This window comes from Dysidea avara, chromosome 5 (genome assembly GCF_963678975.1).
Source record: "Dysidea avara chromosome 5, odDysAvar1.4, whole genome shotgun sequence".
Taxonomy (NCBI): Eukaryota; Metazoa; Porifera; class Demospongiae; order Dictyoceratida; family Dysideidae; genus Dysidea; species Dysidea avara.
In genome coordinates this window covers 10,386,847-10,458,935 of record NC_089276.1, presented here as the reverse complement: position 1 = coordinate 10,458,935, position 72,089 = coordinate 10,386,847, and the positions used below count along the sequence as shown (strand labels likewise).

General features: G+C 38.6%; 2 protein-coding genes and 7 long non-coding RNA genes across 11 annotated transcripts; 6 read left to right on the top strand and 3 right to left on the bottom strand.

Annotated features, from left to right (window-relative positions):
* Window positions 1–1,885: 1,885 nt before the first annotated feature.
* Window positions 1,886–5,122, top strand: LOC136256691 (uncharacterized). The gene is made up of 3 exons (XR_010701603.1): window positions 1,886–1,946; window positions 2,254–2,336; window positions 5,071–5,122. It is a non-coding gene; the product is annotated as an uncharacterized lncRNA (long non-coding RNA).
* A 269-nt stretch (window positions 5,123–5,391) lies between these two features.
* LOC136255408 (uncharacterized) lies at window positions 5,392–6,993 on the top strand. Its single transcript, XM_066048161.1, has 4 exons — window positions 5,392–5,445; window positions 5,507–5,554; window positions 5,614–5,664; window positions 6,533–6,993. The coding sequence occupies exons 1-4, from the start codon at window positions 5,436–5,438 to the stop codon at window positions 6,772–6,774; spliced, it is 351 nt and encodes a 116-aa protein (XP_065904233.1). The 5' UTR covers window positions 5,392–5,435; the 3' UTR covers window positions 6,775–6,993.
* Window positions 6,994–10,866: 3,873 nt separating this feature from the next.
* LOC136256676 (uncharacterized) lies at window positions 10,867–12,795 on the bottom strand. Its single transcript, XR_010701597.1, has 3 exons — window positions 12,647–12,795; window positions 12,409–12,579; window positions 10,867–11,572 (listed from the first exon to the last, which is right to left on the bottom strand). It is a non-coding gene; the product is annotated as an uncharacterized lncRNA (long non-coding RNA).
* LOC136256675 (uncharacterized) lies at window positions 12,722–16,839 on the top strand. The gene is made up of 3 exons (XR_010701596.1): window positions 12,722–12,905; window positions 15,170–15,325; window positions 16,275–16,839. It is a non-coding gene; the product is annotated as an uncharacterized lncRNA (long non-coding RNA).
* A 7,058-nt stretch (window positions 16,840–23,897) lies between these two features.
* LOC136256643 (uncharacterized) lies at window positions 23,898–51,000 on the top strand. Its single transcript, XM_066049619.1, has 2 exons — window positions 23,898–24,039; window positions 49,180–51,000. Exons 1-2 carry the CDS (start codon window positions 24,000–24,002, stop codon window positions 50,694–50,696), a joined length of 1,557 nt encoding a protein of 518 aa, XP_065905691.1. The 5' UTR covers window positions 23,898–23,999; the 3' UTR covers window positions 50,697–51,000.
* Window positions 32,539–33,751, bottom strand: LOC136256644 (uncharacterized). The gene is made up of 4 exons (XR_010701580.1): window positions 33,659–33,751; window positions 33,555–33,610; window positions 32,647–32,738; window positions 32,539–32,596 (listed from the first exon to the last, which is right to left on the bottom strand). It is a non-coding gene; the product is annotated as an uncharacterized lncRNA (long non-coding RNA).
* Window positions 51,001–59,852: 8,852 nt separating the features above from the next.
* On the top strand, window positions 59,853–60,894 carry LOC136256876 (uncharacterized). Its single transcript, XR_010701694.1, has 3 exons — window positions 59,853–59,953; window positions 60,429–60,572; window positions 60,779–60,894. It is a non-coding gene; the product is annotated as an uncharacterized lncRNA (long non-coding RNA).
* A 2,956-nt stretch (window positions 60,895–63,850) lies between these two features.
* LOC136256663 (uncharacterized) lies at window positions 63,851–65,229 on the bottom strand. Of its 3 annotated transcripts, none has more exons than XR_010701589.1 (8): window positions 65,007–65,227; window positions 64,726–64,953; window positions 64,570–64,681; window positions 64,435–64,517; window positions 64,322–64,374; window positions 64,123–64,272; window positions 64,030–64,077; window positions 63,851–63,975 (listed from the first exon to the last, which is right to left on the bottom strand). It is a non-coding gene; the product is annotated as an uncharacterized lncRNA (long non-coding RNA). The 3 variants fall into 3 exon arrangements; XR_010701590.1 differs by having other exon boundaries at window positions 64,570–64,676; XR_010701588.1 differs by having other exon boundaries at window positions 64,570–64,953; window positions 65,007–65,229.
* LOC136256664 (uncharacterized) lies at window positions 65,167–69,350 on the top strand. The gene is made up of 4 exons (XR_010701591.1): window positions 65,167–65,347; window positions 65,397–65,509; window positions 68,987–69,026; window positions 69,084–69,350. It is a non-coding gene; the product is annotated as an uncharacterized lncRNA (long non-coding RNA).
* The last annotated feature ends 2,739 nt before the right edge of the window (window positions 69,351–72,089 follow it).

Here is a 72,089-nt window from a genome sequence, read left to right as displayed (position 1 = left end):
AATACAGACAATATAGAGCTTACAGAGTACACTAATCAGGGGCGTAGCCAGGATTTTTTGAAGGGGGGTTCCAGCACCAGCATTGAGTTACTAGAAGCAGAGGTCTGGGGGCGCAGCCCCCAGCCGCTGAGAGACTTTCAATATTTTAATAAATTAAAACTCAGCAAATTGCTATATTTTATGCAAAAAGTACATTAATTATGATGCATTAAGTGCCCCTGGGATGAAGGTAGTACTAGATAAAGTCACCTAGTGGAAACAGACAGCATAACACATAGAGACACATATAGTAATCTGTAAGTGATGGTTATATCTCACTGTGGTATAGGGGCCATGAATCCACTGATACAAATGACAATCAAAGCAATATAACTATACAAATATGCATAGCATGAATTCATTTCGCATAACACAAGTGATAAATTACTGGAGCTCTATATCTTTAAACACTGCACACCAAAGCTATAGCAGTATAAGGTCATGCTAAGTTTGCATTTAATGTTGGAATGTCTGAAAAACTTCATATGGACATGGATATTTACATGCATGTTCTATTAGAGTATACCTGACTGCTCTATTAGAGTATATACCTGACTGCTCTATTAGAGTATATCGATCTTTTTAACAAGTTTTGAAGAGGGCTCGTGTTACCTCTGTAAATCCTTCCCTGAGAGATGAATGTAAGTTTTATCAATTGTTGTGCTGTGCCATTACACTATATCGCTCACTTATTTTGTCCTGCCATACTAAATGGTGTGTTAGGATCCTGCTTGCAGAAGTCTAAATTTTACAGGGGGGGTTCGTGACCCCCCCTCCCTACGCCCCTGACTAATCGCACATTTCAACTTGGAGCTTTCTGGCTCACGTACAACCCCTTCATGTATGTCTGCATTATGTATCACGTGACTAGAAGCTGACGTAACGTTGTCATGAATGTCACGAACAGCCAATCATACTGCTGCAAACCGCATTTGTTTGTTGTAATTTCTTTTACCGAGTCTTTTACAATTGGAAGAGTCCATCGTTCATAGTTCTAAGCTATATCATGAATTCCAGAGAGTCAGCGTCCGACCTACTGCGTAAAGCGTTATATGCACTGGAAGCTAGTGGCCATGGAGGCGACCCGCGGTGTGACGCTCGAGGTGACGCTGAAGATGGCAACATAGATGGCAATCACTCGTTCTCGGATACAGCTGGTGCTTCTACCTCGGCTTCTACTGATTATCGTGGTTGGCCAATGCCGGAGGCATCCCCAGTGTCTCGTTACACAGTGACCCCAACATCCCTCCCTATAGCTAGTGCCACTACTGGTCACTACTTACCGCGTGCTTCAGTAGCAGGGGTGCGATCAGCCCCTGCGCAACTGATCGTATATGGGCAGCAGAGGCCACCTGGCAACGCTTATCTTGAGCAAAAAAGGTTATTCAGCGGCACATCTCTCAGTCGCACTGCAGGATCTCGTACTTGCACCTCGGCTGGAGGTTACGTTCCTAGTGTGGCGGCTACTTATAACCCTGACCACTACGCGGCCAGTCGCCGCGGTACTAAAGGAAAAGGTTCTGCTAAAATGATTGCTAAAACCTTGTGTGGAAGAAAGATACTATGGTCCTGCGAAAGATGGATGCAGCAAAAATACCAAGTTACGAGGAGATGATGATGATGGGTGCTGTAGGCTTAATTTCGAAAGAAATTCTGTTTGACATAGAAGGAGACGCGTTTTACATAGACAAAAAACTTAAGGAAACATTTCTGATTCTGGAACATACAGGCGTACACACTACTAAGACCAAGTAAAGTGGCACATGAGTTGGTGCTGATTGAGCCGCCCAGGGGTGGCTTCACAACTAGATACTTAAAAGATATATTCAAGTCTTCACGACTACGTAAGACCTTTACAGTCAAATATTACCTCAGCTATTACTAATTCAATGGATAATCAGCAGCAGGTGATTATAATCTGTGTACACATATAGTTAGCTAACTATATACTCTTGTCACATAATTGTATACATAATGTTTTTGCTAAATTGTTACAAAATACTCATGCTAGCTAAATGTGTGTGAAGACTGTCACAAGTAACTTAAAAGGACGTAAATAATTTATGCGAATCATTTGATGTGACTATAACAATCCTGTAATTGTTACCATGGCAATGGCTGAGTATTGAAGTAATTCATTAATTTGAACATTAAATTTTCAGTTAGCTCAAGAAGACATTACCTATAAGCTTATGCTGTTTTCCATACATGTAGAGCAACATTGAGCCATCAGAATATTGCAATAATTGTGATGAGTTGTTTCCTTTGACTCAACTCCCAAAGCATGTGGAATTATGGTATGTTCTGTGTTGTATATGTAAACTTTGTGGTGGTCCTTGTTTGTTTGTGTGTATAGCAACTGGTGGTGTTGATTGTCAATTAACAGTCTCTGGCTTTCAACTATGCATGCATATGTTCTAATGGATACTGACATGAGCAGATAGCTAAATAAAAATTTCATATCATTTCGTATTCAAAACTTTTTTAAAAGCTCAGATCAAGTCAATTGGCTATCATAGCCCTTCATTATCAGTAAACAGCAGATGTTAAGTTTTTATTTACGCAACTATCTGCCCATGCCAGTATCCATTAGTGCATGTGCATGCATGGTTGAAAGCCAGAGACTGTTGACAGTCAATACCACCAGTTGCTATACATGTAAACAAGGACCACCACAAAGATGTTAAGGTTGCTAGATCCCACCTCTTTCTTGTAGGCTATTTGGAGTGTGACAACCCACCTCCCATGCACTGGGTAGTTTTAGTAAACAACTGGGTAGTTGGAAAAGGCGGGTACGGTCGGACGCGGACACGGACACAGACATTTTCAAAAAGGACTTTTACATTTATATAACAGTTATTTTTCATACCTAACGCTGTTTTTACAGCAGTCTTCGCCTCCAGACCCAGGCGTCGATCTTTTCATAGCGCTTATCCATTTATAAGCGCACGTGCGAAGGATAGACTAGCACTCTAAAGACCATTATAGTGTTGTATACGTGCTCTAGAAATCTAATTCAGAGTCACAGAGATTAATCTAGCATGTCCCAACTTAATCTCGTAGGCCAGGTCCTTGAAATCTTCAACACTCGGTATAAGCGCCTGTGCCTTATACTAAAAGGCATAAGATTGTGGATTTGGCCTGTTAAGCTAAGTTGCATGGGGAATACAAGCTAATCTCTACAACTATATAACTCTGTATTAGACTTTAGGACATGTGTACAACACCATTTCGGTCTTTGGCATGCTGTGGAGTGCTTGTCTAGTCCTTCGCACGTGCGCTTATAAATGGATAAGCGCTATGAAAGGATCGACGCCTGGGTCTCGAAGCGAAGACTGCTGTAAAAACAGCATTTAGGTATGAAAAATAACTGTTACATAAATGTAAAAGTGCTTTTTGAAAATGTCTGCATCCGTGTCCGCGTCCGACTGTATCTGCCTTTTCCAACTACCCTAAACAACTTAATGTGCAATATGTACGGAATTTTAAAATTGATGAATCTCTGGTATTGTGTGTTGTAGTGGAACCTGCTAATCAGGACACCTGCATAATCTGGACACTTGGTAATGGTCCCAAAATATCCCTTAGCATGTAAGCTGATTTGGAAAACCAGGACACCTTGATAATCAGGATACTTTTGGTCAGTCCCAAGGTGTATATACAGGTTTCACTGGACTGGTGAACTCACCTGTTCTGTCTATATAGTAATTGGGTGTGATGTGTTGGTTGGTGGTTAGCCTTAGATCTCCTGGTCCTATAACCCCAAGAACCAAAAACTAGACATCAAACATTTGGATGTTTTATAAAAGCAGCATCCCATTGTGCACTGCAAATACCCTCCCATGTATACCTTTTTCTATGTGGTACTGCCTTTATAATCAATGGATAATATCTATTGGGACTGGGGGGGGGGGGGGGGGCATGGCCCCCACACTATTTTCAAAAGCATGTTTTGTCCAACCCCCACTTTTTGGACCAAGTACTAGTAGTCATTCAGACAGTTATATATACACAAAGAAATACATACCTCCATATGAGAAGCCATACAACCACCATGCAAAAGCACTCTGGAGTGTGGCATCATCAGTCCACCACAGCTGTCAAGCCATTCAATATACTGTACAAAAGTGCCTGTAATTTTACTTCTTTCATGCTTGCATTGATATCTGTTGTTCAAAGTATTTCCTGGATCCCGTGCAGTGAGAAGTTTAAACAGTAGAAAGAGTACCACATCCGTCATTATGTGATGTGGGAAAGATTTAACTCTAATTGAGGGTGGTAACAGATCTAAGTCTAAGAGGGCAGTCTCACTGTAGTGTGTGAGTGTATGGGATTTGGTGACTACCGACGATTAAACCAGGACTTGGTGGTGAAGATTTATCAAGAGAAACAAACAAGTATGCTGAAAATGAAAGTGGCCTACCGTGAACGTGGTGTGGTATTTATGTGATCTACACTCAGTTTGGCTACAGCAGACATCCCAGCTTGTAGTTCCTTAAAGGCAACGATGTTTCAGTTTGCGGATAACAACTATCAATGCTGTAATCCTTGTAGTGTGAAGTATGTAAAGCTCACATAAAGAGAAGACCTTCACCTGAACATGATTTTTCATGTGATAAATACTGTACGTGCATCAGTAGGTGTAGAGGAGCATACCAACCGTTAGCAGGATGGGGAGTGAAGAGATAGCTATGCAGTATAGGTGTAGGACTATTAGCTAGTGACAACATACCCCACAACACCTTTATATAAATGTATGTATGAATTGGGTACAAAGGAGCCGTATCAATGGGACGTTGATCAGTTTATGGTTGACTGGTTATGGCTATCTTTGGCCCTCCACTCTGAAAATCATTTGGATGATGTGGCTATACACTACCAAGGCCACATACTATGTATTAGGGAATCTGCGAATGGTATATAGGACACCTACATGTTTTTTTTTTAACACTAAGCAAATAACTGGTTAATTTTGTGTACTGCTATATATGTGACTAATTTGACACTAAAATCTAGACAATTTCAATGTAGCTATAGATCTGGAGTTGGAACTGGAGAAGAAAGAAGTGTGGAAGAGGTGCAGAATGTTATTTCAGGTACAGCATATTGCACAGTGAGAGTATGGAGTCTATACACCAGTTACAGGCAGTAGTGGGAGACTGGGAGTTCCACCTCCACAGCAAGATTGACTTCAGGTATGTCTCATTTAATTAATCTACTGGAGTCTATGTATCTTTTTGTCTTGTATATTGTTACAGGTAGTAGTGGGAGCTCTACCTCCACGACAACAATGAATCCAGGTATGGCTCACCTACTTAATCTACTTGGAGTCTATGGATGTTTCTGTATTGCATGTAGCTACAGGAAGTGGTGGGAGTTCCACCTTTACAACAAGAATGACTCCAGGTATGGCTCACCTACTTATCTACTTGGTGAGTGTCTATGAATTTTTCTGTATTGCATGTAGTTTCAGGAAATAGTGGGAGTTCCACTTCCACGACAACAGTGAATACAGGTATAGGTTCTCCTACTTGATCTACTTGGAGTCTATGGATTTTTCTGTATTGCATGTAGCTACAGAAAGTGGTGGGAGTGGGAACACCTTTACAACAAGAATAACTCCAGGTATGGCTTACCTACTTAAAGTATGCACATGTGTGCGTAATGTATCAGAAGTTAAAAATCAAATCTCCAAGTGCTACATGAAGTCAGCTGCCTTGGTAAAAAATGTTCAATTCAGGCTCAGCAGGCCTGAGTTTTCAGTGGCGCCCTGAATTTTGTACTCAAATGTTACAACAACAGCATTCAGTACTGTATCACACATAATAGAATCTATAAGGATGTAGTACTAAGCAGGGCCAGAGCCCATGGTGACAAGGTCTGGCAAAGGCTGGACCCACTTTTCAGCTACGTGAATTTGTATCAAAAAGGTTGTCATCATAATATATATTTCAAAATTTTTCTTGAAGGAGCATGGCCCCATATTCCCTAGCTTGATGTGCAGTTGAGCATCACACGAAAGAGATAATCTTTAACTTAAATATCAATAAAAGTATAGTGTGCATGACTATGACCTCCTTTGTAGTCCATGGATGGCCGGACCACTCAAAATATCTCTGGAGTAAGTCAAGTTTTTGTGTTGAGTTAGTCTAGTAATTGAAGCATGGTATACTGTAACATTAACGAAGCTGGAGCATTCAGTACTTTTGACATGTAGAAAAATGCTCTGAAATAGTTTTTTTCCATCCAACCAGAGAATCAACCTACAAATGCTGTACCACCCAAACTTGGCTGTTGAACATACCTGAAACGTGAAAGTGTTTGTGAATCAGATAAGTCAGAAGCTGACTCTCTCAATTACGCCAATGTATAAACTTTGCCTTGGTAATTTTTTTCCTGGCTACGCCACAGGAAGTCCCTTAGTTACAGAATTATCCATTTGCATTGTGTAAAATTATTAACTATTTATTTTAATGCATCAATAATTCTACAGATTTGATCACAAGTGACCTTGGTCAACTTAGAGCTGCAGCCCCAGAACTTAACCCAGAGTATGTAGCATCCATCTATGAGCTTTCTAACATGAATTTTGCTACAACCATGCAACAGGATTCTAACGGTGTCAACTCACATAAATCCAATTATTCTACTGAAAGAGGAATTGAATATACTAGTGAACGACAAGTCCAACACTTGGTTTACAATCACGCAACACATTGTTGTAAAACTAGTTGAACTACTATAATATCTACTGCTGTGAAACTACTCAAAATATTGTTGTTAAAGTATCTTAATCATTTTAAAACCCGTTAAACTACTGTTGTCTATATTGTTGTAACTGTTGTGTACTCCATTGTTGTAACAACTATTGTGTATCTTCGTTGTAAAACAAGTAAAAAATAGTGTAAAAGTATGAAACAGTGTATAGTTGTTGTGGTTGAAGCTAGCAATGAAAATTAGACAAATCTCACCACATGGCAAAAAATTTTTTTTCTGCAGGTGTTGAGATTGTTTTCATCCATTTAGATCCTCAAGGGTGCAGAGCAGACCAGACTACTGACTAATTAGCATTTGGTAGACTGAACAATGTTTACTATTGCTAATTGTCAATATGAACACCAAGGTATTTAATCACATATCAGTTTTTTAAAGTGAGATTCCACATAACTAAAGCAGATTGGATCAGTGGCAGAGGAAGTAGTTGATATGAGGGGGGGCTGGCTGGCTGACCAGGGGTGGATAAATGAACTGATGGACTACATACGTTGTCTCTGGTTTGGTAAGGTCACAGCCAGCTGACGATAGCTGCCCACCTCACCAGCTACATATTTATAGCTAATAAACTACATAAAAATCCTTACATAGCTCACTACTGGCTGGTCTGATACTGTGACTGCCTTATTGGAGTGACTGCTCTATTAGAGTATCTCGATCTTTATCACGGTTTTTAGCCCCATTCCAAGGAGGATATTTTCGGTATATCATTCCAAGGGGGGTTTTCCACCGCCTTTGGATAGGATAAGATGCATGCATATGTCATCAACATACAGGCTGGTAATGCCTTCAGGAATGTCATTGATAAAACACAGAAATAGATTTTCCATTTTCTATCTTTAGAAATAGAAAATCTAAAATGGAACATAATCAATTTTAGATTGTAAAGACTGTTTTGTAAAGTTTGCCATAATTTGTATATGCCTTGCTTTAGATTTTGAAACAGAACTTCTGTAGTTAAGTCTACTTCAATCATGGCTATGCTATTGAGAGTTTGAGGTTACAAGTAGATTTACAGCTTTAATGAAGAACAGTATGCACATTTCATCTCACTGTTGTGATTCATGTACATAATATTATATACAAGACAAATGTGTCCCAGAACCCTTGTAAACATTGCATTACTTTTATCTAAACCTCACTCACTACCTCTCACAATATACTTGCAATTGATTACGTAATCCCTTGTCATAGGGATTACTGGTCTCCATATACATCAGCACTGGTAAACAAGATTGAAATATATAATATAGTGTAGCATCAATCAGCCTACATGGTTCATCTGTAATCACTACAGTAGAGTAGTGTTAGTGAGATGCTAAAGGATCTTAATCTACCAACACTTGAAGTGAAGAGGGAGTATAAATGAATTGTTATAAAATAGTGAGCACACCTGTTGAGCCACCCATATTTACATTGAGAACTATGCCAACTTGTGGACATAACCAAAGGTTTTTTCAATTACAAGCTAGAACTACTTACCAGGATTTTTTTTTTTTTTTGAATACTCTCCCGGCATGTACTGTAATGAGTTGGACTTAAACTACAACTAGCTATCCCACTAACAATCTCATTAGCAAATTCTTTTTAAAAAGTGACCAAGTATTTTATCTGGACCACATATGCCTTCAATGGTTGAACAATCTGTAAAAGATCAACAACTCCATTTAGTGTGACAGAAGTTTCAGAAATGTCCAGGTATGTCAAGAATTAGTGACTTGCTCAGGTGTTTAGAAGCATGTACAACTGATAGTAAAGTTTGGGCCATACTTTACAGCAGTTCATTGTATTGCAAAATTTGTAGCTATCCATGAGAAATGCTTTGGAATGATACTTAGAGGATGTACTCACTATGATCACGGGTGCAGTAATTAAATTGAAAAGCATTCAGAAAACCCATTTCACATTAATTTATACTCTTGTTTAGCACAGACTCACTGAAGTTGGGATTTGTGCATATTGTGGACATGGAATAGAAAATCCTTGTTGAGTTTTGGTGTCACCATAGTTTGACAACACAAATTCAGTTACAAAAATCAAGTTATTGTTGTTTGTTTCTAGGACCCAGGTCACATACAACCAAGTACATATACCAACATGACAACCTACCCATAGGGTATGTATAAACAATGTCATAGCCAGCAGTGACTGTGCTTGCAGAAATGATACGCATGCATACACAGGAAAGAGTTTAACTAACGTCAGAAAATCACAATACTAAAATGTAGCTTGCACAAAAAAAAACGAGCAAACTACAGTGGCATTAACTGATTTATTTATATAGTAGGTGTGAGATGTCTCTGAAGGTGACTCGATCAAAAAGTAAGGCCACTATGCACGATAAGGTGATGAAGGCCAGTACAATCAGCATATGACCCTAATATGGCACAGACTAAAGGCAACTGGTAGCTATGTGACAGTACATCAGTGGTGTAGCTGATGTGTACGCACTATGTGCATACACAACATTCTGAGCCATAGATGACATACTGGAGATGCAGTAGTGTATGCAGCAATGTATTATTGGTAACAATGATGATGGAAAATCATTTTATTAGTAATCCAGGTGAAGGATGAAGCTGTCCTGCGCATGCAGCAGCTTAGGACTCGCTGTGCCACCTGGAAACACTTGTAAAACAAAAAGACACCAGTCATGAACAATCACAATAAACTGTGTTATAACTAGAGGCCACTGGTATGTGCCAGCAGTGTTGCATTGACACAGTAATTACAGTCTATAATATTATGCATACATATTACACGACATATAGTGCGTAGATAGTTGCACAGTATTGTATATGCAACAATGCATCTTATAGATCACAGACCATTGACAACCGCAGAAAATAATTCCAGCTAGCAAGCCAGGTGAAGTACAGTAAAAATGTACAAAACATTGAACCAGGTACATGCACCAACTGTGCAACCTATAGCTACCCATTGGGCGTGTATAAACAGTGCCATAGCCAGCACTCAGAGCATTGTGTATGTACCAGTGGAAATGATATGCATGCATACGTACACAGGCAAGGGAGTTTAATTGGTACACGTATACAAAAATAATTAGTACAACTTGCACAAAAAAAAGTCAGCTATAGTGGTATTAATTGATTTGTTTATATTGTAGGTGTGACATGTCTCTGAAGATGAGTCAGCAATGAAGTGACACAACAAGGTGGTGGAAGTGACACAACAAGGTGGTGGAAGTGACACAACTGGCAAATGATCCCAATCAAGCTAATATGGCACAATAGACTCTTGTAACTAGAGGCCATGCCACATGTGATGTGCCAGTAAATCCGCAGTGGTGTGGAATGCCACTAGTTGGCATAGTGATCACAGCTAGTTTACAATATTATGCATACACATACAGGAGATAGTTACACGTTGCATATGCAGCAATGTATCTTCTTGTTGATTGCAGCCGGATTATGTACCTCATTCACAATGATGTCACGGCCATAAAATGGTTGTGGACTTTCGTAAAATTTGTATGGACGACTGTGGGAAGAACTGCCTTAAAACTGGAAGGAGGTTCCACATGTATCTTGTTCATGTATTTTTTGGCATTCTGCGGTATGACATCAAATCAGGTAGATTATGTCAAGTATGCTCATGCAATATCAGTGCAGTGCATTTTTAGTCAAGCAGTCTGCAGTCTCTTAACGATAATCAAGGTAAGTAGATGGTGGCCTTATATATACTCCTGTTAATGGTCTGGGTATATTCTATTTAATGCACAGTGTTGCTCACACCATTTGCAATTGCTTATTCATAAAATAGGGTCTAGTACATGAAAGCTACCAGAAGATACAGTTTTTCTCCTAAGATACATTATAATTAGACATTGAGCATAGTAAATTTATCATGTTTTTATGATTTATTAATAAAGTGTGCACATAGGCCAACCTTTGTAATGCTTGAATGGCAATTAAGGGAATTATTCACATTTGTAGTAAAGAAGCTGGTCTACATGTGTTCATCTACTGAATTTTTAGTGATACTTTATAATACTTATACCTTCATGTTTATTAAATATTCATTTTACTAGAATATATGACTACGTAAGGTGTGATAGTGTTAGAATAAAATGTCAAACTTGTTATATAATGTGTAGAATAAATAAAACTGTAAATTCAAATATGAAATACAAAAATATGTACATGTACAAAACTACAAAGTTTACCATAGTAACCAGTTCAAGTGGTGTCTTCACATCATTAGCTGGAACCATGTGTTCAACTTGACTACAATACTTCTGATTGCTGCCTCCTTGTCTGGTGATCTGTGGGAAATTCCTGCGTAACACCAAGGGATCATGCAACACCTTACTGGATGAATTGGCTGCTGTGGCTGTGAAGTGGGACCAGACTGTGTACTAGGGTGGTAGGTACTATTAATATCATCTAGTGACACTTGTACTTCATTGAGGATGTCAGATACTGACACGTCACTGAAGTCACAGGTTGTCAAGGTTACCATCTCCTAATAGTCCTGGATGTTGTCGAAACTGTTACCATTGAAATCATTTAAACCATTACCATGGTGACACTCCAAGCTGTTAGAAACTATTGTGACTGTCCAAGCTGCTACTGAACAGTATTGGATATGGACCCTAGTGAGAGGGGTGCCATCTTCAGTGTGGTCTGCATTATGGAGTGATGTAATGGTTTATCATGGTGTGCAGTAATTTGAGTATTTGTTTGACACAGTATTGTTGTTAGTACATCGTAGATAGGTCTTGTTTGATGCTGCCAACCTGTAGGAAATGACAACAGTACTATAATATGCCAGTTACAAGGAATGTGTAGCTATTCACAAATACATTTTATAAAATTAATTATCCCATTTGGCATGTAACCACTGTATGGTAGTTGTCACTGGATTGTCTGCAGTCAGGTGATATAGTTAGAAGGTAGAAATGTAGCTCCTAAGTGGGATGGGTAGGAGAACGAATGCTACTGAAGATCACGTGATCACAGACAGACTCAGCCACCTCAGCATGTATGATTGCCATAATCGCTGAAAGATGAGTTCGGTACATAACTCCATGTAAATGGATGTAGTTAACTTACAGTCCTATTCTTGAGGGATACTGTCCTCAACCAGGAAGTCTTACTGAAAGACTTTTCATCCTTATTATTTTAAGTGGCAGGACTCGTCAGCTGGTAACCACTTTAATAACACATTTTTATTTATTTATTAAGGCTTTACAGCACTAGTGCTGAAAGTCTGTAGGACACCAAGTCTTACAGCCTGTTTAAAGTTGTTACACAAAGTGTGTTTGAAAAGGTGGAGAAAGGAGAAAAATCCATGACTGGACCTAGGCAGCCTCGAACCTGCAGCCATCCGATTAACGCAACACTACACACACATACACTAGATAGAGCAGTAAACTACACAGAGCATTACACTAAAACACGGACACTAAATAAAATACACCTAAAACCTGTGTACTACAAAATACCAGAGGTAACGTAAATGTCTGGTGTCATGCTTAAGCATGTAAACATGAACATGAGGAGACCTGCTATCATACTGTACGTATCACACTACACTACACTTACTGTACGTATCACACTACACTACACTTACCATATCAAAACTTGTGTCAAGTTTACCGCAAAAATTAAATTACGCGTATACGAAAATTTGACTCTGAGTTACCAGTAGAATCTCTCTTCCTACTTGATATAAAATACATTACTACAAACCTCAGTCCACTAGAACCCCTGCTGCATCGAGTAGCATCCAAAAAGTAGCTCTCTGGGAAGTAGGTATTTTGTGTGTCCATTTAAATATTTGGAGTTTTTGTTACAAACGTTTAACCCACCAGAGCACTGGCAAATACTGTCGCAATCCACATAAATTTCACACCAGCCTGTTGCTGCTAGACTGCTCTAAATAATGCTACCCGTTTTAATGGGGATTTCCCCATGTGTGACTTAGAATCATCACGATAAATGAGCCATGCGCAATCATCAATACGCAATGTATGGGAGTTATTTGCAATCAACGAACTTCAGCCTGAAAGAGCAGTGACTTCCCGGTTGAATTGTGATAAAATTGTATTGAACAAAAGAAAGCTGAAGGTTAGAAATTGTTAATTCCACCCATTTTTTTTTGGGAAAGTCTAATGTGTAAGGTGTAGCAAACCTTTACACTTTAAAAACATGTGTTTTGCGTACAAAATGTATTGAAAAAAACGAAATACGCATATGGCTTCATTTGACAAAATGTACAGACTAGTTTTGATATGCTGTACGTATCACACTACACTACACTTACTGTACGTATCACACTACACTACACTTACTGTACGTATCACACTACACTACACTTACTGTACGTATCACACTACACTACACTTACTGTACGTATCACACTACACTACACTTACTGTACATATCACACTACACTACACTACACTTACTGCACATATCACACTACACTACACTTACTGTACATATCACACTACACTACACTACACATATCACACTACACTACACTTACTGTACATATTACAGAATTACATGTACATTAAAGTCATCAGTATGAACAGGCATAATTATTATATGGTTGTGCCTTCATTCACAGGCGAATCTATCCCCGGTTAGTTTATGTCTCCAGGCCTCATAGTTTTCTCAAACATTACATTATTATTTATGATGTAATCTCGACTGCATTTCTTATTATTCTTAGTACTTGGTTGTATAAGTACTGAGGAGAAATCACAAATGATTATAATGCACAGATATAATCACTTAAGTTATTACAAAAACTATCCAGGGAAGGAGAATTAACTATGTAGGGAGGGGGTTCCAAAGTTTAATCACTGAGGGGGAAAGGAAATTTCTATGAGTCAATTTTTGTCATCAGTTGCTTGTAGTATCCTTTTCTTAATCGTGAATCATTAGGAGTAAAGTAATCTTTGGGAATATCAACAAGATCAATAATAATTTTATACGTCATTACAAGTTTATATCTCTCTCTTCTTTGTTGTAAAGGAGGTAAGTTGAGTGTGCTTAGCATGCTAGTAACACTAGAGCGACTTGAAAAATTAGTAAGGCAAAATCGTCAATGGTGACCCCTAGATATTTGGCAGATGTAACTTCCTTAATGGGAGAACTTTCAATATAATATGTGTGCAAGACCATGTACTGAATTGATTTACAATGCATGCCACATACATGAATGCTGGGCCAGAGCACTATTAATTTTGTTAATGTGGAGAACATAGGGCAGGTACCAATATATTTGCACAACAGACCTTATGTCAGCATGTATGCAAACTCAAAGCGCCTATAACAAAACCCATCCAAGTCTTAGTAGTCTCGTGCCCAGACCCCACCCACTGCGTTGAATAGGGTCTGGTGACTTACGCTATGTTTTTGGGCCCGCCGCCATATTGTTTACGCATTTGTATCCATAGCTGTAGTCGGCCATTTTCCTAGTTCCAGCCTATCAAATCGTGTTGTACCTGAATCAAGGCGTCCGATTGGTCAGAAAAGAAAAAGGCGTAGGGCCCAAAACTCCTGCGAATGTCACCAGACCCTATTCAACGCAGTGGGTGGGGTCTGGGCACGAGACTAAGTCTTAGTCGCCTAACGGTTACAAAAAAAAACAGCCCCCCCCGTCAAATTTTATCTCGCCCAAAGCAAAAATTCACCTGGCCCTACATTTTGGCCAGGACATACTGAAGCTTCACCACCTTCACTCACTTTGTAAACTTCTCGGAAAGTGCGTCTCGGGCTGTATCTTGGGATCTCATGGAGTCTGCTGAGCTGCAGGCCATTAATTCTTCGCATTCTTGGAAATCCCTTCACTTTTTCAAGAGCTGTAGACAGATGCGTAGAGAAACACCTGGAGCGCGTTACATCAGGAGCTTACATAGATCTATAAGCGGCCAATTCGTGTTTTGTTGGGATATGGTTGATAAACGGTAAAGCGGCGCAAAGCGCCGCTTTCCTGGTTTTATAATATGCTTTTATTTATAAGTTCATTTTTGGCACGGATTACCTTCCATATCAGCCATCGTTCACTTTGGTTCTTGCGGCCATGAGGTCTTAGCCGCCTTGACATAGACGTGTCGATTCGTGCCTATCAACACCAGTCAAGATTACGTAAATACACGTAGGCATCCGTAAATATCCGGAAACACTTAACGGGCTCATTTTTCACAGGCTATAGCGTAGTTCGACACTCTCCCTCCCACATTATATACTCTTGGTTATATGACATAATTTTGACAATTTGTGTGAATTATATGTGTGTTTTGTGATTTCAGAATAGGAAAGGTGTTTTAGTTGAAAAAATTAAACTCCGTTTTTTATGTTTTTTTAATCTGCTTTACCAGTTAGGCACTGGAGGGTGAACACTGGAAGAAAAGCCTGTATGAGGTATTTATCACGAGCCAGGAAACTTAAGCTAAAATCATTGACGGTGCTTCAGAGGATATCTTACCTTGTTGTAACTTTTATTTAACACTGATCACAACCATGAACTAAAGAAGGTACAATATTTGCTGATTAATTGAATATGTTTATATACATAATTATAGACATGTACCAATTTCTTATGTGCAAATGTGATCATGCAGTTATGTATAACTTGTGAAAAGCTGGCATTGAGATGACTACAGGATAGTGTTTTGTATATTTTAATACGGTATAAACTTGAGCCCATTGGTTCTTTTAGCACTATTTTGTATCAGTGGTAATTTACATGGATTCTAAACTAAAGTTCTGCATTCACACAGATTTTACTGCAAAGAAGGCTAACTGTAATTTAGGTCTTATTTCTAAAGTATTTGAATGTATGGACTTGGATGATATGCCAAATCCCTAGTCCGTCCACTGCTTGAGTATAATAATGCAATTTGGGGGCCATATTACATCATGGATAAACATAAGATAGAAGCTATACAACGAAGAGTCACTAGAATGATTACCACCTGTTGTGATTTGTCTTAATATGATGGATTGCACTATTTAAATTTACCGTCTTTACAGTACTGAAGGCTCAGAGGAGATCTGCTATTTTTGTACCAAATGATCAACAGTTTCTATAAGAAATACACAGAGGTTTTTTGTCATTCTCCACAATCACAGCAACAAGAGGGCACAACATGAAATTATTCAAGCCACGCACATACAAATTGCTTGTCAAGATCATCTTTCTTTTCAGTTAGAGTGATTAATGATTGGAATTCTTTATCCCAATCAGTGATTGACTCCAACTCCCCTAGAATCTGCTGGACAGACACTATAGTAATATAATGTATGATTTTTAATGGGTATAGCTACTTAATTATGTGTATGATTTGGATGTACAGGTTATGCCTCTATCCAAAATAATTTACAATTTCAATTTTTTGTGACAAAGAGAAGTTGCTATACATATACTTAAAATTAATGTCCATGCTACCCTAAATTAACTGTACAATGTGCTGTATACTACAGGTGGAATTTGCTCGTCTTCCTCAACAACGTCATCTGGATGATGAGAGCAAGAAGAAAGCGTTAAAATAATACACTTGCTTTGAAAGTTAAAAAAACTACCCCAACAGCCTATGATTGCAGAGACAGGCCATATTGAAGGATTAAGGAATACACACTCACTCACTGAGAAAATTGTGATCAGTTGTGCATGTGCTTATATGACCAATGTTTATTGATACTGTATAAATCTACTGTGTGCTGTTACATGTCATCCAGACATTAATAAATTGTAATGTGTTTTGAGAAGCTGTATTACTTACTGTAGGTAGCCAATGCCAGTCCCGCTATGGTAAGTATGGTTATCTTCACAATAGCTGGGATCAGTAACCTCACACACTTTAGTAATAAAAGTTTTCTGATACGGATTGACTACAGCAAGCCATCTATATTATCATTATTTCCTACATCTATGTCATGACTGTATTTTCATTGTACAACCATCATTATTTTTTTATGTTTGTAGCTATGTACAGCAAAATTAAGAAAAGTTGTAAATAAAAATTATTATTTTGCAACTTTAATTACATCATCAATCAAGTTAGATTTAATTATATGATCATCCCATCCCAATTCTGGCTAGCTGTTCAATCTGACCACATTAAAGTTGTCAGATCTGAAAATGGATGGCTAGTTTAACTCCATACAGCCTGCTAGTCTCATGTAGCCAGACCACTTATTTTTCCTTTTATGTGGAGGCAGGGAAAAAATTAATGAATGCATTGTTGTGAGAATTCTGCAGTCAACATGAATAATCATAACTTTAGATAAATAACCAGTACCCACTGTAATATAGATTATACATTATAACAAATGTACGTAACTCACAACAATATATAAGCACACAATTGGCCTGGTTCCTCAATTTGTACTGTCATGTTCCTTAATGCATGCAGAACAGTACCACTTGGAGGGTAGAATGTCTTATCTGCTTGAATGCATGACTGGTGAAAACGTTCTAAACATGGATGACATTTTACCATACCATCCCAAATGTCAGGCAGTCGACAAGTGCAGGTTTTTTTTAGTAATGGTTTTGCAGGAGCTCTTCCTTGTCAAACAACATAAAAAGTGTGACATACGTAAGCTCACTTTGATTATATGTCATTTTCTCTGGAACTGCTCCAGCACATAAAGTATAAGCAAATGCAAGAACAAACAATCCACAGTCAGAGCCACCTGGACATCCGGAAATGTTAGGGACAAGTACTTTCCAGCTGTGATTGGAACACTCCCATACAACTGCTGCCATTAATGTTAACTAGTTTAATTTTGCAGTTTTTTTTGACACAAGAATCCAATAGGATTCATAGCAATTTAGTACCAGCACAAATTCACCACTCTTATTATCAAACATACATGTTTGGCTTCTCTGTAATCCTGATACATTTTGAAACTTTCTCTACAGCAAAGTTTGCCCAGCATTCATTAGTCTTGCATTAAGCCAATCCATTTGATTCCGTAGAATTTTTAAATCAGATTCATAAACTTTTACTCCAGCAGCAATTTCAATGACAGTTCTATCTGGTTCCTCATACTCTTCATCTGAACTTGTGGTGCTCAGCACCTGTGGTTTAAAGTTTAAATGGTACAGTGATATTGAAGTCGAGATTTCTACTGCACAAGCAGCCCGATTTTGTAATTGAACACGTCTTGTTGTTAACCAGTTCACAGCAATGTTGTGTAGGGAGTTTGAGCTCCGAAGCTTTACTGAACAGTGAGGCTGTTATGTCAATGTCCGTATCAGGCATGGGTACGAGCAAAACCGCCCTCTTAGCGAATTTTCTCTCTAAATATCTCGCTAGAAAGTTTTTAAAAACATTAGCAACCAATTCTAAACCTTCTTTAATATATAAGAGTGCCTGACAGAGCTACTTTTTTACATTTTGTCTATTGATTGCCAAATTTTATACGTCCAGTGTCGTAAATTTCGTGACGCATAAAATATCCGTAAATATACGCAATTCACAAATTCCCCTATAGTACTTATATCCTAGCTAAAGGGGGCCATGCTGCATGGGTTCCCTGTGAGATTTGGGGGGAAAGTTGCAAGTTGCTAGCTAGTTTTACTTTAAAAATTTAGCATCAATTTTAAGGCATTTTCAAGCCTTTAAATTGCAAAAATTCTGGGGGTTGCACCCCCAGACCTCCCTTGAACTTCTAATTGCTAGCTATAAGTTTCATGCTGTGTCCCCTGTATGTCAAGTCTACAATTATATATCATATAGAAAGTCTGAAGAACAACAGATAGGCTTGAGCATATTTATATAGCTAGCTAGCAGTGAAATATCACTAAAATTGCATATCTGAGTGTCTAATTTTCAAAACATTTCTGTGGGAGCATGCTCCCAGATCCCCCTAGAATGCTCGTGCTTCGTACTTCGCAGAGTGTGCTTCACACACTGTGCAGCAGCTCCTCTCTCATTGGCATGTATATGGTAGCAATTTCAACATTATAGTCAATGGCCTAACCAACTCAATTTTCCCTCCTCCGGCCCTGAGCCCTGAGTTTCACGCAGCAGTGCAATGTGTTACCAGTAACAGTGCATGGAACTTATACCAACAACATTAAAATTTTTGTGCATTTGTATTATAAAGACATAATAATTTTGTGACATGATTGTACTTGCTGTCATCGCACACTAGAAAAATACAGACACATTCACCCACACATTATGTCATGCATGCAGTCATGATGTATATGTCAGTGTATATATCTTTGTTTATTTAAATACTAGGCTACAAATTAAGGCTTTCCACTATATGTACAAAATCTTAACTGATGATGATAATGAGAACCATCATACACAATTTTTGTGTAATGGTTTCAGTATACAAGTTTTGAGGTGATTTATTCGTTATTAACACATAATGTACATGCACACACACACACGCACACACACACACACTACATAAACTGACAGCTGCTCAGCCTGCTGGATCTGAAGAACTATACCGGACAAGGCACTAATTTAGGTAATGGTTGAACAATACTTTCATCACTATAGTGACAAGTGAGGTCATTTGTGGTATATTTTGATATTCCAATGGTTGAGGAAAGCCATAAACACACAGCCAATTGTTGTCTACAACCTTCAGGTAGTAGGATTTAAAGTAGTGTCCTTTAAATTGTCAGAGCAAAAGTTAACATTCAGCTGCAGCTGTGATTTCTCTATTAGAGTGGTTACTTGATTGCTGTGTTAGAGTATTTCAGTACTTTTAATACAAGTACAGAGGCGGTAAAGTTGCTGAGGGTTTAAATAGTACATAATTTTGTGCATTTATGAAAGCACTGTGACAAGATTGTATTACACACTACAAGCACACAGACACATTTACCCACACACATTGCATGCCAGGTGGTTCACTGGGTAGGCATGACTGTGCTAACATGGTAGCCAAAGGTTTTTGCTTTTGTTATGTGTTAATGCGAAATGATTACCTCACAAGATTGCATGCCTACTATGATTGTTCTCATCAGTCATCAATAAGATGCATTACATGTAGCGGAACTCTGAGGGACTAGACTAGTAGCATGCAAGCTAGATATTGTACTGATATACTGCAAGATAAAGCAAGGCACTATACAGGTGCTACAAGTCAGTGCAGACAAATACTCCTGGAGCAGGACTGGTATAACCAATAGGAGGATGTAACCTGTTCCACAGGTGAAGGTGTGGGCACCCCAAGTCCCACCTGAACCTTCACCCGCTGTGTGAGACATAGACAGTCGACATTTGCTTCCCCGGTTAACATCAGGCACCAATTGATGTTACAGCTGAGTGGGCTGCTTTAATTTCCCAGTTGATAACATCAGGTCACCATTTAAACAGCTGCGTATACTGGAGCAATGTGAGTAAAGTTCGTGCTCAAGGAAACAACAACAATAGCAACTGAGTATCAAACTTGGGTACTTTCTTGTTTCTTGCACACACTCAATTATATGTGACCGGGCCTGTGAAAATAGGGTATGTGGACACAAACTACACCCCGCTATGCAACAGGTCATATCTCAGTACTGGAATAGATTATTTGCATTCTGTGACTTGTATTGTATAGCCAAATAAATGTTTAATAAGGGCTGAAATTGTAGGGTCATAACATGATGCCATAAAATAAAAAGTTATGAGTCATGAATGTTTGAAAAATTAGGTAATTTTATATGCCCACATGCATGCCCTATTTTTGCAGGCCCGGTCACATATGCACACACACACGCACACGCACACGCACATGCACATGCACACGCACACGCACACGCACACACACACACACACACACAATCACTGGATTCTGCTATCTCCCTGAAAAAAAAAACATTAGCACACTCCAACAACATTTCCAGTCTTAACAACTGACACTGATTTTCTTTTCACCTGGCCAAGGGAAACTAAGGAACTTTGGACTACCATTGCTGAACATCCAGCATGGGATAGCTAATTAAACATGTAACCAAATTTGCAAACTGAATCATATCAAATGTAAACTTTTAATCCCTATATATGCATGTGGTTTCACTATGTACATCAACAAAAGCCGCTCGACAAAAGCATTAAATCAAAACAATGTCTAGATCTCATTAGCAATGTCTCACTAGTTTCAACTAGCTTATATCTAATGTTGCACCAGAAACTAGTCCCATTTGGAGTGGTCTAAAAAGCAGAGCCCATTGAACAGGCCACACCATATAGCTACGTAACATAAATTTTGTAAAAAACTGCATGCTTCGCGTGATTTGCATGTATGGCCAGACCACTTTTTCTCTTTAACATTGGGAAGGGGCTCTAGGAACGGATTGACAAAGAGAGAGTCGGTGACAAAGAGCCGGAGAAAAGCGGTCTGGCCACGCGAGACTAGACAATACAATAGTCCAGTACTGCTGATTGCACGTACGAATCTTTAAAAATTGCGTGACAACGCGCACACAAGATTTAAAAACATTTTGTTTCACCGGCGGAACAGGTTGCTGATGTCGGGGACTAAGATTCCCAATGTTCCGTAAAACAAAACATTTCAATTCTTGTGTGCGCATACACACATGTTTCACGAAATTTTTAAAGATTCGTGCAATCAGCAGTACAGCAGATTCGAGCAGATTGCATTTCCGTTGAATTGCGTGCCGCATGCGCTACTTTAGTACACACGTTTTCAAATGCAACCTTTCACGGAGCTACTTTTACAAACTGGAAATCATAGTCCTAGACGTCACTAACTTGTTCCGTGAAACAAAACATTTTCAATCTTGTGTGCGCATGCACGCATGTGGCACGGAATTTTTAAACGGAAATGCAATCTGCTGTATACTGAGGATTTTCTGTCCGTTCGAACATTGCGTATTGCGTACTGCATTACAGGGGCGGATCCAGGGGGGGTTCCAAGGGTGCCATGGAACCCCCTTTTTGAAAAGCCTCTCTCACTCGAGATAGCTACTCTAATAGAGAAGTCAAATCGAGATACTCTAATAGAGCAGTCACAGTAGTCTTTTCAGGAGCAGTGTAGCAAGCTATATATCTAGTTATAAATAGGGAAGGAAATATAGTTGGTGAGGTGGCAGCTATTATCAGCAGGTGATGCCCTCTTTTTTTTTGTTTGTTTCTGTTTTTCTTTTTTTGGTCTTCAACTTATAGCTACATCTAGACTAGTCTCGCGACGCCCGACCCTAAAAAGAGGGTTTGGTGAAACTCCGTACCGAGCTCCGTACAAAAAGTTTGAGCTCTGGAATGTTGTACATGTTACGTAAGTGCACTGTTTACGTCACAACATTCATTCAACCAGATCCGCTTACAGCATCACCAAACTAACAGCGCTACTTTATTTATTCAAAACGAACCCACCAGAATTGTATGGCTGTTTTCTCAATGGGTTTAAGCGGCAGAGTTACCGGATGTAATTAATCGTTAGCCGCGAATCTTTTGAAATGTATGCATTACATAATCAATTTGAAATGGAGCGATCTGATTGGAGCTTCCAGCATTCCGGCAGCGCCAAACTTTTTGTACACAATTTCACCAGACCCTCTTTTTAGGGTCGGGCGCCGCGAGACTACATCTAGACTAAAGTGGTATTTATTTATTTATTTATTTATTTTACAGTTACAATACAAATTACTCTACAACTAAACTACAAACACAATTAATTGCAACAGGGGTTTGGGGAAAGGAAAATCAGAGTCCTCACACTGCAAAGCCCAGTACCGTAAAATCATACGGGCATTGTTTGTCCATAAAGAAACTGAAAGTTGTTGTAACAAATGTTTACAGGCCTGTTTGGTTGATGCACCACTTCTGGCTGTGGTGCGTTCAGCAATGATACGAAGGGTTTGAAGCGCAAATGGTGACCAAAAACCAAAAGTTTCTACAACAAGTGGGACAAAGTCACACCCAGCCTCCTCTACAGCATCTTGATGTCTCTGGTCCTTGGCTAACTCACCAGCTGCAGCAGCTACCCCAGCACAAGAAGAAGAAAAAGAAATGTGAGAAGGCTGGGTAGTGCTACGAACAGACACATCAAAATAAGCTGGACGACCATGCTGAAAATCAGGGTGGTACACATCACCTGGGCGAGAATTATCTTCATAAGAAACACGTTGTTCCTTCAAAACTCCTGAGTGACTCTGGGACAAAGCATGACAAACAATGTCAACTAGAGCATCATGGCGACGAATTCTCAGTAGGACCATGAGAACATTCTAGAAGATGGTCACCAAATTGGTCAATGGAAGTAAGACACACACATAATGGGGAAAGTGGAAATAGAGGGATTCTGAGCCTCAAATGAAGGCCAACAACAAACTCTGGACCAGTAATAGCCAGAGCAAGGGAGACTTGAGGAATAGCTTTGAGCCATCCACTGCTAGTACCAGATGAGTGAGAGAGAGCAGTAAGTCGAGCACGGTTTCGGATGTTGAAAGAAGCAAATAGTTGGTCATACTGATTTTGATCTAACAGAGCCTGTAAGTCCTGCTGGGTAGCAGAGGGAATAAAGATATCAGATGTAAACCTTTCAAAGGTAGCAACAGCATGTTCTTCATTTGGCCAACACTAGATCATGAAAGTCCTGGGATAGAACATGAGAAGCCAGGAGATGAACACTATTACATGAACCCAAAAAGGCCGCCGCTGCTGCAGCAGCGGAAGAAAAGGATGAGCGCAAGCCCAGATCCCCCAAGCGAAATGGTAAAGTGGCTTGGCACCAAGAATCATTAGGAATATTATGCGACTTAGGCAAGATTTAAGATTAGAATCAAACTGTTCTAAAAAGGAGTGCAATATACAGAATGGCACTGTGCGCAAAAGATGAATGATCTTGCAGCTTCCAAGGCAGCTGCGTAGTAAATGAAGCTCCGACTTGAGGGTCTTCTAAAATTGCAATGGACTAAAGTTGCAATTTCAAAGTAGAACCCCCCTTTTTAAAAGTCTGGATCCGCCCCTGCATTATTATCCATGGAGCACGCAGTACGCAATGTTCGAACGTACAGAAAATCCTCAGTAAAGAAATAAACGTCAGTCTCGCGCCGCCGCCCTGCGAGACTAGATATGAGACGGCGGTCGGATCGATCATATAAATTAAGTTGCAATTAGCAGTCACGTGACAAGTATGTCAGATCAGTGACAACCGGCAAATCTCAGAGCTGTAACAAGACGAGCAGATTATATTCTTGCATTGAATTCGAATTTGAACATTGAATTCATGATGATACAAAGACGCCATGCAAAAGGTTTTACTAAAGGTGAGCATTTTATTCAGCTGTTAATGGGTGACAGTTTGTTGTGATTCTGTGATTGCCGGACTTGTTGGTTTTCAAGAAAACCTTACAACCATACTTGACCATAAGAAGTGGTCACTAGCTATATGTGTGGTGTACTCGTCGCAGAGCGTAGTGTCGTGCTAGACGCTTTTTCCCCTTTTTGCATATTTGGGCAGTGATGTAGTCGAGGATGTAGTAGCCATTTCGTTCAGAATCCCCAGATTTTGGGTATCTAATTAAGTAATAAAACTTATTTTATTACTTGTTTACGTACCCAAAATCTATTATGAGTAGATAGCTACCCAAAATCTATTATTTTATTGTAACATTTTAATTTCATTGCATATAGGATTTGAAGTGGATATTATTTTGAACATCACGTTCTACACTTAATTAGATGGAACTTTTATGCTATATATCTGAAGCACTGTTTGTACTTATGGCTAGCAAAAACTTGTGTGTTGTGTACAAAGATACCTTCATTTCAGCAAGTTTTGAACACGTTGGTATATCATATCGTATTGATACTTTGTAAGAAAATATTGAATATCGGATCGAATTAAAGTGGTCAGTGGAAAAAGAGGACATGCGCCATTTGAAAAAAATTTAAATTGCTTGTTTAACTATGTGAATAATGTTGTCACTAAGTAAACAATAGAATTTATATACATGGCATATTGGTGATGAGATGAACTGGCAGAATGGCTACTAGCTGAAACAAATACCGAGGTTTCACACGTTACAACCGCCTGCCTATACTTGTACTGAACTACATTCTTTGGTTTTTGGGACGCATACTACTCCCAAGACATAATGTAATAGTCACTGTAACAAGCTAACTATGGGGGATGTATATACTGTGATAATTTCCTGTTACCAAGAGTAAATAATTATTTACTCTTGCTGTTACTAATACAGTGTATTCAAATTTCAATACCGCTGAGCACTATTCACGGCTCTTTTGCACCTTTGGACCCAGAGAAAGAGGAGTGGAGTGCCAATGTTAAGTGTCTCACTATCTAGTTACAAACTGATGAAGATGATGCTAAGAAAGTCACAATACCGATGTCTAATTGTGGGCCTTTGGTTTATCGCAGTTTAGCACATGCAGAAGCGAATCAAGTATAAGGACTTAATTGCTATTTTAACAACTCACTTCATCCCAAAGCCCTCACCTATTTTGCAGTGATTTAAGTTTTAGAATCGTATCTTGGCAAAGGGAGAGGCTCATGTACATAGCTGTGCTATATGCATAGATGTTGTAAAATGTGGAATGGAATGAATGGTATGGTAGTATGTTCTTTGTTAAAAGATTATATGACTAAAAAATTGGCTATGCTTAATCATGTTCACGTAAGGTCTTTATAGCTATTGACATGTACTATGTGTCGGTGGGCAGGATGGGAGGGGGAAACAGCAATTTTTTCCCACCCCAGCCTGTTTAATTGGGCCCCAGTAAAATGTATTTGGCTTACTATACTGTAAGGGCCCTACGTTTATCTTCTGTCCCTTGTTCCTGGTGACCCTGCCATTGTGTTCTCAGATAGAAGACTGAATGATCTGTGCCTAGTTGACTACCATCTTTTCCCACAAACTACACTGGCAGAACACACTGGCAGGGCCACCAGTGGCAAGTGATAGAAAATAAAAGTGGGGCCCTTACAGTATGGAAAAAGTACCAGCATCAAATACTTTTTACTAGGGCCCAAAACAAACCAGGACAATTTGCTCCAGTTGCCTCCCCCCCCCCCCCCCCCCCGTTTAGGTAGCCCTGCACACTGATAACACATATTGTGAGATCAAATTAAAATCATATGGTGAGAACAAAAAAATCTGCATGGCAGATCCTTTGGACAGATTCTAGAGAACACATAGTAGATACTGTAGTGAACACTCCCATAACAGATGGTTCTTCTATAGACCTTACATGAATATGATTAAGTATACCGTGTAGCTCCAAATTTTCGTGGTCTTAAATTTTTGTGAGCGATGGAATAATTTGACAAATATAAAATTTCGTGATAAAATTTTCATGAATGCAGCAACATTTTGTGAAAGAATAATTCTTGGAGTGCTACTCAAAAGTTGCTGGTAAGATTCTGTGAAGGAGTTATCAGCAATAGACCAGTTCATTTAAGGACCTTAAAAATGCAATTAGTGTTAATTGCGTATGACGTAACAACTGGATGCTGTGGATGCCAATAAAAATGTATTGAAGCCATTGGGAAAACGATGATAATCGATGGTTAAATCTCCGTTACTTACAAAGTATACGGTATGTTCCAATTCTCTGTACATAGATCGAAACTATATTAATTTCTCTTTTGCTTCGTGGTTGTCTGCTGTGAGTAGGGTAATGGATGAGCGAGTTATAGAGCCGCAAAGTTTAAGATTTTGCTGAACAACGCTTTTCATAGTTGGTAATAGTGAGTTTGTACTTGAAATCATTCAGAACCGATTGGCAAAGCTTTGTAGTAGAGTTTTCTGTGGTTCGCGTCAAAGATAAAGGCTACTATCGACTTAACAGGCTAACAAGACATGTTTAGCGAGTCAACAAACACTATCCAGGTGATCCTAACGCTTGTTTTAGTGTTGTTATTCCATATAAACATAGAAACAAGCACCTGCTTGCATGCTTCGTCATTAGACAACTTTTTTGCCAGGTGCTTTCAACTTCAGCGGCTCATAACTCGCCAATCACTACACCTAGAAGCAGCAGACAACCACCATCAGGTGTAGAAATTAATGTAGTTTTCCATGCTGTCTTCAAAACACGGATATCTTCTTTACATTTTTTGTAACAAAGGATTTAGTTCTCGTGGTTGTCCGTTTCCCAATGGTTTCTGAACATTTTCATGGCTAACCACAGCATCCAGTACTGCACAATAGCATATACCACAGCAATTAAAATACTTTCACATTAAATGAACTGGTCTATGAATATGATTTGAGTAACCATTATACAGACAGCTGGCTGCTATGCCATAGCTACATGCATATAGGTCACGAACCACAATGGGACGATTGCGATACCAGAATTCATTTCAGTGCCATTTTCAATAAGTCTATGAGATACTGAACATATCAATCAGTGCTATAGCTATACGAGGATGGATGATGCTAGCCTTGCAGTGGTAACATACGAGTATAATTCGAAAATTCGAGGTTACTATGTATATCAAGAAGTATGGACACCTTTTCTTGGTAAAACTCTGCCATGCTTGCCAGAAGATGGAAACCCACACTTCCCATTCTGCGTGAAAGTAACCAAAAGAGATGTTGGAACTATTGGACATCTGCCAATAACAATAAGCTCTTCATGCTCAGTGTTTTTGCAGATGGGAGGAGCAATCTCTTGTAGAGTTACTGGGAGCAGATGCTATTCTCGAGATTTAGACCAAGACGGGTTGGAGATACCGTGTGTATTGGTGTTTCAGGGTGGCAACTGTCTTGTCTCTAAAGCAAAGAAAATGTTGCAGCTATGTGACCAAAAACCAAATAATATAAAAGCTAATACTGCACAAGACACACCAAAGGAAGCCTTAAAAGATGGGGAAGATCTCCCAGGAAATCCAGCCATAATAATTAAAGTTGAAGAGGAGGAAAGTACATCAAGATGTAACCATAATAATGAAGATGTTTGGCTGCATCACAAAATCCAACTGTCTTTAGAAGATAGAAATGCCATGTCCAATGGACGACAGTTAAATGACAAGCACATAACAGATTATTTTGAAGGAGAAATTTCCAGACATCACAGGCTTACAGTTAACATTGCTACAAACTAAATTCAAACCTGACATTCGTATGCCATTGGTTCAAATTCTGTATGTCCATGGTAATCACTGGATAATAATTTCCAATCTACAGTGTGAGGCTGGGAAGAATTTTATGATTCCATATGGGTCATTCCGTGTCAAATCAACAAGGAATTTAGGGTAACCTCTCGGATTTTGACGAAACTTGGTATGTTTGTAGTACCTATGGTGCTTATCACTCATGCAAATTTTTAGCTCCATACATTCCATAGTTTCTGATTTATGACCACAAATATTTTGAATATTTCATGAAAATTTGGTCCATCTCTTGTTACAAAATCAATTGTAACCTTGCACTGTGTAAATATTTGTAAACACAATTTTCAGTGATGGAAGACTGTTGATTGACCTTTCCAGTGATCCCTAAATTATGGGATATCTATTTAATTATGGTTCAAAAGTACTTCATTGAAAACTTTAATCCCTTATGTTTTGAAAAATGCTGTTTGAAATTTTTCAAATTCTTTTGTGACTAATGATTGGATCATAGTCTATGTTTGATAAAATTTTTGTGGTGGGACCACAATGGGCTCAAGAGATATAATGAATTATGTTGTGGTATGCGGTGGAATTTGCCGTCTATTATTGCTGTATTGGAGTGTACACCTCCAATAACCACTTGCAACAAGGTCATGCCAAGTTTGTCTTACTGAGTGAAGGTGTCTAGGTGCATTGCAATCTGTATTAATGCCACCTGTATTGAAAATCCATCTATGTGCTGCAGTTAAGTTATACTTCATTAATGTATAGCACCAAAGCATCAACCCTTTCTAGCAAATCCAAAAATGGTCCTTATTAGACAGGTTGGCTATAAATTACAGATCTGACCACCATGTGTCCATGAACATCATGTAAATGTACTATCTCTTCACAAATACCTTCTTTATTAAGTTGAATACCACTGTAGTGGACTTAGCCATATTTAAGTTGCGTATGTGGCTACATAGATACATACAACATAACTCCTCAGAAGGGATACCTGGATATCTTGATAACCAGGACACCTGTTTATACACTGTACTCCCACTCTAGTGGTGCACATACATTTAGACCAAGATACTTCTGTGGCTTCTGTAATATGAGCACTTTATTATGTTCCTAGCAATGGAGGGGTTTTATCATACATGCATTAATTGTACCTCAATATGTGAAATTAATTACTACATTACTTTACATTCATGACCACTTTGAAGATCAAGTCATAAACTCATGCACATACTCACATAGGACATGCTGACCATGCACATACTTAACATTTGCCTGTACTGATCTTCAAAGCGTCAACCCAAAATACTTTGAAAAACCATTTTAGTAATTACAGTACTATAAATCACACATTGAGGTGCAAGCAAGTGTTAATAATATAAAAACTCTTGGTACAAGTAATGCATCTACTGTATATAGTGCAACTATTCTATTCCCTGGACCATTGATGAAGTGTTCATTTTTGAGAAACGACAGACTTGTCTTGGGCCCAAAATGTACGTACAATTATAAAGTAAGATCATGAGGCTATTAAGGTGCCCAGGTATCCTTTTTGAGGAGGTCTATTGTACCTATGCAGCCATGTACATAACTTGAATAGTGTAGAGTGGGGATATGTATGTGAGTGCACTACGGCAAGATTTTACTTAATAAATAAGATATAACTGAAGAGATGGTACAACATTAATGTGTTTATGGACGCATGATAATCTCATTTATAGTCAACCTGTCTAATAAGGATCATTTTTGGATTTGCTAGAAAGGGTTGATGCTTTGGTGCTATACATTAAAGAAGTATAACTTAACTGCAGCACATAGATGGCCTTTCAATACAGGTGGTCACTAATACAGGTTGCAATATACCTAGACACCTTCACTCTGTAAGACAAACTTGGCATGGCCTTGTTGCGAGTGGATATTGGAGGTGTACACTCCAATACAGCAATAATAGACTGCAAATTCCACCGCATGCCACAACATAATTCATTATATCTCTTGAGCCCATTGTGGTCCCACCACAAAAATTTTATCAAACATAGACTATGATCCAATCATTATTCACAAAAGAATTCGAAAAATTTCAAACAGCATTTTTCAAAATATAAAGGATTAAAGTTTTCAATGAAGTACTTTTGAACCATAATTAAGTAGATATCCCATAATTTAGGGATCACTGGAAAGGTCAATCAACAGTCTTCCATCACTGAAAAGTGTGTTTAAAAATATTTACACAGTACAAAGTTGCAGTTGATTTTGTAACTAGAGATGGACCAAATTTTCATGAAATATTCAAAATATTTGTGGTCATAAATCAGAAACTATAGAATGTATGGAGCTAAAAATTTGCATGAGTGATAAGCACCATAGGTACTACAAACACACCAAGTTTCGTCAAAATCCGAGAGGTGACCCTAAATTCCTTGTTGATTTGACATGGAATGACCCATATTCAACACAGTTGGTTCTCAATTAAGGCAGCTGGTTGAAAATATTTGTGGTTCAGATATCAATACCAGCATCCATGGTAAAATGCCAAAGCAAGCTGGGACCACAGATTGTGGTGTCTTTGCTATTGCTACTGCTACCTCACTTCTACATGGAATGAATCCTAGTGAATACACACAATCACTGATACGATCACATTTAATCCAATGTTTTGAAACTCTTGATTTAACACCATTTCCTTAAGTTAAATATAGCTACATGTACTACAAATAATATTAATTATTATACTATCACTGTTGTAACCATACACTTATGTGCTGTTTTAATAAATACAAAGCTACTTGTTAAGAATGTCTAAAATTCCAACATACCTAAAGTCATTGACAATAATCTCAGGTCTAGACTTGAGGACTAAGGCAATCGTACAACTCAATCATCCATCTTGCTCCTACAGGTTTCACAATGCATAACCTGAGATCCACAGGTTGTAGTCGTCTGCTCAAAGGGCCACTTCTGAGCTGCTCAGTTATTTTGGCAGCATACCATTCATTAAACTTTGCATGGAGGAAGTCCTATAGCTGGTTTATTAATGCTGACATCTAGAGGCTGCAATGTATCCGTACAGTTGGGTGGCACAATTACATAAAAGATGTTATTGGCTTTTAGTAATGACAGCACCCTATCGGTAACTTGACCACTGAATCCATCGAAGATAACCAGTGAAGGGTAGGTTGGTGGGAATTTCAAAGTTGCCTTCTTTTCTTGTAAATAAGGAAAAATGATCTTGCTGATATATTCCACCATTGTATCCTCGTTGCACCCTAGTGGTTGTGTGTTGCTGTGATGTGCCATTTCGGTGAAATGAGACAGAAGGAAGGCATTTCGTTGTTGTTCCTTTGTAAACAAGTTGAACAGGAAGAAAATCTCCTGTTAAACTCCCAGCAAAAACTGCAGTTATCTGCCTCTTATCGTTAATGCCAGCAATCTCTACCTTTTTTGATCCCTCCTTCTCCATCATCCATTCTGACACTGGGATGTATTTAATCCCTGTCTGATCCCAGTTTATTATTAGATCATAAGGTATCTCCGCCATTTCCGCAACTGCCTTGATGTCAAGCAGGAACTGGTATCTTACTTCTTCAAAATTCTTCACAATCAACTTGGACTTTGTTGTTGCCTTCTGCTTAACAAAGTTCATTTTCCCCAAGAAATACTTTGCCCAACTTTTCTTCAAGGCGATGTGACCACCATTGCATTCTAATGACATCGGCTCTCAATGCTGCACTATTCCAGTCCCTGCAGCTATTACAATGGAGGTGTTGACAACCCCTCCAGCTTCTCTTATGGTTCGGATATATAAACGTAAATCCTTGCTTAGCTTGTCACTTAACATTGCTGGCCTACCCCTCTTCTTTTTTTCAAGTTCGTCAATGGAAATTATCTCGTTAGTTTCTTTTCTGTGCGATTCAGCAGTTCTGATGATCTCCTTTTTCCAGTCATTTACTGTACTCCACTTCAACTCTGGATGCTTTGCAGCAAAATGCTTGATAGCTGTCGCTGTGCCGTGTTGGACGGCATAATTACCAATGGCAGCTCTCTCTTTGTCAGACTAAAAGGCATAACTCCCTTGCTTTCCATTGCCTGATGGATGGCAGTGAGAATCATTACTAACAAACTTTTGCACCGCATTATTTGCTGCCTGGATGGCACAAGCTTCGACAGTGGTCCATCCGGACTGGGAAGGACTGCGACCGCAGCGTTCACTACAAAAAAAGAATTGATTTCCTTACCTTTAAGAGACTGTGGAAAGGTATGGAAATGTCAGATTTCCATAATATTATCTTACCTTTCCTTTCATCAGGAATGATCACATTTCCACAACTTTCCTGCAAAGATTCAGCCGTCTTTTTGATTTTTCCTTACCACTTAAAGGCTAGGAAAGGTCGTTTTTCCAAACAGTAAATGTGAGGAGATGTCACATTTTTTTACCCTCATCCCACCCCTATATTCTGTATTTATTGGTTTAAATACTTCCAATTTTAAATCAACAAAAGGTCATCCATTCATACACAAAAATGCAACACAGTCAAAGTACAAAAAATGTCTGTCTTGGGTGTTCATCGATACATTCTTTATGACAAACTTTATCAATGGCAGACTCCTTGCCCAAAGGCTTTCTGTGTACTGTAAAGGGAAAAAAATAGATGTAATGCCAAAACATTGTACAGTACGATTAAATTTTTCCAAACAACGTTCCACCTCTTAAAGTCGTATCCTTCTACTAGTCATATCTAACAAAAATATATTACTCTATTATAGAATTATCATTCAAGAAACTCACCAGGAAATAATCGATCTAGATCCCAAAACAGCTTGTCCTGGGCAGGGATCAATACCTGAATAATCATGCTGAATGATCCGATGCAGAGAATGCTATTGAAAAGAAGATACGCATGTGAACTACTGCTGGTAATAGAAAAACACATCACAATACCAGTACAAAATATTTTACAGCTGTACGAAGTGGTGAATTAGGAACTGCATACAGTAGTACTATACAAAAGCAGCCTAAATTACCTGCCTCTTTAACACTGGACCACAGTAGTGCTACGTTTTTGTGTAGGCTAATGGCAACAGGGATACAGATGTGTAGTAAACAATGATATGCATTCAAAGGCTCAGATTTTGAAGCCCCCTTGCGAATGTTATGTTGGATTATAGTACAGATAGCTGCTATTTTCATGTCATTGTACCCACAAGCAATCAAGCCGAATGTTACAGCACGGTGAATACTATGCAAAACTATACACCAGCATCAGAAATGTCAAACAATTATGCTGACCTAAACTTCTAATAATGCCAAGGTCAAGCAGAACAAATACACTATATTTCTATAAAAATACTCTGGTTGGTCGTAAGGACCTCATACAAGCTCTACCTTCTGTGTTCACCCTCCAGTGCCTAACCAGTAAAGTTGATAATACACTGAGCATTACATGTATTATTACATGGGTATGTGTTATTACAGATTTTTGATCAAGAATTGGATTAGAGGATACAGATACACAAAGTACCATATCATTTACACTTAGAGGAGACACACATTCCACACTAACATCCAATACAGGCTTTTGGATCAAGAATTGGATTAGAGGATACAGATACACAAAGTTACACTTAGAGGAGACACACTTCTTTACATACAATCCACACTAACAACCAATAATCACATTTATCACAACCACTAACCTGAAACTTTAAAAGTTCTCATGTGGTTAGCTCATTCTTTGAATTGTATCTCATCCCTAAAAGAAATGCAAAGGAGTACGTGCAATCTCATACACACAACTTACCTCAAACATAACCCTCATTCATTCACTAAAACTGCGGTTAACTCCTAGTTCATAAGTCTCGCGATCCGTGTTGCTCGAGGTGTCCCGATTGCTACAGTAAAATCAAATACAACAAACAAAGGCAAATTACTGCTTACCTGTATTATACTTGGGTGTCAAAAGGCGGCACAGCGATACTGAAACTCAGGAAACAGAGGTGACAGTGGCGCCACAATAGTTTGAAGGCCACGGAAGGATTTCGGGTCCAGGCGTTGGGTTGGCAAGCTGCAATCGTTCTCCTCCATTCGTGCATGCCGCTGCATCACGCTACTTCAGCGTTAAACCCGAGCGTTTACTGCTCTAGCTGTAGACGTAGACTACCGCTGTCACCGTCATCCACTTCTTCTTTGCCAATTTTTACAACTTCCGTAAACTATAATAAACGAATATTTCCAAGAAGTATTAGCGCAATAATGCGCTATTGCAAGTGCGGATATTATAAAGTTACTCTGCCACATACTCTGCGATACCCATAATGACTTCAACTAGACTACCTGGTGATAATAGCCAAATAGGTAGACTAGATCTAAGTCACAGTGGCCATGCAGAGCATCCTGTTCCAGTAATCGCTGGCATGGCAGCTTGACGTCTAGTAGTCTAGTTCGTGAGTTGTAGCCATAGTCAGCCTCACTCAGTGGTGCACACATTCACCAGTATTAAATTCTTAGCTAAATAACTTCCATTGCGTACATTTAAAAACTTAACAACTTTAATTATGTTTACTGTGCAATGTAAATATATATAGAAAGTTAGAGGGCTTTGAAAGATCGTCTTTCCATGACTTTCCTGAAACAAGGAAATATACGTAAATCCGATCCGTTTTTGTAGTGGTTGGAAGATGAGGTGGCAGATGAATTTGAAGTCTTTGTCTTAAAATACTTGTAAAGAGACATCACTTCTGTTTGACCACTAACTTTCTAATAGCTATTGTAAAAATTAAAATTTCATGAATAATATTTTCGTGATCACAAGCAAATTCACGAAAATCACGAAAATTTGAGACCACAAAAATTTGGAGCTATACGTTAGCCAATTTATTGAAGAGATGTTGGAAAATGTGGAATATGGAATAGAATGAAATGGAATGGTAGTACATTCCTTTGTTAAAAGGTTTTGACTAATTGTATTCATGTAAAGGCTATAGAAGGACCATCTGTTTTAATTAAAGTGTTCAGCCACTAATTGACTACAGTATCTACTATATGTTCTCTAGAATGTGTGCAAGGGATCTGCCATGCAGATTTAGTTCTCACCATATGTGAGTGTTACCAGTGTGTAGGACTACTTAAAGGGGGAGGGAAACTGGAGCAAATTTTTTCCCGTACTATTTTGGGCCCTAGTAAAAGTATTTGATGCCATACTGTAATGTCCCCACTTTTATTTCTATCACTTACCCCTGGTGGCCCTGCCAGTGTGTTCTGCCAATGTAGTGTGTGGGATAAGGAGTGGGATAAGATGGGGGTCAACTAGGCATTTATTTCAGATTATTCAGTCTTCCATCTGAGAGCACAATGGCAGGGACACAAAAAAGATAACAGTGGGGCCCTTACAGTAAAGCATACCAAAATTACATTTTACTGGGGCCCAAACAGGCTGGGGTGAAAAAAAATTGCTCCTGTTTCCCCTTCCCATCCTGCCCAAGGACACACAATTTCCTACTATTTTGGATGGCACCCTAGAAGTATCTGGATGTTATTCAGGTCGTCAACATGGTGGGATGACGTTGTATTGGTCCCTGTAACTGGAGGGAAAATTTCAGGGTAGGCAAAGCAACATTTGATTACCTTTGTCATAATACGTATGCAGCCATTAATTCAGAAAACAAACACTAGCATGAGGAGGCCAGTCTCAGTTGAGAGGCATATTGCTGTGACACTGTGGGTACTAGCCACACCTTCGGAGTATTGCATTATATCCCGTGGTCTAGCTCTGTGTACAGTGTGTCAGATAGCTAGTTCATGAAACCTGTACAGCTATCGTTCAAAAATTCAAGTCAGTGTGCATCAGGACCAGAGCCTAGAAATTTTGAGTGGTCAGGCCATCCATGGACTATGACAATGGGGACAGCTAATGCACACTTTTATTGATCTCATGCATGTGTGTAAAGCACATGCTGCAAGTGTAAGCATGCAAAGCTAGGGGGTGGGACAGGCTCCCCCAGGAAAATTTTTGAAAATAGATGTTTTAAAATTGCATTTGGTGCTTTTTTAAATGCAAAGTCTCTTTCTCCTGTTTTAACAATCAAGGATATATCTTGGTAATTTTGTGCTACAGTCCCAATTTCATGTCTAGTAGCTATCAGCTAATTTATCCATGCTATACAATAAAGTGAGTTTAGATTTGGAAGCAATTTGCTAACGCAAGACATGCATGATCAATGCAATGCCATGCATATAATTCACTGGAACTTTAAGACAGTTGCATATAGTTATAATGGCTTAGGCTAAGCAGTGTAATTTGAGCAGTCGGTATATTGTATTCAATTCTCTATAGTCTAAGAGTAAAGTGATGGCTGTTCTATTAGAGTATATTGTGATGACTAGAGTATCTCGATCTTTTTTTGAAATTCAGGTAGTAGAATGTGGTCCGGCATTGGCCCTGTACATCAACTTCCCTACTGGAGATAATTTAACAGCTGTAATTCAAGGATTTCATAGCAAATAGAACATACCTCAGTGTGCAGGTTCTGTTGATGGTACGCCACCCACACTGATTACTATCACTGTAAAAGATGGTATTCCATCATAACACAAGCTGTAGGTGATCACAATGAGATCTGTGTATTGAGTAGCCCGGTAGTGTACATGATGCACATGTGTTTCCTATCTCTATGCTCTATAGCAAAGTTGGTAATGGTGAATTACTACATGGTCAAGAGTTAGCTGTACGGGGTGGAACTTTTCTTATAGGGATTCTATTGCTGTCTTGGCTTGTAAAACTGATTGCATTCTCCTCATCATTGTCATGACAGCACAAAATTTACAACTATTGAATATCAAGGGGTAGAGTAGTTGTTGAGATGGCTTTTGGACATATGATCATGTAATACTTCTGATTAATTCACAGTTTTGTGTACACGCAGATGTGAATCACATTGAATCGCATTGGACCACCTCAAGTAGGTAGTCTCATTCGAATTTGCATAGCTCGATTCAGGGTGTGTTTACATTGAACTGTTCAATTCTCCAGATTAAATTACACCACAATAGCCTGAATTCTGTGTCTAGCGTAAATGGGCTTTTATGCCTTACTATTAAGGTGGCTCGGAACCGCCCGCCTGCATCAAATTTTCAAAATTCTGAGCGAGAAACTGGCAATCAAGTTTCATTGGCCTTATAGACTTTCATGTGACATGTGTAGAACTAATTTGTGAACTAAAGACCTGCTCTGCACAAGGCTAAATAATACATCTAACAGCAAATCCAGCCCCATTGCACCAAGTGTGAAGGAAGAGTTCACTCTGAAGGGCTAAGCTTATAACTTACACTACACACATCCCTGTGAGTTCCTATTTGTTCCAAAGGGTAGAGAACAAAATGTTTAGGTTTTTGCTAGTGCAACTTTACAAAGCACTTCATGGTGATAGCTTGCTTGTTTTAAGCCCTGCTAATTTCATGGTGAAGCCATATTGAAACTACTAGTTGACCAGAGTGGTTTTTCAAAGCCAGAAGCATTCCTTTTGTTTTAAAAAGCAAAGTTGAGGCTGAACTTGAATCCCTAGAAGCTGTGGAATTACTTTTCCAGTTAGTGACTCTACACACATACTGGACCATACTGCCAGTAATGAAGCATAACGGTCTTATTTGTATCTGTCATGACTATCATATAAATCAAGCAATCAAGGTAACTTCATACCCATTACTTAGAGTGGAGGATTTATTTTCAGTTCTAGCAGGAGACAAATACTTCTGTAGGCTATACATTTCCCAAGCTTACCTCATAGGCGTAGCAAACACCTCGTGGTTGGGGGGGAGGAGCAAACAATGGTAAGGATAAAATGAAAGTTAGGCATGCTTCAGTGTGCTAAACTGTATGGAGGCTGGGGGAATCCACCCAGGAAAATGACAACTAACGCATTGAGATTGAATTTCAGAGTATTTTAAACAGTAAACACATTCCAGCAGTGCATTCTTACTAGTGTAATTTACTTCCATGTCAGTCACAAACAATATTGCTTATACGAAAATTAAGTTTAGAGGTACTTGTCACAATTGTTGGTGTGAAGTGTGCCTGATGAGTCACTGTACAAGTTGATAGTTTCATAAATCCTTTATGGGGGATTGCTGATTGATTGGAAAGGTGGATTATAGAGTAATCTGAATGCTGATAGCAAGAGTTCATAATATATAATATACTAAGGAGAGTGTCCTACTTTCATATACCCCTGTAGAAGGGAATATCGTGAAGTTATGATGTAACAACAAGATGTTGTGGTTTGTGATGTACGAGCAGCCATAAAGTACAAGAATCATTATCACCATTCCACACTTGTGATGCTCAGGATGGCCACATTCATGAATGGACTGGCAAGAAATCCTACAAAGTGGTCTGAACCCATGAAGGAACAATTGTAGTTCGGTGAGAAACAGACTTAGAGCTGGAGTTAATTTGGTTGCTAGCAATGTAGTGACGTTGTTAGGTATGTGTTCAATCGATATCATGTTCAACTAATGACATCATTAATTATGCAAAGAAAAATTGGCAAACTCAGAAGTGTTACATGATAACTTCACGATATGCCCTTCTACAGGGGTATATGAGAGTAGGACACCCTTCTCAGTACATATATATATATTATGAACTCTTGCTGATAATAAGTAGGCAGTTGAGTACTAAGAGATCACTTAAAATAGCCAACTAAATTATTGAGGGCCATGGCCTTCCTGGCCCACCTGCTTCCTACGCTCCAAATAAATTGCCATTAGGTGAGCCTTCCAAACAATCTGTCACAGTGAACACCCTTCAGGATCTGTTTAACTACAATAGACTTCCCTTTGGTGTGTCAGCTGCACCTGCAATTTTCCACCGTTTTATGGAGACCTTGATGTCGAGGTGTGTCAGTGTATCTCGATGATCTTCTTGTACAAAGAAATACTATGAGGAACACCTATAACGTCTTGACAAAGTGCTGCAATTTTTAGAAACTCATGCTATGACAGATTGGCAGGAACGTCCTAAAGCAAAGCTTGTGCTTCAAGAACTCTAACACCAGCTGAACAAGCTTATAGTCATTTGGAAAAGGAAGGCCTTGCTATTGTATTTGGGGTAAAGAAATTTCATAATTATATTAATTTTATGGCTGACACTCCATATAGATTTTGATCACCAGTGACTATCCTGGCATTCCTCAGAAGATAGTCGCTAACAATGGGCCTACGTTCTGCAGTGAATAGTTCCAGACATTCACTAAAAAAATGGCATCAGGCACATATTCTCAATGTCGTATCAACCATCCTCAAATGGTCTAGCTGAGAGAGCAGTTCAAACTATGAAACAAGCTTTCCACCAGATGCAAAGTCCTCGAACAATGGCTGACAAGAGTTCTATAGGTTTTTATTCATGTATCGTATAACCTCACATACGTACTTCCACAAATTTGAGTTATTGATGAGCCATCAGTTGTGATCCAGACTTGATTTACTACATCCAGACTACACCCTGTGTATGAAAGCCAACATAACCAGAAGAGAGCTCAAGACAATCTAAAACCTTATCATGAATTTAAAGAGGGGACAGAGTATAATTATACTAGAAGCTTCACATTGTCTAGCCACAAATGGATGGAAGGAATACAGTCGAACCCCTCTAAGATGGACACCATTGGGGAAATGAAATATGTCCTTTATGTGGAGGTGTCCTTATTTAAAGGGTTTTCTAAAATTCAGTTTTAATGCATGAGACTAGACCAAGTGGTGGGGCAAGATGGGTTATGGTACCATGTGAACCAGATATAATCAGTTTAATAGCAACAGAAGTGATGTTATTGAGCACGAGTTACCTATGGTGTGTAGCCTCTACTACACTACCCAGACAATACACAAAAATTTATACATGTATACGGACGTACGAAGGCAGCTGTTATGGATTTTACTTGATCCTCGTCACGATCACTGAAATCCAGAGCGATTCATACAGTTGTAACACTCGTATAACTATATAGATACTGATTGCTATAATTGTAATTGCACATATGGTTGTAATATACGCATGCGCATTGTTGTACATGTTTCCTTGTGGTTAATATCAAAGTTGCTGTGTCGCTGTGCTCATGTAATGCACCAGATTACATTGGTGTCAGAAGTGGGATCCAACTAATTTTAAATTCTATTTCGTGAAGACAAGAGATTAAGCTGTGGTACCGTGGTGATTTCTTTAACGGTACCAGAACAGGCTAGTCCAATCGTTAATTAGAATTGTTGTTCCTTGGCTTTTGATACCTTGTAGATCTCCTTACACCGCTGTACTACAATTACACAGAGCTTGGATTTGCCACTACCAGAGATAACTGCTAATGATTTCCAGCGCTCCTGGACTAGATTTGAATTAGTCGCAAGTGCCAAAGAGTGGGATGAATCTAAGCAGAAGCTAATACTACCGACCCTTCTCCGCGGTAAGCTAGTTGATGTTTATGTACAATTGAACGAAACTGCTTGTGCAAATTTGGGCAATGTCAAGAAGGCGTTGATGGAGGGTGTGGGAATCGCGCGCGATCCATTAACCGCTGGGCAGGAGTTTATGAGTCAACATCAATCTTCCGGTGAAACAGTCAGAGATGACGCGGTTGACATCAAGAAGCTATTCAAGGAGGCCTACACGAAGGAAGCATAAGCATCGCCAATCCTCTTGCAAAGATTTTTAACTGGTCTTGCTCCTCCCATATGCCACCAGCTTTTACTGAGAGGTACCCCAACTACATTAGAGCAAGCTATCACTGATGCCAATAGCATTGAATATGCCTTAAAGTTTGAGCCAGTGTCTGAGGAGTGCAGTGAGGTCAACGTTGTCCATAAGCCACACACCCTACCAGACAATAGTGACTCACAAAAGCTTCACACTCTGGTGGAATCTATGACAAAAAATATGGCAGAACTTGAGGCCAAGCTGGATTCAGCCACCAAGAACCAGCAGCGATACTCAGGAAGACAGCAGCGGCCACCAAACACTGACAACCCCAGAACTTGTTGGCTGTGTGGAGAACCAAGACACGTGTGACACTACTGTCCTTTAAACGGGAACGGGCCAGTCCGATCGATGGGTGGATGGCCAAGATGATAAGTGATCCCCATCAACCTCAACACACCTTTTTTCATGCTACTTAGTATTAATAGTATATACAGTGTTAATGGCTACATTGGCGACACACCAGTGAATTTTTTGGTGTGGCCTTGTCAGTGATACATTATAACTTGGTAAAAGACATGCAGCTTACACAAACATCTCATTGTGCAGTGGGTGCTAATGGTAGTCCGTTGGATATTGTGGGTCAGATTATGGTAACTGTAGCACTTGGTGATTTCATTATTGATCATAATTTTGTTGCTGTTTGCAACCTCACGGTAGACTGTTTGCTGGGGGCAGACTTCATGAAGCACCATGCTGCTATTCTAGACTGTAACCACAGCATATTGTCACTAGGCAGAGAACCTAAGGTGATTATTCCTCTTGCTCTGAAGCAACAACCTGTGCCGTGTAAGGCTTCATGTGCAGTCCACCTTGTTCGTTCCTCATGACACTTGGAGATCCCTGCAAGGTCAGTACAACTTATTATTGGAACCATTGACTCTCCGAGCACATGTGCTAGAGTCATGCTTGTGGAACCAATGGAGACCCTTCCTCATCAACTACCGCTCTTTGAGTTCATGCTGTAATAACCAGGTCACCATTCAAGTTCTTAATGTCAGTCCATCTTCTGTCACACTTTATAAAGGAATGAGCTTGGGTAAGGTGACACCAGGAGATGACGTATTGCTTGTTTGTGAGGAGAGCACTGAGACCCATGCACCAGGACTATCTTTTGATGACCTTCACCTTCCAAACCTGTCAGAAACTGAGAAATCTACACTCCTTGGTCTTTTAGCTGAATTTTCAGATGTTTTTGCCCCAGTTATAGGTCCCAGAGGTTGCACCACAGCTGTTAAACACGCTATTCCTACAACAGGTCCACCCATTCGTCAGCCGGTGCATCGGCTCCCAGCGGCACTGAAAAATACAGTCCGGACTGAAGTACAATATATGCTGGAGAATGACTATCATCAGACCTAGTGCAAGCCCCTGGTCATCCCCAGTGGTTATGGTGCATAAGAAAGATGGGTCGTGGCATTTCTGTATCGACTACAGGAAGCTGAATTCAGCCACTCATCGGGATGCCTATCCACTTCCTAGAATTGACGCTACTTTGGACTCTCTGACAGGTTGTCGATACTTTGCTACTCTGGATTTAGCCTCTGGTTATTGGCAGGTTGCTGTGGAGGAATCTGACAAGGAGAAGACTGCTTTCTCCACAATGAATGGGCATTTCGAATTCAATGTCATGCCATTTGGTTTGACTAACGCACCTGCCACATTCCAGAGGCTAATGGAGTGTGTCTTAGCTGGGTTAATGTATGAACAGTGCCTCATTTATCTGGATGATATTATTGTGTTCAGTTCTACCTTTAATGAGCACTTACATTGCCTTTGCAATGTCTTGGTTGCTCTCCAAGAGACACACCTTCTGTTGAAACTGTCCAAGTGCTCCTTTGCTTGCACGGAAGTGGCCTACCTTGGACATGTTGTATCTGCCAATGGTATCACCCCTGATCCACAGAAAGTGGCTGCAGTTCTCCAGTTTCCCCAACCCACTGAGGCTAAACCACTTTGACAATTCCTAGGGCTGACTAATTATTATCAGAAATTCATCCATAATTATGCTAGCATTGCAGAGCCAATACATCGAGCCTTGAAAGGTCACAAGAAATTTCAGTGGACACCATCATGTCAACAGGCATTTGACCTCCTCAAATCAAAGCTTACTTCTCCACCAATACTTGGCTACCCAGACTTCTCTCAGCCATTTATACTTCATTCTGATGCATCCGCAAATGCCATCGGTGCTGTTCTTAGCCAACTTCAATCTGGCAAAGAGACTGTTATCAGCTACTGGAGCCGTCAGTTATCTAAAGCAGAACGGAACTACTCTACTATAAAACGCGAGGCCCTGGCTGTGATAGGTGCAGTGAAAGAGTTCTATCCTTACCTCTATGGGTTCAAATTCACACTGGTGACTGACCACAATCCCCTCACTTCACTAAAAGATCTCAAGGATACTGGTGGGCGACTGGCAAGATGGATGCACTGGCAAGATGGATGCTATACTTGAGCAGTTTCACTTCACATTTCAACACCATTCTGGCAAGTTTCATGGCAATGCTGATGCTTTGTCTAGAGCACCCAACCCTGTTTTTCCTGTGTTACACCAGCTTGCTGTCAACTTGTACACAATCAGAACTACACAAGCGGCTGATACAACGTTGTCTGACCTGATGACAAATTTCGGACAAATTAGCTAATGTCTGACCATAATTGTATTTGGCATGACATAATGTCCTATCAAAGGAGCCCAAAAAGCCCAGGGTGTGCATGTTTGGTTTACTGTTTACTTTACTAATAATAACTGTCTCCTGGTTGCTAGGAGATTAAATATTCAAGCCACCAATAGAGTGACCACTAATGCACCAATGCCAACCCCTCTGCTGTACAGAAACCTCACAAAATCACTTGTAATAGTGTCTCAGCACATAGAATGTCTATTCTCAGCACAACAAAGAGATTGCCTACAGCCAGAGTGCCTTACATCAGAGAATGCTTACTACAGGCAGTGTTATAGGTCACTTGTGTCCATGCAAAGTATAAATATGTCCAGAAAAGTTTGGATTTGTCAGGACATTTTGTCCTGGTACTTAAGAATTCTTATCGGGAGCACTGATGAGTTAATGAGATTCTTTGATATGTCGGGATACTACAAGAAGTTCTGCAGGAATTTTTCTATGGTGGCTAAACCTTTAACAAAAGCGTGAACCCTTTAGATGGTCTTCCAGAGAGCCTTTGATAATTAATTCCCTACTTCTGTCCATGCCTTTACTTAGGGCACCAGACTTTGGGAAGTTATTCAAACTTATGGTAAATGCAAGTGATATGGGTAGTAGTGCTGTGTTGATGCAAGAGGGAGAAGAGGGAATAGACCATCCTGTTTGTTATTTTTCTTACAAATTTGATGTCCACCAAAGGACTTACGAGAAAGAAACTTTGACATTGTTACTAGCTCTACAGCAGTTTTGTAGTTATCTGGAAGCAGCAGTAGAAGAAGTGTTGGTTTACACTGATAATAATCTCCTTGTATTCATGAGCCATATGAAAAACAAAATCAACGTTTACTAAGGTGGAGTCTTGCCTTACAAGAATTTAGTTTAAAGATATTCCACATCCAGGGAAGTAATGTTATAGCCGACGCATAATATTGGTTTTTGTAATTTGATTCTCTGAACCTCATTGTGTTTGTTAGTAATTATGATATCGTATTGTGTGTATTCAGTCTCTTGTGCCTTGTAGACAATCATCTCATTGGCTTTTGTAAACAAACCCAAGTATCTGTATGCATGTGAGAATGCATGTTTGTAGGGGGAGTGTTATGAGAGGTATATAAATGTGTATGCATGAGAGCTTTAATTGGAACAGTAGTAATTGACCCATAGAGCTGTTGTGGTGTGCCATGCGGTCATCAATACAAGTCCGTACGTAACACTCTAACCATTTTAAGGACATTATTTTCTAAAGATCAAATATTATTCATACCATTATTTTGATCAAACAGTGGACCCATGGTGGATCCATGGCAAATGCTGCCCCCTCACTCCCCTTTTGTGGAGGAGCCATACTTTTTTGGGCTATGTCAGGGCAAATTCTATTTATTATACAGTATGGTAGTACTGTATACCGTATTTTACCGATTAATAGCCGCGGGTACTATAACTTTCAGCAAGGGAAAATGATGCAGGTATTATGCTAGGGCGGCTACTATGAGCTTGTGTGGCATTAGCCTGCGGTGTTTATACGGATTTTCAAATGGCTGACCTTGTGTAACCATCCTTTAATACTGCTAATCCACTTGGCTCCTCTCAGAATCGCTATTTCCAGGCTTAAAACAACTCCTTTGCTTAGTTTCTCCTTCAAATGTGTGTCATCAACACTTGTATCCGCATACTGAGATACAAGCTGTGGCTCTTATCCGAGGGCGGCTCTTATGACAGTAATTCAAGGTTGCACTGTGGCTACTATCCAGGGGTGACTATTATATGAACCACGGCTATTAACCGGTCAAATATGGTATTAGGGATCATGGAGATTTGGGTTTATCTGGCCAAAAATATCACCCAAAAACCAGCTTCACAATACCATCCTGGCATCTTGGCAGTATTGGTTAGGCATGACCAAGCCCAAACGTGCCTTCAGTACAACCCTAAATGCTTCCAATAGATTGCAACAAAAATTACATTTTTTTATTCAATGGAATTCTATTTTCTATTGATTGACTAACTACCTGCCTGCCTGTCCATTTGTTTACCTGATGCCTTCAAACAAGCATAGCTCAATAATGGCAAAGGCTACGGGCATGATTTTTTACTTGTTTGATGTCACTTCAGCCTGACAGGTGCCTTTTGGCATACTGCAGTACATACAATGCACACATCATAGACTTAGGCCACTCCAAATAAATTCTCTGTTTCCCGTCCTAGACTCAAGCATATTTGCATGCGGGCGGACGGTCCATTTCCATTATTCATTATAACATTGACAGCTTTTCAAGCTATTATTTGCCAACTTGATAGCAATGCTAACACGTGAGCTGACATGGTTTCAAATGAGTCTGTCAGTATGCAACAATAACCGGAAAATAATGGAAGAATACGGAATAATGGAATATTTAGAGCTGACAGTAACTGGATGCGGGCGGTGGACGGGAAACAGAAAATTTATTTGGAGTGCCCTTACCTTTGTCCTCCTTTGTGTCTCATTTCTTCTCAAGGTGTTGATTCTTCCCCAACTTACCTCAATATATAGTCGAATCTGAAAATTATGATAGTTTTGTAAATAATTTACGTGTACACGTACATCAATGATACATATTTGAAATTGTAGTTTTGTTCTTAATCATACACATTTGTAATTATAGTTTAGTTTGTGTTTTGTACTGCTTATTGTAGCTATAATTTTGATTCTTTTCTTTCCCTTTTTCTGTGTATCAAGACACACGGTATGTCATGAGGCACAAAAAGCTGGCACGCAACACCCGTGAGTATATTGACAGGAAGAACGAAAATGCAATTTTCACACCTCCGTAGCTCTGTACTGCCTGGTGAAACAAGACGATTTTTGCTGTGGACACACCCACCACCATCAGTACTCCACATACCAAATTTGAGCAAAGTCGCTTCAAGCGTTCCCGAGATATGTGACTTCAAAATTGGCTTCGTTTCTTCATGTTTTTTTTCTTCTTATTTTTCTTTCTCTTTTAGCACACTTACAAAAACTGCTATAAAATTGAATTCCATATCCGATTTCCTTGACATTTGGCAAACAGAAGGGGGATATAAAAGCACATCTTGGTACCAACTTTGGCTGGAATATGATAAACAGGCAAAGAGTTATTAGCAATTATTCACGAAAAATAACACCAATATGTTGTCACGCCTACAGGGTAAACCGCTTATGGGAAGAAGCTGAAAATCAGTGGGTGAATAGGTTACCTATTGAACCTGAAACCTTTTGTCGTTTGAAAGAAATCGAGCTAAAAACCAGAGTTCAGCTACGAAAAGATCATCCTGTAGAGAGTTCAGCTACAAAGAAACCACCATGTAGAGAGTTCGGCTGCAAAAAATCACCTTGTAAAGAATTCAGCTACAAACAAATCACCCTGTAGAGAGATCAGCTAGAAGAAGTCACCTTGTAGAGTATTCAGTTACAAAGAAACCAGAGTTCTGTAATAAATATATGTATTATATATATAATTTGTACATTTACTGATAAAATCAGAAATATTTAAAGCACATCTGCTTCATCTTTTCTTCTTCCTGTGGTAAAGAAAGAAAGATAGGTTTAAAAAGTCCCAAAGCCGGCCTATACAAAAAGAAGTGAAATCTAGTCCAAAAGGCCAAGCTGTAAAAAAAGAGTGCGGCCCTCAAAAAGGCTATGGTGAAAAAAGATGTGAAATCCAAGGTGGCGGCCAAGAAATGGCTGTGATGGTAGGTTAATGGTAAAAATTTTAATAACGACAATTCAGGTGAATTTTGTGCCAAGACCAAGCGGCACCAAAATTCACCTGAATTGTCATTATTAAATTTTTTACCATTAACCTACCATCACAGCCACTTCTTGGCCGCCACCTTGGATTTCACATCTTTTTTCACCATACCTTTTTGAGGGCTGCACTCTTTTTTACAGCTTGGCTGTTTTGGATTAAATAATTATCTTCTGTACAGAAATTTTACATTTTACACAGTAAGGATAATAATAATAATAATTCACGGTAATGCAATGGCTTCCCTACATTTGTAAATGGGGAATCGTCCATATTTTCTGCAGAGACACTTCTCCTGCTGTTCTTGTAATGCTGTAAAATGGGTTGAACAAAACTGAAAGTGAAGCATAATAGCCACTTCACTTTCAAGTCAGTAATTGATAGTTGGGGTGCACGTTCCCTGACGGTCATTTGCACTGCTAGGGTTAACATCATTGCAACCCACCCCTGGTTACCCACATTTAATTTCACAGCTTTTGATCACCCAAGGTCATACCCTATTTTGCACTGCTGCTTTTTTTCTTTTTGTATGGATTATTTACACTCTATACTAGTACTTGCCTCCTACAAAAAGACTTATGAAAACCAAACAAACAGGTTATAGTGCTTCATTAAAACTTACTTGCATTTTGATTATATCTGTAGTATCATACATGGGAAGATCAAAGGCTGCCATCAGTGATACAAATTAATTGCTAACAATTGGCTTTTGGCCACACAGTCTGGATAGTAGTTAGTTCAAAAGCAACAAAAGAAACCATAGACCACACCACCACAGGAAGTCACAATACAAGGCTATGAATTTGGGTCAATACCATATAGTGGGTTAATTTTGAATGGGGAGTTTTTGAAGAGCAGCTAGTAAAATTAATTTCATAACTTCTATTTTCAAATGCTCAAACGTTGTGTATAGCATTAACAAAAGTAAATTCAGTAGTGTGCATTTAACGAAGTGAATTGTTATTGAGATGGGAATCACATGTAACAATACAGATAATAAGGGGATATCATGTCTACAACCAAATACGCTGGGGGAAATTTTGTTTTGCAGATGAGACTGAAACGATGAGAGCATGCATATGTCCAAGTGCTGAAGGAAGTTTCTATAGCTTTATAGGGTCCAGTTGACTACTACTTAGCAATTGGCTTGAAATAACAATGTAACATCATGGCACACTGTTGCAATCATAGTTCAACTGTTACACACTTTTGTAGCATGACTTCACACATAGTAACGAGCACTGAGCTAATTATCTATATAAAAGTTTAAATCAATTATGCACAATAATTTTTTTGAAGAGGTGGTACCACTGCTGTTTGAATAATTTGAAAATCAAACTCCTTCGAAAATAACCCATTTTATGGTATATCGAGCTGATGAATCCCTCTGGAGTAAATATCCATAGCTTCAGTTTTTTATTTGCTCATCTGAATGAATGGGAAGCAGTGTACTTGCTGGGCTAAAATGGTATCCATATAGAATGTTCTTGTTCGCCAAGCTAACAAAGACTATTATATTGCTAAACCACTCAGCAATGAAGCTACATGACTAAATGTGAAGCAGCACAATGGCTAGATTGATACACTGGCTACATGTTTGTTCATGAAAACTGCACTACTAATGAATTAACTAGCCATCATAACAGAAATTAGTGAGTAAAATCATTCATTGGGCACAGTACTGGGCATGCAATAACCAATCTTAACTGGCTTTCTTGTTTCTTCCCTGTTACAAATGGGACCCTTTGATCTGTGCATGCCCCACACCATGATCATTGACTTATGTTCTTTGTGGCATTAACTTTTATCTGTGATCTTTTGTAATCATTGACCATTGAAAAAGCAGTCAAATTAATGTAGCCAATTCTATTGAGTTAATAAAGTTATGCAACAATAGAACAAAGTCAATGACAAAGGTCCAATGCTATAAGTCTTTCAGTTAGCTGTATTAACATTAATATTCTTGGCAGCCCCAAATATCAGCTCGTTAAGTTGTCATTTACTTTTACTTTTGTGGACGCACACTTTTTATAGCCAAACTGTTTTTGTGTGGGGTATGCATTGTTGACAAAAGCTAACAACTAGATGCATGTACTATGTACAATGATAAAATTTAATGACGTTCTATACTAATCTGTATTTTCTGCAGCCTTTTCCTTCACAACCAAGCTTCAACCATTAATCACTAAAATATTAGTGACAGTTTCTGTTATCACCATGGGAATATGCTTTCTTCTATATGCTGCAGTAATGGATCAAAAGAATCTTACTTTTAAAAGAGTAACCCGGTTGAATACTTTTAACTTTAGAGAAAGTGAAAGATTGTACAATGAAAGTGACATCTACAACAACATTTCTGATTTCATCTATGATTTAGCTAAGAAAGCTCCTCAAAGCTTAGGTGATACTGCAGCAAGAGATATCAACAGAATCAATGATCAGTTTCTTGTTGCGCTTGATGTAAGTAGAACACATAACAAAGCATGCAAAAAAGGAATAGTTATAGTAACGTTATATGCTGAACAGCAAGTTGGAGCTGCAATGAATATGTTTTCTCTACAGAAATGGGCCAAAACTGTTAATTCCTCTGTAGTAGAACCTTTTGTTATTAATTCTCAGTTCAAACTGCCATCCATCACATCACAAGCAACACTTTCAAACACTTTGCGTTTCAGTGATTACTTTAATATTAACATTTGGAACGAAAGGAGTGTGCAATATAATGGAACACCATTAATATCCTGGGAGTATTTCCTTAATAATAAACCAACAAAATACATATTTGTAAATGTCATAAATGATTTGAGAAAAGATGTTAAAAAACCAGTGTATATCGATGATGAAATTACAAATCAACCTTTCTGTAAAGAAGCTTTCTCTTGGTTTCAAAGAAGGTGTGGATTTTATACTGAGAAATTGGTGCAAGCTAAGTTAGTGAGACGTGTGTGTTTATCATTTTACAAAACTAGAATGAACATTAGCGATTTCACCCAGTACATTTATGGACCACATGATCCTTCAGAAGTTATTGTTTGGATTATAACTTGGAAAGGATTTGCTTACAACGACAGAGTCAGAGTAGTCCAGCAATACTTTCATAGAAGTCGTGAAATACTACCAATGCTACATGCTAGTAACAGAGTAATAGCAGATTCTCAAAATTACATTAAGCAATATCTGGGAACTGAGTTTGGTGAGTATGTAGGTATTTCAATTCGAACAGTTGTAAGAGCAAAGTATTTGCCTGATGAAGAACAGAAATACACCTTTTTCAAGGATTGTTTTAAAAATCTTGGAGAGACTATTCAATCATTAAACATAACTGGTAAGAAATTATTCATGTCATTTGATCTGGGAAGATTTGGTGATAAAACACAAACATTATTTATATCTCCACCAATGATTACATCTATTGAAGACATGTTATTTCAGACTGTATACAATGGCTCAGTAACAATGCAGGAATGGGAATCATCTTTTATTGACAGTACAGATAGTATAACAGATAGTGGATACATTGCAACACTTCAAAAGACTATACTAGACAACAGTAAATGTCTTATCATGTTTGGTGGCAGATCTAATTTCCAGAGAAGTATATTAATAGAATACAAAGAAAGACATGGTAACAATTCATGTGTTTATGAGGTCTGTTATACACCATAAGGTTAAGCTTTTAATAATGTATTGATTTTTTTGCGTAGTTGTAGTTTGTCATTAAAAACACCTGTAACTAATCCATAAATACCCAATAATTGGAAAAGGGTGATAACATTTTATTGAATTAAATCTGCCAGTCACAAATTTTAAATTTGGTGTACGTAAATCGTATACTGTCCTTGTACTTTCTGTATTTAAATAAGCGTTAACATCTTATTGTATTAGCCAAGCTTACCCAAGCTCAGGTGCATGATTGGCATAATTTGGGAAAATATTGGGCAGCCCAGAACGTGGCTGAGCGAAGTGCCTGACCAAGTTAGTACACAGCATTCTGCATTAATGACGTGATCTCACGGCATGATGGGCTGCTATTCAACTGATAGAGCTGGACAGAATCTGCGACTACAATACTTTCGTCTGTGCCTTGAGTTGAGTGCGCACATGCATAGCTATAAATAGCAATGCTGCATGGTGCACGTGACCCATTGTCCCCCCCCCCCCCCCTTACCTCCTGTAACGGTCAATGATGTTAACTTTTATTTACAGAGTAAACAACATTTTACTTTTTGGGGTGAAACATGCGGAATTATTTTTAATATTGAATGTTAGAACAAAGTCCACATCAAAGCTGTATCTTCAAAGTTTCAATCACTTTTATCCAAGCTGCATACCACACTGATATAGACCATGTGTGTACACAATTCTGTAATTATTACACCCCAAAAACACCTTTGCTGTAAAAAAAAGGTGCATCCATGAAACTACAAGTGCTTGTAAAACAGCTCAGTAATTGTAGAGAAAGACCTCATGAGAATAAAAACAACTGGCAACTCAAAGAGCTGATATCTGGAGCGGCCAAGAATAAATCTTATCATACAACTAACTGCCATGCATTGGCTGTAAAATAGGTGCACCCATCAAAGTGAAAGTAACTGGCAACTGAAACAGCTGATATCTGAAGCAGCCAAGAATGAATGTTGACATACAATCAATTGCAATTGACAAAAATTTAACATTGAACCTTTATCATTCAGCTGTGTTCTATATTCACTGTATATAGCTGCATCCTAAATTAATTTCTTTTAGCTCTAATTGGCTGGTAATTTGGCCGCCTTTTATAATAGTGTACAGAGCAAAAAAGGTGGCCAAATTACCAGCCAATTAGAGCTAAAAGAAATTAATTTAGGATGCAGCTATATACAGTGAATATAGGACACAGCTGAATGATAAAGGTTCAATGTTAAATTTTTGTTAATTGCAATTAATTGTATGTCAACATTCATTCTTGGCTGCTTCAGATATCAACTGTTTCAGTTGCCAGTTACTTTCACTTTGATGGGTGCACCTATTTTACAGCCAATGCATGGCAGTTAGTTGTATGATAAGATTTATTCTTGGCCGCTCCAGATATCAGCTCTTTGAGTTGCCAGTTGTTTGTACTCTCATGAGGTCTTTCTCTACAATTACTGAGCTGTTTTACAAGTACTTGTAGTTTCATGGACGCGCCTTTTTTTACAGCAAAGGTGTTTTTGGGGTGGATATCACTCATTTTTTCAGTGATAGGCTCACTGATGGAACAGCAACTTGGTACAAATTGATATTTGGAAATGAGCAAGTAAAATGTATAATAAAAAATATCTTGGGATGCACCTGTTGATTATTTTCATCTTTTTTTACAGTGTTATAAAAGGCATGGACATGGATAACTATTGACTGTTTTATTACACCAGAAGTATGAATGTGAATATACTGACTTTTCTATAGAGTAGATCTATCTTTAGAATGTGATATTCTTTTACTACAGTATTTACAATATCTCATATCTGCATGTGGTAAATGCTTCAGACACCTTATGCTCAAATGTTTGTATAATTGTCACTGCTTGAAGGTTCTTAGTTTACTAATTTGTTAAGATGCCTTACTGTAGTTATACTGATAGTAAAGTGTCAGTAAACTTAAGTATATGGAACATAATTATTTTACTAAGTTTTAAACTCTCAGTAAAACATCAGTGAATGCGGGTTTACTGAAAAACTACTAAAATAACAAACAATTAACTGTTCCATATACTGGGGATATACCACTGTAGTAAACTAAGATACTTCAAGCAGTGTGTCAAGTGCCAAATCAAACAGTTCAAATTTACCACACAGCTAGCTTTTGACTGTTCTATTAGAGTAGATTTATCTTCATTGTGACATTCAATACAGTATCTCACATCTGTAGTAAATTAATCATACTTCAGGCACCTTATGCATGCTCAAAATTAAGCTAGCATAATTAGCAAGTCATGGGTGTCTAAATAGTTCATGGTGCTCTTATTTTGTGTTGCTGGATTCACAATTACTGAAGGCTTGTGGATTTTCTAGGTCACATTATAGAAGATGTATAGAGGCTGAAGGTAAAGCAATAAGGCATCAGATAATTCAACAATAAAACTTAGCTATAGAGCTACCTCATGCACATTTCTCATAGTACTTGGATGTGTATATCGAACAAACAAATGTAATAATATAGATCGCATGGATACACAACTTGAATGATACCTAAAATAATATTTATTTTTACTATAGAGTCTTTAAATAATTATGTAATCAATTATTTTCATATAACCATTTGTAACATTGTGGTCACAGCTTCAGGATTGGAGTAGCAGAGAAAGGATTAGAGGACTCATGATCAATCATCAAGACCTGGGGAGATGGAAACAGTACTGTACACCCAAATGACATCAGAGTATAGTATATCCAACCAGTGTATGAGACCAAAGCCTTGATCGCCACTGAAATTAAACAAACTTTTAAACTAGCTTGATGTAACAATCAACTTAAAACTAAAAGTTGCAGTACTTATACTTTGCTGAGGGAACATGCCCCCATGCAGACTCCCTTGCCCATTCAGCAGAATAATAAGCCACCTTATCGTCATTGCATGTTTATATTTATATCAAATACTGTGCGAACCTCCCAAAGTGGAGTATCTATATGCATGTACAGATACAAACAATTACACAAAATTTATACAGCAGCTAGGTTAATACAAAAATATTTCAATACTCTCTTCTTAAAATCTTCTAATTTTGTTGCTTCAATAACTGTAAGACTGTTCCATATTTAAGAGTTGAGGAGAAAAGGATAAACATCAAGGTGAGCTTGCAACAGGGGTGGTGGAGCAGGCCAAAGAGTGAGGGGGCCAGGCCAACTTTAAGTTGAAGACCAAAAAAAAGGTCACGGCCTGCTGACAATAGCTGCTCTCCGCCAATTATATCTCCTTATTTATAACTATACACATACGTAGCTAAGCAGCTTGCTACACTGCTTCTCTGGATGCTGTGACTGCTCTATTAGAGTATCCATTCCTGACTGTTCTATTAGAGTATTTCGATCTTTTTTCCAAACAGTATCCCATAAAAGTGGGGGACAATGGCCCCCCTCCACCGCCTATGCTTGCAATCAGTGTTGGAATCTTTGTGAATGCAACTATCCTGGCCTCTATATCAGTAGGGACCTTAGCTACCACTTTTACCTTTGCTCTGGTGCCCCTGATGTATCAGCAACATACAGTAGCTGTAAGATAAAGCTAGTTAATGCCCCTATATATATAGACACAGCTAGAGTGGGACTGACTAGGGCTGGGCGGTTTCTCGGTATTATAGTAATACCGCGGTATTGCAATGAAACGATATCTGTATCGCGTAGATTTCGGTGAAACGATAATATCACGATATCGATATTATTACGATTTTTAGTGTTTGTGACAGCTTATTAAACCCTTAAGGTTGTTATAATGCACCTCAAATAATCACGTGATACTACTGCAAACAAGGACCTAGTACTAGCTAGTCAATTATTTTTACAAAGATCGAGATACTCTAATAGAACAGTCAGCTAGGATCGAGATACCCTAATAAAGCAGTCAGCTACTCTAATATAGCAGTCATCTTTAATAACTGCGATAAATAGTAATATCGTGATATATTTCTGCACGATATATCGTGAAGCGAAACTCCAATACCGCCCAGCCTTAGGACTGACTATCACCAGTGTTGGGCAAGTTACTTTGTAAAAGTAACTAGTTACATATTACATATTACTTGCAACAGAACTATTTAGTTACAGTTACATATTACCCATAAAATAAAGTAACTGTAATAATGTTCTATACCATATGCGCATTTTGTACCGTACGCGTATGGTATGTACCATACGCGTATGGTATGTACCATACGCGTATGGTATGTACCATACGCGTACGGTACGATTTTCCGTACCATACGCGTACGGTATAGACATACGCGTATGGTACGTACCATATGCGTATTATGCCTTTTCTCAGCCTTGCCATCACCTAGCTACGATGGGCTGTCTTTACAAGCATTTCTAGCTGAGCAAACTTAGAACACACTGAACACAATAATCTGCTTACTACTGAGCTGTAACTATAAATTTATTCATCAGCACACATGCATTTTATCCTTGCCATGCATGCCCATGCATTTCCCACTATAGTCCTATACTAATGTACCTAAATCTTATGTACATGATCTCACTTTGTCTGCAGAACTTTACATAAATGGCACTGTGCATGTATGCTACTTTATACAGTAGCTATCAGAAGCATGCAGATGGTATATTTATACTCAATTATAAGTGTGGATAACTGATAATTTACAACAGAATTGGGTAAATAAGCAAGGAGAGCAATTACAACATGCATGGTAGCTAGTAAATTCTAACTAAATTATACATATATGCATATACTGCTTGTGCAAAGCTAATAACTGGAAAAATGAACTTCGTAAGTGTCATCAGTTGTGCAACATGGCTCCTCACTGTATTTGCATTTTTATATACTATGTACACTCTTCTTTTGAAGATCCAATTTCTTGTTTACGTACTTTTCTTGTTTATACATACTGTGTAAATAGTATATTCATCACACTGGACCTACAGCACAAATTAATGTGGATGTTGTTAACTTTAAAAAGTACATTCAGATAAGAGTAGCTAAACACATTGTCTTCCCATCCACAAGCATGACAGTAAGTAGCGAGTAGCTATATACAATGCACTTAACAATAATAAAACAATGCTACTTAATATACATTCAGTACTGAACTATACATTAGAACTCATATATAAACTCACCATAAAATCTCTGCCATGTTATATTTTCCTACTTCATCTCAGCAGGCAATGCACATGCCTCATTCAATAGCAAAGATTCAGCGAACTACAGTTTTAAAAAAATTATGCACAATTAATTACTATGCACATCAGTCTTAGAGTATAGCATGTCTAATATTGCTATAAGCTACAGCCATGCAGATTTACATTAATTTGCAAACTAAAAACATTACTTTCTCTACAGTTATATCTCTTTGCTACCTCCCTCAATGTTATTGTATCAGCATTCTCCAGGTCTTCTTCTGTTTGAGCAATCATTATACATTGTACTTCTCAAGCTCATCTGATTAAAATTGTCTGTTCAACACACCTTTAGTGCCACCAGGCATAAATATCCATTTTTAAGTGGAAGCTAGTGTACTAACAAATTAAAGGTAAACAATAGATTATATGTAGCAACAATAGAATAAAATATTTAATGAAATAATATATATATGCCTGAAAAAATTGGCTCCATTTGCCAATGGATGCAAATTATTTAATATGGTTGCTATGTTGTAACCAATCAGAATGCAGTATATGGATAATTATATCAAAATCTTATGTTTATATTTAGCTACAATGCTACCTCTACTGGCTTAGCGTTTATATCACTATGCATTCCAGTTATATTCATTGAAAAATCGTGAATATCAATATGCTGGCACAATTCTACAGCCTAAAAGAAATCGATGTCTTTTGTCCTAAATAATGCTTTAGAAGATCAAACTTCAAATTTCAGTTTCTGAGTAAGACAAGGAGCATACTGCTCTTGTTTTATGTTGAAGGGATAATTGGGCACCTTTAAACCCAAACACATTTTTACAAAGTTCATATATACAAGTATAGAAAAACCCCTAGTAGAGTTTTGGGTAATATCGCTCTATATAGCTGTTAATTATTGTACTAATCTTTGACTATCTTCAGGAGTATTTGTAAACACATAAATATTATGTGTGGGTATTGTTCTAATTGTAGGGAAGTGTAGGCAGACCATTTATAGGCAAAACAGACTATTGTATATAATATTATTAATCAATAACTGAAAGTACACAATAACAACTAACTCTTACAACTACAGTACACAATATTAATGTTACAGGTATGCATAAATTACATTATATTACATCATGTCACATCATTACATTACATCATTAACTCTATTATAGATATGAAGGAGGAGTAGCATTTGTAATAATGGCCTAGTTTTTGAATTTTCATTGTATCAACAATGGATGGATCATGAATCCAATAAGAAGCAATATATGTATAGCAATTGCAGCTACAATGTACTGCGTGGAAGAAGAAACAAAAATTAAAATTTACCATACGTTGTCAGTGTGTGCAGTTGCTATGCAACAGCTAGATAATTTGTGACTGGATTTGCAAAAAGGTACCTTTTTCACAGACAAAATTTGACCCATGCATATTTTGAAATTCGGGGTTTCATAAGTTTTTGAACATATACCTTATAATTGCCTGCATGCAACTATCCATGAGTGCATGTACAGTAGCTACTAGTATCTATCTGCATTTTGATACTAAGAGCAAGTTTATCAGTGTAAGGAGTCAAGTGTTACATCATTTTGTTTGCTGGTATGTAAAATGTGTGGAAAAGGTACCTTTTCACAAATCTGGTCATTTTAACTCAACTATTCTAAAGAACGCATACAGTATACCAGCTTGTGTACTTTCAAATCAATTACACTGTGGATAAATGAAGTCATTTATTATAAAAATGCAAGATGGAAATCCATGACAAATAAGGCGGACAAGGCAATAAATCAATATGTGCAAAAGTCAGAAGACATCAAGAAAATAATCCACAGGTGCTTACATAAACCATCATAATTATATGGGTGATGGCTCTATTGCATGTATTTTGTGGAACTGTCAGATACTTTGATGAAATGAAATGTTAAACAGACAACGAGATACATTGTTATAGATCATACACCAATGACTATGTATAAATAAAGACATATTATATTTAATCCCCTTCCTTTGATTTATACTTTTCAGACTTATACTGTATGCAGCTAGGTGTTAATATCATGTTTTTCGTAAAGCTTCCAACCCAGCTGATTGACCTTTATTAGTTTTGACAATGTAGAATTCCATCAGATCCTACCAGATCAGCAGGACTTAACACAATTCAAGACTGGATCTGCCAACAGTGTGATGAATTCATGATTGTTTTTATCATATATTGTCCTAAATCAAGATGTCAGTTTCATCACTTATATATATATATAGTCATGCGAGATATCATGTTATTCTTTTATTTTAAGGAATGCTTTATTTTAAATAGGTTTGCATCATGCAGTAAAGTAAATTATATCTTAATCACAGTAAAGCTAAATTGATCTTAGCTCTAGAGAATAGAATAGCTATAATCAGATCAACTTACCCTGCCATTCACTAGAATTGACACATATAAATTCAGCTTCTTTCCTTCCACTGCTATATGGAACAACTTGCAACCAGAGACTTTTGAAGCTTCATCTATTACCGTGTTTAACAACCTTCTTATAAATTAACTATAAAATCGTAATTAGTTAGCTGTAGCTATATATTTTGATTTGTATATTGCATTTATACTCGCTATGCGAGGTCTTGCAATTATATAATAATAATAAAATATATGATTGCTCTATTGAGTATCTCGATCTTCACTGAACAGAAAGACTAGCTCCTCCCCCGTCCCTCTTCCCCGAGCAGAAATGAAAGCAGAGTGTCATCAGGCGTAGTCAATAGGTACGGCAGTGCAAAAACCTTCTGCTTAATATTATACGCATACCAGGTTAGCTATACTCAGATGGTACGATTTTCCGTACCATACGCGTATGGTTGTACCGTACGCGTATACGCATATGGTATGTACCATACGCGTATGGTACAAAATACGCATATGGTACAGAACAATAATATTACATATTATATTACTTTGCGTCTACAGCCTTAAGCTGTCACGTGTGAAACTACCACCTTATCACGTGACATGATTGTGTTGTTAGACAATGTGCAAATCTTGGTTATAAGTAAGAAGCTAGTGAATAAGCTTCATTCAGTAGGCCTCGTTACTTCGTTGTGGTTAGGCGTTACTCAGAGGATTACTAACGAGATTAGTAACTTCGTTACTTTTAGTAATAATATTACGTCATATTAGACTCGTTACAGTAATTATATTACTTAGATAACGCGTTACGTTTGTAAGTAAAGTATCTTGCGTTATATTACCTGTTTTCATAGCGTATTTCGTTATATTACTTTGTTACCACAAAAGTAATAATATTACGTAACGCGTTACTCCCAACACTGACTATCTGTAATCACAGTTCCTCTCGCATTCTTTGCCCCACAATAACTGCTGTCAAACCATATGGTCAAACCATCACACCAATGATTTTAGCCGGCAGCGCACAAACAATTCTTGACAGCTTATAATAATACTTATTAAAGTACACGTACCGAATTGTGACAATTCAAGTATCACGTGGCCTATTTAGGGGAAGTCTCTTGGAAAGTCCCTGTAGCACCTCAAACGGAAACACGTCGAGACAGAGGAGTAAAGCCGTAGTACTAAGGCCACTCCAATTGGCAATTATGTTTCTGGTCCTTTGAAAATCAGTTTTAGGTGCGGGCGGGCGGAATTCAGCAACAAAGCAACAATGAAATAACTGTTCCATTAGAGTATTTTTGTGATTTACTGACTGTTCTATTAGAGTATATCGATCCGTACTATGCACTTTCCCCATTTTCTTTTCGCATTTCTTGCAGGTTGCAGGTTTTCACTAATAAAATACAAATCATGGCACTTAGATAGTTAGATTTAGCATACCTGTTGCAGCCCAATATTTGTTTCTGAATCCAGGTTTTTCAAAAAGCTGATGCGGGCATTTTACCCATGTATTTCTGAAATTTCACATTCTCCAAAAAACGATGCGGGCGGTGGACCAGAAACATAATTACCAATTGGAGTGGCCTACTAAGAAGCATTTCTGTGGTGAGGCGTACTTTAGACTAATTGTAACGCGACGCACACCGCTTGAAGGATAAGAGAACGGAATGAGGAATGAAGAAAGATAAAGTTGGCGTGTCAGTAATGCACTTGTCAATTTCATGCCCCACCCCCCCACCCCCGGGCGTCCCCACACCCCAGGTGGGGATTTGACATTGCTTCTTGTCCCCACCACTGGGGCAATTGACAGTTGTCCCGGGACGGACCGATTTTCGGTAGTTGCATTTCTAAACTATAAAATCGCGCTTGCTATAGCTAATTTTACTAGCTACAGGGCAGGCTTATTACTATAGTCGCATGTATGAAATATGCGCTTAGTCATCCTTGAGGTGTCGTCAAATCCCCTACTATAGGGGTGGGGACATGGTGGGGATTTGACAGCCGATTTTGCCCCAGTAGTGGGGAATTTGACACCACGATTTGTCAAATCCCCTGTATTCCCCCATGCACCCTCCCCGGGGGTGGGGGGGGGGGGGGGGTGGGCATGAAATTGACAAGTGCATAAAGTGTCACATTGCCACACACACTGAGTAACCGCATTTATGTGATAAGTTTTTTAGAGGTGTGCAGTGAAAATTCACTGAAAAGTTCTAAGTAGCAGCAAAATCCTCATGGCGGAATTGTCGACAAGGCAACTCGTACCACTTGCCACTTACATCGTCAGAAGTCTGGGAACTTTGGCTGCAGGTGGAAGAAGTAGGTAAATGTAATGTGTAATGTTTGTATGTACTCATTTACACTGCATACTGGCCTAACCTAAATTAATGTATAGTGAAACCTGTCTAATCAGGTCTCTGTGAATCACCTGTTAAAACCAGCCAACTTGTAAATCCCCAACAGCATCATTTGGGGCAAAAAGTGACAGATTTCAGGTGTAAATGCCCACCTATTGGTTTTTACAGGTAATCTGATTCTGGTCATAGCATGCAGTTCACCACTAGCAGTAGCAGTTAATATAATTAGATGTGGTCATGGTACATACATAACTTGGAACCAGGCAGAAACTGAGTCATAAATTATTGCAGGTCAGTTTACATAAAGAGGAATTGTAGTATCTTGTGTGTTCTTTTTGTAGTTCTAAAATCAAGAGTACATAGACTGTAGTGACATCAAGGGTGTTATGAATTTCCAGGTCAGTCTACATACTAAGGAATGTAGTCGTTTATTATCTCAGGTGTTTTCTGAATTTCCAGGATCACCCACTAGCAGTAATAGTATAGTTGAATGTGGTAATGGTGTGTACATAACTTGGGAACTAAGATCAAAGATTCAGGTCGGTTTACATATACAGAGGAATTTTATTAGTGTTCCTTTTGTAGCTCTCAATTGTCAAGTGTACGTGGACTGTAGTGACATCAAGGACATTGTGGATTTCCAGGTGAGTCTGCTTACTTATCCAGACTTCTATTATCCAGAATGAAGTTTAAATGAAACAAAAGGAGAGAGCTTAAAAGTTGCTGTTTACCTATTTGGTGGCTTGTTTATCTATTTGGTGGCTTCTTTACCTATTCGGTGGCTTCTTTACCTATTTGGTGGCTTCTTTACCTATTTGGTGGCTTCTTTACCTATTTGGTGGCTTGTTTGTTCTACTAATAATAACTAACACTTGGTTGCATGCTAGGTGATAATGCATATTTACAGCCTAGGGGAGTGACCATGAGTGCTCTGTAGTGAATTCCCCCTCTGCCCACTAAACTACACCACAGATAGCAATCACATTACTTGTATTTGGTAGCATGTAGTCACTAGTAGCATGCATTTCTTACTTACAGATATATCTCTGAGATATGGACATGCAGTAGTATGTACCAGACTGCCTCGATAAGAGAGGTTCTACTATACCCAGATTTTAGGTGCATTGTATTTAATGCCCGCTTGTTAATTTTGCAGGCTATCTGGTCATAGCGGTTTACACACTTGTAGTTCATTGTATGTAATTTGGAACCTGGCAGGAGCTAAGATCAGAGTGTTGAGAATTTCAGTTAACAGCGGAGTTGTGTGTTCTGTTCTGTACTTCAGTCTATGTAACTCTAGTGATATCAAGGGTGTCGTGAAAATTCCAGGTCAGTCTATGTACTAAGAAATACTGTATTATCTCATGTTTTCTGAATTTCCAGGATAAGACATACTGTTATGACAAACTAATGCCCAGGTCAGTTAAAATGTTGTGTATTTTCATAGTATCCAGATTTTAGGTTAATTCCCGCCTAACAGTTTCTGGTTTACATGTTAGCAATCAGATATGGTCATGGTGTGTAATTTGGGAACAGACAGCAACTGAGATCAAGTGAATTTCAGGATTGTTGACAAGGTGTGTGGATCGACCAAGTACCGGGTCTCTTATCATTTGCCACTTACATCATCATCACCACTTTTGGTGTTAACTATTTGATGTGATGTTTATTAAATTTTTGTTACATGTTGTAATACCATTGTTATATATATGGTTAGCAAGGCAAAAAATTTTGTGGATTTCGCAGTCATCTTATCTGCAATTAGAATCGCCTCATTTTCTGTTTGTAGCTGTCACGGCAGTTTCACATGTCCATGGCAGTTTCGGCACTCTTCCACAAAGCACTAATTAAGGTGGGGCTTGTGACGTGGCTTTCATTAGGCCCCTATTCGGTGATATAATATTAGTTTCTCATCCACCGCCCGCATCCTTCTTAAGCTACTGCATGGTAAGCCATTATTTACACTGTGCATGCTCAGAAGAACACGTGATGCCAAACTCTTATAATTTTTTGTTGATGAATGCTGCGATGCACTATATATCGCCAGGAGAACTGTTGTTTCCTTAGCAAATTGCTGCAGTACCAGTTGCAATCGTGTTCTATCGACTTCGCTTTCAGTTGACTGTCAAAAAACAGTTGGTGATCACGAAAAGTAGAATCAGCTGGTGAAGGAAATGTTTGTAGTAAGAAAGAAAGACAATTTGGACAAGGTCTGTACATCAGTGTGAAAATAATGGCATAGGGGTAATACCCTCCCGCCCGCATCATAATAATTAGAAAGGCTGGATGAGAAACTAATAATCACCAAATAGGGGCCTTATGTACGTGCTGTACAGCAACACTTTTTTGTCTGAAATGTGGTTTGTGTCTGTACATGAGAAACGCAGTATAAACCTATTGAGAAAGGTTGCGCAATTCAGGGATAATATTGCGAAACCGTCCCTACACGTAAATAACTCACAGTAGTGGCCACGCGTTTTAATTGTGGCGTGCGCTTTGTAGTTTCTTGGCCGTGCGACTCACTACCATGAGTCTTGATAGCTATGTGAGTAATAATATATTTATATGTGGAAAACCAATTTTTATTTGTTGTAAAGAGTGTACAAATTATAGTGCCATTAAATAATTAGAAAGCACAAATCATAGATTTAACTTTAAAATAATTAATGTTTATCAGTACGAGTTTTAGTATTTTGGAACATAGCAGCACTTCCTGTGGCTATTTTGTCTGCTTTCAATTCCGACTTGTAATAATTATATCAACTACTGTTCAGAAACATCACCTTCAGCTTCATCTCCCTTTCCTTCTGGTGGGCCATGTCTTCTGGTTCTCCTTTCTTTCCAGGAGGTCCAGGATAACCAGGTACTCCAGGGGCACCATCAGGACCATAAGAAGGTGGATAAGCATCTCCTCTAGGACCATGGGATCCAGGCCTACTCCAATCGTCTTTTTCTCCATTGTTACCTCTGTCACCTTTTACTGCAGGATGGTTTGGACACCGATAATGTTCTCCAGGATATCCCTTTGGTCCATCAGGTCCTTGTGCTCCTTTATCACCTTGATACCCAACATGGCCACACTGTTAAAACAGTTGGTTGGAAGGTTATCCCTAAACAGGGATAAAGTGGCTGACACATATAGCATACCAAATCCAGGGATAACGGTTATCCCAACTTTCAATAGTATGACCTTTATCCCATATGGGTAGGATGAAGGTTATCCCTATGCTAGTATAAAGGTTATCCCCAATTGTTATTTAGTATTTAAATAATTATTAATGTATTTCAATTACAGAAATTAAATGCTGTTCAAATAGTCAACTCCAACTTCTGAAGTGCTCGTGAGATGTTAGGACCAGCATGATCTGCAGCATTGGCAAGCAATATAGTTACAGTTCTTATTCAAGCATACACTATACCTTAATATTGTAAACAGCTAACAACACTTCATATACAGTCCACAGAACCTGCCAAAATGTTATACATAACAATCTGGTACACTCTATGCTTACAATTTGTCATCGATCTGCATTGCAGCAGGGAATTCCACCTGGCGGTAGGGGCGTTAACAGCAAGACAGATGCTACTATAATTTTCAAGTAACAGGAATAGCTGCCGGGCAATCAATATCCATCACAGTGTGTTATCAAAAGGCAACACCACTAGAATGTCAAGTCATATTATTAGTATCACAATTGCTGTAATACTTACATTTTGTATACAACATGATGGAGATGGAATATCAGGAGCATACACACTATAACCTGTAATAATAACATGTGAGATGACGGCAATTCTTATTCAACTATCTACCACGTCCATACCTTGGCTAATTGTCAAGACTCAGTACAGAAAGCATGTTGGTGTTGCAACAAGCCAGTCATTAATCAATTACCAGACACAATACCTGCATGGTGTACCTGCATGTATGTAACTGATAATAGGAATGTGTAACTAACCTGCCGGGCTGTCTCCTAGGTTACTTGGCTGCCACTGTGCACATAGCAGAATGTAACTATAGCAGCATGCACACTACACTCAGTGGGTAGGATTGGCATGATGTCAGCTGTTCTGTAAAGGGTACATAATGGCAGCTATCCACTGTAAACACTCACACTTTGTGTAACAGCTGGCAAACTGAAGTTAGATACGTAGCTTCGTCACCTGGCTGAGTTAGGCATTAAACTCGGCATTAAAGAGATTCAAATGTCTGAAATTTCACTATTCGATGTACCAGTCATTTTGAAGCAGCCATGAGACTGCAACTTTAGCACCGTCTTGCCAGTCCGTCAGCCAGTGGTTCCACAGCACTGTAGATAAACTGTTTGCAGCACTTTCCATATCTAAATTACAAATAACTGTACACCAAGTTGAATATTGCTAGTAGAAACGTCACCTTCGTATTCTTCAGTAGGACCGTCAGCTGTTTCAGTCAGTTGCGAACGGCCTTCCTGTTTAACGCATTGAAGAACCCTCCTGCTTAGTCAAGCTGCCTGTTCTTGTAGACACAATAACTCACAAATTTTCAAATATCTTCTTTGCCAAAACCAGTTTATTTTACGAACAAACTGAACGAACTTTCAGAGGAATTTTCAGTAATGTTCGTTACCACGGTAACTTTCGTCGTTAAGTAACGTACGTAAACGCTACGTCACGGGGAGTGAGTATTAAATGGAAAAATGAGATTATTTCGTTGCATCAGTGGTTGCATGCTGCCAGCGGGAGACTCTAAGCAAAGTAAGGTTATAAATACTCTAGAGCATTACCTCATCCTGTACTTTTGTAGATCAGAATCATCGAAAATGTTCAGTTGAGTATACGGGTAGTCAAGCTACCGTTCCTCAACTTCTTCTCCTACTCCATTAGTAATCTACTGTGACTAATGCAGTAAAACTAAAAGTGAGACATAAATACTATATTAGTGTTTTGTGATCATGTACAGTCGATTTCGGATTACTTTCTGCATGCAATTGAACAATTTACAATGTGATTGTTCGAACATATGAACTAATTGTTTGCAACCTAGCTCCTTTACTTGTATAACTAAATACTAATACTATAGTATGTTCACGTTGAGCTGAATCCTCAAAAACATTTAATAACTCATGGATGCAATTACACACGATCTTGAAATTTGGCCGAGCGAATTTGGCTCATTTGTAGTACCATAGATTATAGAGAGAGGGGATAGAAAACTAATTTTTACGTGCGTACTCCTCACCTACAGTTCCATTTACACCTTTTTAAAACTCTCTTATAAACGCTTGTAGAGAAAAGTTGTTTTCTTCGGGGTTTACAGCAGCACAAGGCGACTTCATAACTTGAAGCAGAGTTGCCTAATCATTGTTGTCGAGGAGTAAGCCGTGCCACAAATTCGTACTTCAAAGGCATGAATCGTTTTGAAGTTGAACATGTTTTGCCACTTTCAAACATAACAACCAAAGGACTCTTTCGTCGAAGTTTTAATACGTTTCGGGGTGTATGGCATTCATCAGTGAATGGTTACATCTGTCAAGAATTATCCAATTCCATTCCCGTCGCTGGTAAGGTGTACCACAAGCTCGTGGGCTGGTGTAGGTGAGGAGTGCGCACAGGAATAAAACTCAACCAGGCAGCGTATAGTGGATGGAACGCCTAGATACACAAGTGAGCATTACCAGAGAGTACTATAAACCATTTCGTTCCACTAGATAGCGATAAAGAATCGCCTAGGGATGATTATTTTAATGAGTCACGTGATAGTTTTCTATCCCCTCTCTCGGTAATCTATGGTAGTACTGCTTGACCCGCTAAAAACATTTCAAAATCTTGTTGTTCGAATGTTTGACATAATATTTACGGCCAATCAAAATTTTCACAATACATTTCCTATGGGGAAGCCATATAAGTACAGGGTCCATTACAACCCTTTCCCGAACTTGTAATGGAGACAAACTGTACGTGTCTGTTGTTGACACCTTTGCTGTTACCAATAATCATCTGGTTGGCTGAAATGTTAACTCTGTTGAGAAAAAATCCACTTTTAATTTTTAGCTGTTTTTCAGGATTCAGCTCAACGTGAACATACTATAGCACAATAGATACTCACCCCTTTACTGTCAAACAATTCCAGGAGTGTACATGTAAATACTGCAAGTAGACATTCACATTATCACGTTTGCAAGTCGTGTGTGAATTGTTCAAAAGCAATCTGAAATCAACTGTGCTAGTACTACCTGAGTGTGTACTGGAGTCAGTTCTGACAGTGTTGTCACAGTGTTGCTGCAATTTGTAACCACAAACAAAGTATTTACAATAGTTGCTTACTTTAAGTTCATCAATTCCAGAGGCGTATCCAGGATATTTCCAAAGTGGCTTCCAGATTTAGCAGTGAGGTACAGAGGTCTGGGGCTGTGTTCCCAGCCACTGACAGATTTAGAAAGTGCTCAAATTTACTAGATTTTTGATTTCATGAATAGTAACTATTTCAATTTGTACTTGGTTCCTCATGATTTGTGGCTGGTCAGGTATATATTGTAGTGACCAAATACATTTCCAATTAAAATGATTTAGGTACTTTAAATTTCAACATTTTTAACACCCTTAAACTGTGTGCGTGCCTGCGTGCGTGTGTGTGTGGCTTACTACTGATAGGCTGGAGTGCTGCACCAGTATAATGCTAGCATATTAGGTGGATGTTATGAACACTACTTCTACTCTCTAATAGAACAGTCAGTGGAAACTGCAATCGAGCACTCCAATGCATTGTCCAAAGCTCCTTAAATTGATACTCTCTAATAGAACAGTTACTTTGTAGTCAATTACTCTAATTGAGCATTCACTGATTAAAACTTTCAAAGATAATTGTAAGAAATGTTTTTGAGCACATTGGGAACACTGAAGAGCATAACAGGCAAAAATTTCATGAAATTTTACCCAGCCCTCAATCCAGGTCAGTCCATAAAACGGGTCAGATCTGGATTACCTGCCCAGGTGACCCACTGAGCCCAGACAAAATATGACATAGATGACCTTGTTTCAACCATGTGTGTATGTGCTGTGCACGCGTGTGTGCATGTGTGTAGTATGTAGAACTGAGCCAATAATTTACCAAACATTTGTTGATTATGTGTCATACACTGTTCCTAATCAGGGACAAAACTAGCACTTTAGTGATGTTAGTATACCCAAAGTGTCCTAATTTTAGAGGTCTAAACAACTACAAATGAAACCATTAATGGTGTCAAGGTACATTTCCTGATTTCAAGTACTGTATCGTCAATTATAGCCCGGACACTTATTATGCAGGTTTTTGCAATTGAATTCGGCGACTTTGCAATTGAATTCGTCCCGTTTGCAATTGAGTTCGTCGCTTTTGCAATTGAATTCGTCCCATTTGCAATTGAATTCGTCCTGTTTGCAATTGAATTCATCGGTTTTGCAATTGAATTCGTCGCTTTTGCAATTGAATTCGTCGCTTTTGCAGTTAAATTCGTCACTTTTGCAGTTAAATTCGTCCATAACAAGAATGGCAGCTGGAGCAAACATGAAAACATGATGTAGCAGCTGCTACAAGAACTTGTTCAAGTACAACAGTAGTAAACAACTCTTTATAAGGCAATAATTCTTCCTCTACAGCCTCTCCAACAACATTCCAAACTCTACTATGCCATTCGCGATGGGTGTGGTTATTTGCAAGCAAGCTAATTAACTTGTCAGACAGCTATCAACTTCGCGTACTACCAGCTTCAATTACCTCCTAGTGTCTCAAGTGTAACTCTCCAAGGCATAAATAGTTCATCTTTTAATGAACTGGTTGGTTTCTTGGAGCCGTTTTGTTTATGACAAATTGTAATGCAAACGCGACGAATTCTATTGCAAAACCGACTAATTCAACTGCAAAAGCGTCGAATTCAATTGCAAAACCGACAAATTCAATTGCAAACGGGACGAATTCAATTGCAATACCGACGAATTCAATTGCAATACCGACGAATTCAATTGCAAACGGGACGAATTCAATTGCAAAGGCGACGAATTCAATTGCAAAAACCTGTATGTTCAGGCAAGTGTTTACCCTAGCCACAAGACTGATGACTATAATTTACAAGACCAAAAATCACATTCCTTGGAATCAACTTGAGATATTCTCTTCTGGATATATTCCACATAGATTTCAAGTTTAAAGGAATGCTGTAAAATGCTTTTGCTTCACTGTTTTGTACTAGGAGTTCCTGTGAAACCAGGCATTTATTTCTGTTGTACGACTCTATACTGTATCTAGCAACTACTGTGTGTATGATATAATTATATGGGACTGGCCGTAATGCACCATTAGGAAAAATATGAGTATTATTTTATCATTAAATTTCATGATTTACTTTCTTGTGTGTTTAGCGTCAAATTATGTTCAGCCAATGTAATAGCACTGAGAGAGGTATGTGGACTATTTTGTATATTTCTTGAATTAAAATGTATATTTTCTTATTCACAGGCATTCTGAGAAACTGAAATCAAGATATTGGGCCAGGGGCTGAGGGGTGCATAAGAACTGTGAAGGAAGAGAACATTTAAGTAATATCTAACTGTCGATAATAATACTCCATGTGTCCGTGGTTGGACAAAAGTTGTAATAATGTATGTGCTTATCATCTGCAAGGCAGATGGATGTGTAGACTATAACTGACCGAACATGCATGTTGTATTACAGTACATTGTCAAGCAGCATCATATTATTTACAAACACAAAGTGTGGAACTCTCAAGTTGTTCATATATAGATCACCACTAGTTCCCTTTAGGAATTGTATTTACGAAAGGTATTGCTAGTATACTAAATAACCCTTGGTCATTGAAATACAAACTCAAATCAAGTACAAGTAACACAAACACTAGTTATGCTATAACATTGTGATCACAAGTAATGTTGTTCATTGAATTATGCAATAATATTTCAGTTGAGTTCCTTGCTTGTGAATAGTTTTCACAACTGCTTGACACTTAGCTGATGAGTTACAAACTTTGATCAGACTCTAGAGTCAGGTATGTTCAATCCAGTTGGTAGTAACAAGCTGCTCATTGGGATTCATGCCTCATTTACCCTGCAACAATTATAAACAGTTCACCCTGCAACACTACTAATAAGTACAAGTACACAAATATTGGCTTTCGCAGATAGTGAGGAAGATAATATAACACGATATGCCTTTAGTAATGTTTGACATTGTTTGTATTTTGTACAAGCAATACTTCCTTTTTTATCATGTCACCTTGCAGGACGTACACAGTAATTTTGAAAAGAGTTTTCTCTACAGCTAAGTGACTGTTATATTAGAGTATTATAATTACCTGACTGCTTTATTAGAGTATCTAATATTCTTCAGAACAAGCATTGCTATTATTACATGACAAACACTATTTACAAGGCGAAGGCTCTCTGTTTCATGAAAAATCCCATGATTTCTGTATATCTGCGGTTTGAATTTATGTAAAGGGGTTTCCTGAAACTTGCCCCTGCCTTGGAACTACAAAACTCATGTAACCTAGTAGATATTTTCTGTTGCATACAAGATTGTGTGTAAGAAATTAAAAGTATGCACTAGTCACTCTGAACTGCTTAGCTTTATTTCACTTTTAAACCGGCGATCATACATGTATATGCAAGGGAGTATCATGCTGGTCTATGTTGCACACTACATTTGAACCCTTCGTATGCCTTGAGATTTTGACTCATTGTTACTAGTAGCAATATTGTGTAGTCTCAAGTCTCGTCTTGATTGTATATTGACTTTGGTAGACCATGCAGCAAGTTAGTCTTGTGCCATCCACCCCTTCACAAAAGTAAGGGTCTGCAGCTGGTGAAATACAGATACTAAATAATCTCAAAAGGAATTCAATTAGACAGTGTATGTAATTGCTAGTTATGTCAGATGATCACCCTTCAAAAGCATTGCGTTGCCAAGGTGATTTGTGTGTGAACGTGATTGGCACACACTACCAAATCTGAGTGGTAGAATCATTTAGTATCTGTATTTCACTTTGCAAAGGAGCAGGCGGTGCCAGACTAGTCCCTGTGGCACCTCCTTATGCAATGTGTATGTACATGCACGCAAAGTTTTAATAGCTGTCCCACTCACTTTACATTAATATTACTCCATTTTATAGCTGCCACAAAATTTCACAGATGCATATCGCCAGGAGTAATATAATGTACAATTGTAAAGGACCGGTTGTATCATATTTCTACCGCTCTTAATCCTCTTACATCTGTGCCCAGTGATCCGAGGCGATCCAAGGGCAGCTGGGTACCCGGGCAGCTGACAAACCACTTAGGTGTCCCGTATTTGCTGGTGTTCCACCTTATCTCTCTGTACTTGAATCCATTCCAGATCATTAAGTAGATAAATCGTGACACTGGTCCGCCAAAGCACCCATCCGGCAGCATAGTAACGAATCATATAATAAGCGCCGCATAAAGATGACGCGCTGCGCTTTAGATTGAAATACGTAGTAAATGCACGGAAGAAAACGGAATAAGGACATCACGAAGGTATAAACGTTATACCTGTGACGTTTTATACCAACTTGTAGGGATAACCTTCATCCCATATATAGGGTCCGCAATGCGAAAAATCGACATCCTCCAATCAACTACCTAACTATTGTCATGTGCTAGGCTAAGTGTAACTTGAATAACACCAGCGTGGCAGCCAAGTTTGTTACTTTCTTCTGGTAGAAAACGATACAAATGTCTTAAAATCACGTGATTTTTCGCTACAGCGGTTCGTAGGGTTCTTCGTATGCCACGATATTTACTCTCAACATTGTTCAAGTAGTCTATCATCAACTCAAAGTATTGGTGGTTTGATTTTATTGGTCATTTTCTGGTGGCAGCACGATCTGTGCAGCTTTTTGACGACAGACAAAATGTTTCTTCCTCTGGAGCGCAGGACAAGCAGAGCAGCAACTGCGCCGTGGGTCAGCAATGACCAGTACTAGGTAAAGTACCTGCATGCGGAGTATGGTTATAATTGAAGCTTGTTAGCCATCTGGCTGAGCCATCTATATGCTGAAATTCGGCCAAAATGACGCAATTTTTGCGAACAAATACCAGAATGGTTGATACATCAGTGAGACAGTCTCCAACAGCAAGGATACGAAGCTTATAAACACCTAACAATACGGCTATCTCGCCCAGTAAACGCATAGAGCAGTCCAATGCATGAAATAGGCACTCACGTGATTGATATTCAAATCCCCGAGAATACAACTATAATCTATTCCAATGACCTTAAAATCACTAGGAATCAAGTGACAATCAGTTTGTGTACGTTAGGTTCAGCATCTCGACTAGCCCAGCAGTTTAAGACTTTTCCTACGATACCATCATAGTACAAAACTCATAGTACAAAACACACCAGCACTGGCCCAGACCACGTCTGAGTGAACAATTAACACAAATATTTACAAAAGGAGCACATTGCATGGTTCCTATTCAGAAA

Excerpts from the sequence above, each read along its gene's own strand:
- LOC136256643 (XM_066049619.1), top strand. The coding sequence starts at position 24,000 with ATGATGATACAAAGACGCCATGCAAAAGGTTTTACTAAAG. Across the intron at positions 24,040-49,179 it reads TGCAAAAGGTTTTACTAAAG|CCTTTTCCTTCACAACCAAG; the intron begins GTGAGCATTTTA and ends TATTTTCTGCAG.
- LOC136255408 (XM_066048161.1), top strand. Across the intron at positions 5,555-5,613 it reads CACGACAACAGTGAATACAG|CTACAGAAAGTGGTGGGAGT; the intron begins GTATAGGTTCTC and ends TATTGCATGTAG. Across the intron at positions 5,665-6,532 it reads TACAACAAGAATAACTCCAG|ATTTGATCACAAGTGACCTT; the intron begins GTATGGCTTACC and ends ATAATTCTACAG.